The sequence below is a fragment of the Rhamphochromis sp. 'chilingali' genome, assembly GCF_963969265.1.
Source record: "Rhamphochromis sp. 'chilingali' genome assembly, chromosome: 17".
NCBI lineage: Eukaryota > Metazoa > Chordata > Actinopteri > Cichliformes > Cichlidae > Rhamphochromis > Rhamphochromis sp. 'chilingali'.
The window spans coordinates 23,474,545-23,545,524 of NC_137944.1; the positions used below are offsets into that span (position 1 = coordinate 23,474,545).

Here is a 70,980-nt window from a genome sequence, read left to right on the forward strand (position 1 = left end):
CTTATTTTTGCAACAAAGTGTGACCTGGGTGGCGTTTGCATGTTTGTGTACCAGGTGTGATAAGCTGCAGCTCAGTGGCCAGCTCTTTGAAAACTGGGGCGCTGGCTCACTTTGCCAAGTTTTATGCAATACTAGCCTTGCTGTAAACTGACCACAAAGCACAGGCAATGTTGTCACCCTGGCCATGGTTGTAATTAGATAAACGGCAGGACAAGACACACTCTGCCTGATCACAGATGGCTTCCCAGGGTTTTGTACCGTTGTTTTTCTGTTGCCAAGGGTTTGTGTGTCAGTGTTTGTATGCGCGTGTGCATTAAGGTGGATTAAGGGGCCAAGAGAGGATAAGTGTATTAGTAAGGATGTTAACGCCTGTTTTGTTTCTTTCTTCTTCTCTGCAGCCAAACCTTTGCACCACCATGGCCAAGAGTGCCTGAGGCTGAGGGTGGACGTCATAGCCGCAGATGGTAAGTTTTTGACCACCCTCTTGGATGAAAGGAAAGCAGTACAGTCACCTCTAACAGTCGTGTTTTAGGCTATTGCAAGACAGAATGATTGATGGCCTTTTTTTTTTTCCAGGCTCTCAAGAGGCCAGAGTGGCTAAAGGGGGCACAGGTGGGACTGCAGTTGGAGCCGGTGGCGGGGTTCACAACCCATCCAACAGGCTGCCTGCAGGTATGTAGCCCAACCCCGTGTCCTATCTAATTATCCCTGACCCTAAAACAATCCAGGTACATTTGGGGTTTATGTAAATTTATGGTACTAATGTGTTTTCTTTGTCTCCTGTCCTCAAGCAGATGACCCGGTGGTTATCCTGCCAGATGTTCAGAAGAGTGCACGGACAAACTCCGCAGCGGCAGCTACATCCCTCTCAATCCTCTCAGTGCTAGTCCCATTTTCGTTACTGTTTTTGTTGCACTGAGAATACATAAAAAGGATTTCTGTTGGCAGACTTTTTTTGGGGGGGGGGGATATTTTTGGGGGTTTTTTTTCAGAGACTACAATGAAGACAGTCCGTGGGGTTGAAAACCACTGACTTAAAAAAACAAAACATGCCCAGTGCTGGCCGCAGGGAGAGACTTTTGAAGCTTGCAGAGTACAGATGGACTCGCTTGCACAACATGTGCTGAGCAACTTTGAGCGTTTGAGACAAGTACTTGTGCTTTGTCTTATTATTTTTTTGTCCAAAAGATGACAGTATTTTTCTGGAAAGACTAAGCTCTCCTTGATTTGTGCTATTTGGGGCTCCCCCATCAAACCGACCGCTCTGGAGGAATTCCCTGCAAGAGAGAAGAAAGAAGTTGAAGAGGAACCTGAAGTGGCTGAAGGACAATCAGGAGCTACGACACCAAGTTAACCAACTTTGAATTTTATACTGACATGGGGGACAGGGAGTCAGCATTTAAAGAAACAAGAAAGGAAGAAAATAAAAAGTAATCTCAAGCCTTTTGAGCCAAAGATCAGTCATCTCTCCAACTTGTACACTATTCCACCCTGAGTACTGCGTACTATTTGTTGTATTGTTATTGTAGCGGTATTGCGTGACCTTGCTGTCCCAGGTGATTGCGTTCTCTTAATGTAGCATTAACAGACACAAAAGTTGTTCTCATGACCACCATTCCTTCGCAGACCATGTGCTTATATACTGTAGCACTAATACTGCACATCAACATACACTCCATTTAAAACAGTGCTTAATCCAAACACACACACACACACACACACACACAATCATCAGACGCTCTGTAACACATGGAAACACTACGTTGAATCATGTTACGTGTACATTCTGTGAAGATAATTTATAACATTTGCAGCTGAGACGTTTTACTGTATATACCATGTGCTCACAAAATGAAATGTTTACTGTTGCCGATGGGGAGGGCCCCCGGTGGAGGTAGTATTTGTGTGAAAGGCAATATGTGCGCGTTTAATTGAGAACAGGAGAATGTGTGTAAGCTGTGCAGCGTTTGATTGAAAGCGTGTTGAGACAAATGTTGTTGGTTTTTTTTCTGCCAAAAGAAACACTGAGATGTTGTGTGAACCGCAGAGAGGCTGGACTTCTCTGTTTGTCGCCTCGCAATGGTTAAAACTGTCTGACACAAGGAGCTGGTATTAAATCTTTCTTTTTTAGCGCAGGACTCACCCCTGTGTGTCATGGTGCTTTCCACCCCGACTGGAAAACAAGCAAACACAAAGTGGGGCAATCAGCTATTTAGTTTTAGAGCAATTTAAAAAAAAAAAAAAAAAAAAAAGTTATAGTCACCAGTTCACAACAGACGAGACACAGCATCAAACCCAGTTGCCAAGCACATCTTCACCTGACAGGCTGGCTTGATTCAACAAAGCACAACAGTGTATGACTACCATTGAAGTCAGTCTTTTTTTTATCTGAATTCTTGTTACCTAATTTTGTACATGTGTAAGTAAGAGAAATGTATAATATGTGTACATATAAATATATTATAGATTCTATAAAAAGCCTGTTTGATAAATATGATAAATGTGAAAACTTTTCATGTGAAAATAAAAAAAAAAATATGTTTTTGAGAAAACTAGAATGACTTTCTTGTGATTATTTTTTAACCGCGGCAGTATTTAAGCAGTGTTGGCCCCACCCCTTTGAGCTTTAATAACTAATGGATGCATTAGCATAGAATTTTGTTTTTCGTGGTTACCTGTGAGGCTTTTCCAGAGCATTGGTATAGTTTGGAGTAAAGTGGCTCTGCAGCTAATTGGCAGACATGCATTCTTTTTCAAATGCCAGCAGGGGGCGACTCTTCTGGTTTTCCAGTTGTACAGAAGTCTATGAAAATGTGACCCTTGGTTCTATTGGTCCGAATAGAACATGAAGTCCATGGTTTTAATAATGTCCATCAGACTCAGAAAGTAAGGTTATCAGGGCTCTGTTTTCTTGAAGTATCAGGTTCCTCCACAGGCTTTCTGGGGACTGGCGAGATCGCTCCATGAGCTTAATGTGCATCTTCGGTAGCCATTAGTATTAATTGCCTTGGTATATTTTGGGTAATTTTTTTGCTGGAAAACTAGTCCCAAAGCATAATGCTTCTACCTCTGTGCTTGATTGTAGGGGTGGTGTTCTTTGGGTCATACTCAACATTTTTCTTCCTCCAAACACAGCAGGTCAAATTGATGGTAGACCAGTTCAGTTTTGGTTTCATCTGACCACCACACTTTCTTCCAACTCTTCTCTGATTCATTTAGATATTCAATTCAATTTTATTTATATAGCGCCAAATCTCAACAACAGTGGCCTCACGGCGCTTTATATTGTACAGTAGATCGTACAATAATATATACAGTGAAAACAACCCAACAATCCTATGACCCCCTGTGAGCAAGCACTTTGGCGACAGTGGGAAGGAAAAACTCCCTTTTATGTTCACTTCCAAACTTAGGATAGGTCTGTACATGTGCTTTCTTCAGCAGGGGGATTTTAGTTCTCTACATGTAGTGTGTTACCAGTGGTGTTCTTGATGACTGTGATCCCAACTGCCTTCAGATCATTAGCCAGCTCCTCCCAAGTTGTTTTGGCCAATCAGACATTTTTCTCATGATCATCCTCACCCCATGAATGAAGATCTTGTGTGGAGCTCCAGACCGAGAGTGATTGATGGTCATTTTATATTTCTTCCATTTCCAAATGATCGCATCAACAGTTCTCTCATTCTCACCAAGCTTCTTCCTGATGGTCTTGTAGATCAAAAAATAATTTCTCACACTGTAGCAGTATTATTAAGCTGTTTCTCTCTGAGATGTTTTGGATTTTTTGGTTTGTTTTTTTTACATAGATTACAAATAAAAGTAATGAACATATCTCCTCAAAAGTTGCAGAACATTCCCCCAGTGATCTCCTCCCTGCACAGAACCTGAAATCAGCTGTATCTGTACAGGAAGAAAAAAGATATGTCGGATGTTTCTTTGTTTTTAGTCCATCGCACAAACAACATCTTTTGTAACAGAAGTAACAACACATTACTCTACTAATGTATCACATTATTGTATTACCAAAAAACACAATGTGACTGCATTACTTTACATGCATTGGATCTAACACTGCCAGTGAGTGATGTCACAGTGGCTGCATCCATCTTTTATAACCTGTTTGTTTATCTGCAAATATCAGTAAAACTAAAAATAATTCTAATAATTCCAGCTGTGGACACATTTGGGGTGTCTGTGGCCGAGCAGGTCATCGACCAATCAGAAGATTGGTGCTTTGATCCCTTGCTGCTCCAGTTTGAATGTAAACATTTCCCTTTGGCAAGATACGAACTCAGAGTTGCTTCTGATGCATTCATTGAAGAGTGAATGATAGATAGAAAGGACCAAGGCATAAAAAAGTGCTTGTATGACTGTGTGTGTGAATGGGTGAATAAGGATTATATTATAAAGTGCTTCGAGTGTTCAAGCTAAGTAGAAAGGCACTGTATCAGAATCAGTCCATTTACCATGTAAGCAAGTGGAAATCAGAGACAAGCACACCTGCTTAACACCATAAAGCTACCTGGAACATCAATAATAATAATAAAGTATTATAAGTTATCTTAAAGCTGCCCTCAGCCTTGCAGAGCAGACCTATTTTCAATCCTGGAACACAGTAAAACATCTGAGACAAAGTTACAGTGACACTTAGCTTTCTGCTTGGCTGCACTCTTTCACACAGTAACTGAAGCAAAACATTCTCAGATAACTTCTCAGGAAGGTGAGGAGCAGATGACATTTAGGTGTACAGCTGAGGCAGGTACAATTCCTCCACTATGTATGGCATCCAACAACAGATGATCACCACAGGATAGACACATTAAATATAAAGGGGTAGATATTCATACATACTCTAAAAAGAACCAGCAATCCAGTTTGCCACTATCAGTAAAAAGAAAAATGCATCTTTAAATTAAGGGGATTTTTGTGCTAAAAAGCTTTCAGGAAACCAAACTCCATTTTGCTTTTTCATTATACTGGAAAGATCTCCCGAGCAGCACATATCACAGATAATGGCTCAGATACACTAATGTGACAGGAGACAAATAGAATAAAGGCTAAGATGGTCACAGACAGGAAAAGCTGCGAATGAGATAAAAGAAAAATGAGGTGCAGTCTGTTTGTTATTACCATTAGCATTGTCTTTTGGCAGGAAGATTGAATACGCCTTAGTGACCCCTCTGCTATCTTTATTTCAACCGTATGGTGAGTTTCCACACTCAGCCCCAGCATCGACACACCTCCTCCTCTCCAACCATGATAGTTTGCGTGTCTGCAAGCTGTATGACAAGCCATTGTTCTCATCTCTTCTTCTCTTGTCTCACCCTTCCCAGGGGAGCTTTATGGCCGTGACAGTAAAAACAGCTGTAGTACCAAACACTGGTGCCACAACCTCCCAACTCCCCAATGTTTTCACCAGTGTGTGACTGTGTGTGTGAATGGGTGGATGACTGGATATGTAAAGCGCTTTGGGGTCCTTAGGGACTAGTAAAGCGCTATATAAATACAGGCCATTTACCATTTACCATTCAAAGACGTGGCCGTAAATTAAGGGCGTCGGACAGGCCCCTTAACCATCCGACCCCAAGAAGAGGCTCCAATGAGTAAAAGCTTGTCAAGAGGAAACAATTCTTTTTATTTACTCACTCGTTCGGCATACCAGCTTAAGTAAACGCGAACAGCAAGGGTGAAATCTTTAAACACCATAAGAAACGGTAAGGGGAGTCAGTAGATAACTAGAGCAAACGTGCTGCACAAACAGCAGGAACAATGACTTTACAGACCTTGGAGAAAAAAAACTACATGGATTTTAAAGCTCAAATTTACAGACCAGAAAGATTAAGTACAAGCAACTGAAGCTAAACTACAATAAGGTGTGACAACACCTATCAGTTTACAGAAATAAAAATGAAAAAGTTCAGTCAAATACGTCAATACATTTAGAGGCTTTATTCCATATTTTTAGTAAAATTTTGCCCCTTACATTTATTCCATGCAGGGTTGGCACCGTATATGCATAGTACATTGACAGAAAAATGTAGTTGCAGTTATGAAAGTGCAAAATAGTCTGTCCTAGATTTTCGAGTCAAAGCAGAAGACACACGGAGGAAATGGAGAGACATCATCGGTCGGTGCAGAAGTAGATCAATGAACTCATCTCACACACTGGGGCAGCTGACTGTGAGTGCACGATATCCTCAACACATCTTCATTTGTTTTGCGATTTTTGAGTTTAGGGTCACGCTTTAAAACCAGCTGCACAAACTGATGAATGACCTCCCTTAGGTTTCAAAGAGATGTAAGGGGCACTTCCTAAAATCTGACCTGCATGGGTTCATCCGCTCAGTGTCCACTTCAGTCATGCTGGTTACCACGTTTTCTGCAGAAGAGCTAAACTACTGTGAATTGAATACTTAGATTGAGTTCACATTGCAGTATCTTATCAGCGATATGAGTGTTTAAGTTTTCCATTACCAAATCGTATGAAAACCTCAATAGGATATACAACAGCCTCATTTTGGGACCTTTCTCATTAAATTCGAGTTACAGAGCCAGTCATCATTTAATCAATAGATTAACAGTAACACAAAACAATGTTTCTGGTGTATTTCTAATATCCTCAAAGACTTTTCTAACCACCTGCATTTAAAAAAAACTGTTTCCAATAAATTCCATTTCCTAAACTGTAATTATACTTTATACAAGCTGTCTTTGAAGCAGAGCAGTGGTAGGTGTAATTAAACAATCCAGTATTTTTGGTGAAACCAGCAGCAGGATGCTAATGCTCTGAATTAGGATGTAACAGCTCACATCTAAATGAATTCTCACCCACAGGATGAATCATAATGACTGAACTCATAACTTTTCCTCTAGTATAAGAAATAGGTCACAATTTTAATTTGTTGTACTTTTAATTTAGGGAAAAAAATACCTGCAAAACAAATGACTTTAATATACTTTGTGTTTAACGTTAATTACCAAATATTAGCACGACACACAGCAATCTTATATGAGTTTCTATTTAATTCAAAGCCTCGCTTTGAGCGAGCATAGCCTCACAGCGCATCTACAGACTGTTAGTTTTAAATTAAAAGAAATCACAGACAAATAATAATATTTCTGAAAGATAAACGCTTGGCAATGCAACTCAAATAGCAAAAGTTGCCAATATATAATGGCAATACACAAGAGCTGCAATCTGGTGCAACTGAATGAAATATTTCTTTTCAAGCAGAAAAATGGACTGGATTTATCAATTTATCTTCAACAAAGTGAGGACTTGCCAGCAGTGTGCAACCCTAAAACCTGGGTGGAGGCTGTAGAGGACACAATTCAGAGCAGGCTTGGCATGGCCAGCTGGTCTGTCTCTGCATATCTGTGCTTAGTCGAGCCTCCTATCAGCAGGACACACGATGATCCATCCCTGTCTGCCTGCTAGCGTATGTTACTTCTAACAAGAGCCAGGAGTATCTAGCTTACAGGACCTCTGGGAGGTTACCTAATGTTATTGTAGCTATTTGCAGCATTTATACGCATTCACACTGCCCTAGATTGGCAACCCAGTGTCCTGTAAGTATCAACGCAGCAGTGAAAGAACAGTAAGCTGACCCATGAGTGACTTTTTAAGCAGTGTTCGCCTTCCTTTTATGCAGTAATGATGCACTTTATATTAGGATTAAATGTATTTTTAATGCAGCAGCGCTGTTTAAAGTGCCCTTTATGCTCTTTTCTGCTTTAGTGCCTGCAAAAGCATTAGCAGGGAGAGACTGATAGGGCCGATAAGGAGAAAACACCTTGATTCTACAGAATAAGATGGCGTCTCAGGACCAGTTGAGACACGTTTTGGTCCCCTGCCATCAGCAGCGGTTGGGGTGTGGTCTTCTCTTCCCGAAAAGCCCTGTCATACACTCTCCGTCACCACTGCCAGGGTCATCTGTTTTGTTCCAGCTCATGCTTCGGTTTCCTGTTGGCGTCACTTAGTCATTTTCACCCATTTTTATTCATTCGTACTTTCACACATCTTTTGTTCTGCGTTTTTAATTCACTCGCTCTCTCTGTATCTATCTCCTGTTTCAATTTGTCCCCAAGTGACTCTCGTCCCATTATTACCGCTCCTCACAGTTTCTGTATCTGTATCAAATGTATCAAATCTCCATCTTTTTCAGCTCTGAGCCCTCAATAACTCCATTTCCATCTCTCTTTCTGTCCGTCTCTAGATGGGTTTGAGGTTTTGCTGTGAAATGTGTGGGTGGGGAAAAAGAAGTCTTTTCTGTGCAGGAAAAATGATAACCTATCATTTTTCAGTCTTGGTTCTCAGCCTGTCGAAATGGATTTGCTCCCAGCAGTGTCACAGAGTGTCTCTAGAAATGTTTTTTATAGTGTCTGAAGGTCTCAGTGGGGCCATGCTGTGGGCACAACCCCGTGGCCTGGCCCCTTCTCACCGTTTGCCTCAGTCCCCATTAGGTTTCCTCCAATTTTTTTGGCTCCTCACACAATTTGGTCGATGCTTTTCACCTTGCGGCTTTGGAGCAGAAGGTGAAGAACACTCTGTGCACTTTTGTCATCTTTCCCAGCCTCTCTTACTGTCAGACATACCAATTATGAAAAGCTGGAAAGCGGCTCTCTTACCCCAAAGATCACCTGCAAAAAAACCGCAACAAAAGGATTTAAAGTTTTCCACTTATTCACTTTACAACACAGAGATTTTAGTTGACTTTGACACATGAACAAGTCTACGGAATGATCCACTTTGTATTACGAGACTGAATAGCTACTTTAAATAATGCATGGCTTCGTATCTTCAGTGTGAAAGAGAGCAGAATCTCAAATCTGAATTTCTAATACTGCAGATCACATTGAGGTCTTAAAGAGATCTGCTAATGTAGGTGATACAATGATCATAGGGCTTTGCAAAGGTTTGATTTCCTTAAGGATAAAAGTAAAATATGTAAGCAGTCACGTTACGCCTACATTTTTATTTACCATAGCCATGTTTATATTGCTAGTAGCCCTGCATGGAAAAGGCATGTGGTGATGAGACAAAGCTGTATATTAATAAGAAGCATATCATGACTACCTACATGTAAAAGAATGGAGATGCGAGAGTGAACACCAGGAAAGCAGCAGGACCAGCAGGACCAGACGGCATCCCAGGTCGTATCCTAAGAGACTGCGCATACCAGCTAGCTCCTGTGTTCACTGAGATATTCAACATCTCTTTATCTCAGTCGGTGATCCCCACATGCTTCAAAGAGTCCATCATTGTTCCTGTCCCGAAGAAACCCCACCCTGCTTCTCTCAATGACTATCGCCCTGTAGCCCTCACCTCAGTAGTGATGAAGTGCTTTGAACGCCTGGTCAGAGACTTCATCATTTCTTCACTACCAGACACACTGGACCCACTACAGTTCGCTTACCGTCCAAATCGTTCCACAGACGATGCCATCTCTCATCTCCTCCACACATCACTCACTCACTTGGACACTAGAAGGGGGAATTATGTTAAAATGCTCTTCATAGACTACAGCTCTGCATTTAACACCATAATTCCCTCCACACTCACCACCAAGCTGGAGCATCTGGGACTCAGCTCATCTATGTGTCAATGGATCTCCAACTTCCTAACTGGCAGACCACAGGCAGTAAGGATGGGCAGACATGTCTCAGCCTCCACCACTCTCAGCACTGGAGCCCCCCAGGGGTGTGTTCTGAGCCCCCTGCTGTACTCTTTGTACACATATGACTGTGTGGCCACTACCAGCTCCACCACCATCATCAAGTTTGCTGACGACACCGTCGTGGTGGGCCTGATCTCTGATAACAACGAGACGGCCTACCTGAAGGAGATTAGGAATCTGGAGAACTGGTGCCAGAGGAACAACCTCCTTCTAAACGTCAGTAAGACAAAGGAGCTGATAGTGGACTTCAGCACTAAGCAGGAGAGGAACTACCAGACCCCTGTCATCAACGAGTGCCCAGTGGAGAGAGTGGACAGCTTCAAATACCTCGGAGTTCACATCACGCAGGACCTGTCATGGTCCTGTCACATCAACACCGTGGTGAAAAAGGCCCGTCAGCGTCTCTGCCACCTCGGACGCTTGAGAGACTTCCAACTGCCCTCCAAGGTGCTCAGGAACTTTTACTCGTGCACCATAGAGAGCATCCTGACGGGAAACATCTTAACCTGGTTCGGGAAATGGTAAATGGCCTGTATTTATATAGCGCTTTACTAGTCCCTAAGGACCCCAAAGCGCTTTACATATCCAGTCATCCACCCATTCACACACTGGTGATGGCAAGCTACATTGTAGCCACAGCCACCCTGGGGCGCACTGACAGAGGCGAGGCTGCCGGACACTGGCGCCACCGGGCCCTCTGACCACCACCAGTAGGCAACGGGTGAAGTGTCTTGCCCAAGGACACAACGACCGAGACTGTCCAAGCCGGGGCTCGAACCGGCAACCTTCCGATTACAAGGCGAACTCCCAACTCTTGAGCCACGATCGCCCATGCAGGACAGACGAGCTCTACAGAGGGTTGTGCGGTCAGCTGAGCGCACCATCCGCTCCGAGCTCCCTGACCTGCACTCAATCTACAGCAGGCGGTGCCGGACCAAGGCCAGGAAGATCGTGAAGGACCTCAGCCATCCCAACAACAGACTGTTCTCTCTGCTGAGGTCAGGAAAGCGATTCCGCTCCCTGAAGACCAACACAGAGAGACTGAGGAGGAGCTTCTTCCCGCAGGCGATACGGTCTCTCAATCACACCACCACACAGTACTGACCCACACATACAGTTCTTACACACACACACTGGACATTCTGGACATTGTTTTTGCACAACACTGGTCACTATATTCTTCATTTCCGGTTAATACTTTTACAGCTGCTGTTATTGTGTATATATTTATTTATACTTAGATTTCTTCATACATTCTTATATAGTTCTATATTGTGTATTGTGTATTGTGTATTTTGTTGTACAGTTATTTTATTTTCAACTTTAATTTATATATTTTATCTTATTCTCCCAGTTAAATTTACCCTTCATTCTAATTTGTGTTGTACAGTTATTTCATTTTTAACCTTAATTTATATTTTATTCCTTCCTAGTTAAATTTACCCTTTTTAATTTTTCATATTTATTTCCTATCTTATTCATAGCCTTTTCTTTTTTTGTTTTCTTTAGGTCACGAGCAGTTGTCCAAGCATTTCACTACATATCGTACTGTGTATGACTGTGTACATGACAAATAAAATTTGAATTTGATTTGAATTTGAGATGCTGTATGTCTGCTGTTTGCCTTGTAAAATTCAATCTTAGAGTCTTACTGCCAACTGCACAGTGCTGAGAAGTTTTCCAGTGATGTAAAATTCTTTGTACATTTTCTATTTGTATCACTGGTACCTAAAGTAGTACATCCCCATCACAGTTTGCCCTACTGTTGTCTCCCTGCTAATTCAAAGTTTTGGCAGATGTTAAGTGTTGTTTTTTTCATGACACATTAATTGTCACCCGTGTTTGTTTCCCCTGGTGCACATACAGTAAACCTGCACAGCACAGCCAGGAAATTGAGCAAAGAATAAAATGAAATGTAGTTCTACAGAAAAAAAGAACCTGCCTTTCCTATTTGTTTTTTTAAATCGTTCTTCGAGAAAAGCTAACGGTGGAGGAACAATAATGGAACTCGAGTCACAACTTCAGACTAGCGACAGAGGATAATCAGCTCTCGATTTCATTTTTTTCCCCCTCCAGTCATCTGGCAGCTGCAGAGCCCAGGTAACAATTTAAGGCCTGTTACTGCTGCTCCTCTAAAATGCACTCTCTAATAACAGCTCTCAAAGTTGACAAAGCTGAATCTTTAAGAAGTCAATTGAAATGCAAAGGAAGCTCTCCACATATTTCTCACGAGAGGAGCGAAGCTCTCACCTCTAAGCCAAAAAGAGTATGCAGACAGACAAAATGAATTACTGTGCAATCATTATTATAGATTTTGCACAGTGTGTCATGTTACTTTACTCTATCAGGTGCATCCTCTCCTGTGAATACTGCCACTTAAGCACCAAACAGCAGCGGTTTTGATGGCAATCACTTCACATTTAGGACAAATGAATTGCACAGAGATGTTTTAAAAGAGCATTAAAGTATTTTATGTAATTCGTCTCTATCTCTATCTCTGAATAAGATTACACCTACATAGATTTGCTGTTACATAAATGCAAAAGTCAGGAATGGAGCTTATCTTCTGCATGTTTTGAAGAAGGGATAAAACGGCACAAAACTCCCTGCACTGTTCACCTATCTAACATCTTTGGCCCATTCCGAGGTATACTTTCATCCCAACAACCCACGTCTTCAAAGTTGGATTTGGGGAGAGTGAAAACAAAGGAAAGTGATCAACTACTGTACATGTGGCTACGAGTAAGAACATAACGGCATACAGAGGGAAGCCTTTGGTGTATATGCCAAAGTAGAAGATTTTCTGGTAAATGAGAGGTTTGTCTTTCATCCAGTCTGCTCCAGCAACAGCTTGCAGACATTCATGGGGGTGACGTTGCAAGGCATGATGGAGCTGCAGCCAAACAGCACAACGGGCAGAGCCTGCACAGAGAGAACTGCCAACTCTTTTGCATTTGTTCAGAAGTTATGGGAGCTTTTGAAGCACTATAATGATGCCTTTGGCCAGGCTACGCTTTGTTTATGCGCAGCAGGCACTCACTGGAAATGAGCAGAGGCAGCCTTTTTAAGGCTTTCACAAAAGAACTGCAACTGCCAAAATCACATTTAGTTCAGAACTACAGACTTAAGCGTACTTTTTTTTTTTTTCCAATTTATGAACCAAACTTCTGTGTGGGAAGACGTGGAACTGCTGTGTAGCGTATAGTTCGTCATTAACTACGACAGACAGATACAGATCAGTCTTTCACACAGAGGGAGGCATTGAACAGTTGATATAAGCCCCCAGGCAGGAATTCATCATACACAAAAGCACTCATGCATATACTCAAACCAACAAAGACACATTTCTAGACCAAATAAAAATGAGGAAAATAGATTTAATGAATTCTCAGTGTTACCTTCAGGGTACAACTCTCAAACTGGACAATGGAATGTACATTCCTTTACAGATAAAATCTAATCCACCTACAGCGACAATCAACAATCTCCAGACGAACGCAACAAGGTCCAGCATGTGCTGCGCTACTCTGGAGCCGAAGCTGATTGAAAGCATCTGAGATCTCCCAGTGGAAGCGGTCTTTAATCAGATTGGTGCAATGTGAGCGTTTGTTGGCATTGCAGTGAACAGCAACTGTGTACAGATGATAATTTAGCATAAAGAGTAACATGAACGCAACCGTATAGAGTTAACAGCCAAAGACACCACCATGTGTGTATTCACTGTTTCGACTTTCTTTCTGGTGCAAGATGTGCTAATCAGTCAAACCACATTACACAAACAGATTAGAGCAAAAATGATGCTGGATACAAACTCTGCTACAAAACCCTTTCCCCCTCCGTTCTTGACATTTATGGGTTAACCAGAAAAACATTCATTAAACTACTCATTTCTCAGGCTTCAGCCACAGTAATGCGTTTTAATTTAAAGATCTTTGACTTTGCCTGAATAAGCAGTTTTAGAGATGATCTACGTCTGCATTAAGTGCCAATTACACACGCTGGGCAAGGGTACCAATCAGAAGGGTGGAATTACTGCAGAGGAATAACAGCAATGGCATAAGGAAAGCCCAAAGATTTCTTTAGTTGGACCCACAATCAGGTGTAAGTGTGACTGAATATAATGCAAAAGCATAAGAAAGCCAGGGTATTATCTATCAAAGGCAGAAGCTGTGGGTTTGGAGAACAGAGTCAAGCTTTGACATGTTTTGGCTTAACTTTTGTTGCCCAATCAGAAAGCGACTGCTGGCTTTTGCGTCATCACTTCCAAAATGTTTCTGCATGTCCTGCAGTTTTTAACTAAGAGTCCTACGATGCTGAGGTAATGCGGATTGGCTTAGTAAAAGTTATATATTTCGAAATTTACAAAAATGTATCAGTGTGGCTCTTTCCTCATTTTCTGAAACATACTGGATAAACAGTCAATTGACAAAACACAGTCGTGAATGAGAATCCTGATGTTCAGGAAGATGTTTCCTAAACAAGACCCTTTTTTTTTCAGGAATACACATTATGTGCATAAGACAATAGTCCGTGCTTTTCTCCTCTCAGTCCCAGAAGTTTACACATAGCGCCCTTTTAATCTCTATATTTTTAAACCTTTTCTCCTTAAGTCCTCCTTGGCTTCTTTAATTTGCTCCTGTAGCTCTTTCGCCGCCTGCTCACAGTCATTGAAGGTGGCCACCCTGTATCCCACAGTGGCCAGAGAGTAGCAGCCAAATGAAATCAGCAGGTAGAAAGGCATCGGCCAGGCGACCTCTCTGTAAGTCTGCGGGAGGCTCAGGTCCAACAGGTCAAAAGTGACCAAAGCCCAGAGTGCTCCCAGCAGCGACACACCGAACAGCCACTGCAGAAGTTTGGTCATGATGAAAGCTGCCGACGGGATTTCAGGGGAACAGCCAGAGAACAACCTGACAGGGAAAGCGTTGGATTAGCTTAGCTTTAGCATACTGTAAATGCAACGTGCTAGCCGTTTTAGCTACAACGCACGCGAGAGACAAACAGCAGCTGGATAATTAGAATAGAACAGCTGTAAAAACGCAACAGACTTAAATAACAATTCATCATTAATTTCGACCTTTAATGCATCAAATCTTTTCAAAAATAATCCGATTTGTTTACCTCTTCTCAAACGCCACCTCAGCTATGCGCACATTAATGACGTTAAAAGGCCGCGGTGCCTTATGGGAAATGGAGTTAATGACGGAAATAGCTCTGGGTTTCTAACAGAGGGTGAGGTATTATCTGGACTTTTGTTAATAAATATAACATTTTGATTAAACTTTTCTTAATTTATTATTAATACTATTATATTATATTATGATGATGATGATGATGATTATTATTATTATTATTATTATTATTATTATTATTATTATTATTATTATTAATAATAATAATAATAATAATAATAATAATAATAATACGTTTTATTATGCACAGCACTGTGCATAATAAACCCATCATTCACCCCTCATTTCTTTAGATTTTCTCTTCAAGGAGCCAGACATCCCTATAATTATTTTTAAAGTGGTCTTAAGTAATACTTCTTGACCTTTTCTAAAAGTCTTTCAGATTTTTCCCAATCATTCTACCTAACCAGTAATTATTTCAGCTCTGAGCCCGAATGACCTAACAAAGATTTGGCACCTAACTCAAGGAATGAGCCACGGGTGTGCCTACACAGACAACATAGTAACAAATTGTTGTTGTTTTTTTCACTTTTTATTAGTAGTCTATCACAAAAACAAATTTGTGTCTATTTCTTTAGTTCAGTCTATGAAAAAGATCTTGAGGAAGGGAAACAAGGAGAAAAGACTGAGGTGAAACAAATTACTCAATAACTGGGCTGAAAATCAGTGGCAATAGGACTGACTGAGTGATGAATACAGATTTGACATTTATGGTTTAAATCATCATCAGTATGTAATGACGAGGTTGGGGGATAGATACAATAGTGAGTATGTCTGTCGTGGTTTGGGGCTCCATTTCAGCCAGTGGGGTTGGAGATCTTCTCAAAATTGATGGAATTATGAATGCAGAAATGTATCAGATTTTGGTACTACATTTTTTGAGCATGGGAATGATCCCACACACATTGCCAATGCAGTAAAAGCATACCTGAAGAGAAAACACACACAATGGAACAGTATGAGTCATGGATTGGCCTCCCCAGAGTCGGGACCTCAACATTATTAAAGCAGTGTGGGATCATCTTGACAAAAAAACAGAAGGAAAGGCAGCCAACATCCAAAGAAAAGTATTGGATGTCCTTCAGGAAGCCTGGAGAACACTTCCTGGAAAGGAACACTACAAGAATGTTTGCCGAAGAGAGATCAGGCTGTGACAAAGAATAAAGGTGGTCATATATTGACGTTTAAGCTCATGTATAAACTGCATGTTTATTTGCATGTTCTAATAAATTGCTGCACTTATTTCCCATTTTCCTAGCAAAATATAAAGACACGAGGAGCAGCTGAATACTTTTTTTAGCAGTACTATATATTTTTATTAAATCTCATATCGAACTAATACCAAAAGACAATTTAAGTTTTAAATAATATTTTTTATACAAACATTGCTCCTTTTTTGTTGTATCTGTTTGCATCCCACCATCTAGGAGTCTATACACTGTTATTTAAATGATTTATAAAATCCTTATTATATTCTATATAATTGCTTTCTTGTTGTAGTTATCGGACGGTACAGAACAAGTAAGAAGACAGTGTTTGGGAAGATTAAATACAACAGCTCCCCGTGTTTTTTGCACGTCTCAATAAATCTTAATGTTGTCGCTGTCTTTTCGCTTTTCATTAAAACACTTCACTAAACTGCTGTCTGATTTATTAACAACACCAGTACCCTGTCAGCTGAGAGAAAGCAAACACTTTGTCAAGCAAGTCTTTAATGAGGCCCCCAGTCAGGCTTTTAACACATATTAGACCTCTAACTTACATCAGACCTCTAACTCTGCCTCTGTGTCATCCTCTTAATTTAGAAAAGCCATTTTGAAAATTAGATTACCATTAGCACCACCTAAAAGCTATCCATAAATACTAATGCTTTTTTTTTTTTTCCAAAGCGAGGAATCCAACAACAATTTAATTAGGGGCCACCGGGAACTCACGGTCATTTGATCTCAGTTTCTCCTCGGGTGCTCTGGGACATATCTGTTCAGCTGGGGTGATGAACTGTCCAGGTGCATGGGACAACAGATCTCTCCAGGGTAAAGTCACCGGTGGGAGATGTAAACATTATTCACGCGGCTGTAAAAAAAAGGAACACACTGAAGAGCAGCTGAGAAATAAACATCATTCTTTGGGAAAAAATGGAAGTTATTCTTAGGATGGTGGTGTTTATGTTTATCCGCATCAGTGTTAATAGTGTGAGTGACAATCTGCACGTGTGCCAGAGGGCTAGATCCTGTTTCTTCTGCTAATGGAGACTACAATATGGAAGACTTGAGGCTAGTCGGGTTTTATGTCGGGTGTTGCAAAACATTTGAAATGTAACAAGTTTGTATTTTCAAGGATACTTTATCTTGAGAATGACTTTGTAAAACCACCCTCGCTTCTGTTATTACATGGTCTACATGTTTATTGCTTGTGACTGTCATAAAAAGGAGCTGCAGCACAAGTAGGGGTGAATGATGCAACTCCATTATGTTTTATTAGCTTTTTAATGGTCCAATAATCACGATCATGAGCCCACAAAGAAAGCTTCACAAAAGTCTCAGAGTTACTTTTTCTGAACAATTCAGTGACATATGGGAAAAGCCACATCTGGAAGATTTAAAATATATGTTTAGAAATTAGCCGATTATAAAACTTAATGCATGACTTCCTGTGCCCACTAAGTGCCACTGGAGAACACCCAGTAATCATAAGTCATGTTGCTGTAGAGCTTAAAGTGAAAATATCGCTAATATCTAACAATGTTTATGATGATAATGCTACTTTCCTGTCACCGCTAGGTGGTGCTATGTCTGTGAGTCAATGTCAATGACTAAATAAAAGAACTGACCAATGATTATGACAATGACTGTTTTCTACAGTCACTGGTCAATACCGACATGTAGATGTCTCTAGACCTGGACTCTATCAAGCTTGTGAAGCTTGGGACAGATGAGTTAGAAGAACAGACGAGTGAGGCAACACGAAAAACTCAAAAGCATTACAACTTAGCATCACCAAAGTCTGATGAGTAAACTGATCAACTATCATATCAATCTTAATAAATCTGTTGGAGGAGTTTGTTAAAGTTCATCGCCTGAGAGCATGGCATCTTAAATTTAAAATGGTAAAATTGGGTTGAGGGTAAGTCTTGAAAAACCTACAAAGTTTCATCCATGTAAAAAAAAAGTGCATGGACTATTTCATTTATATATTTTAGCCAGTGTGACACAGCCATTTGTTCCTCACCTAAATGTCACACACATAAAGTATGGAAGTCTATCCATGACTGAGAAGTGTGAAAGCAAATAGATCTCATTTTTGAGATCTATTTGGGTAAATAATAAAAAAGAAGCAGACAGGGTCTGCGCACCGTCAGTCTTTGGGGTTTAATCCTGTTTTTGCATTTGGCCCTGCACTTGTTACTGTTAAGCAGACATGACATGATACACACCAGACTACCAAGGTCAGGTTTCTCCATCGCCATGATAAAGTGAATCCTGGTGGAATTACCCATGACATGCCACATCATTACATACATCATAGCGTGTGCCGTGTCCTGCCTGGAATACACTGGTGTGGGCAGCGCTGTGAGCGCGTGTGACTCTCAGTGGGAACGGTTGAGCTGGCTTTTCTCAGTGTATCTCCCTGCCAGCTCCTGTTCCGTTCCAGTACTCAGGAAACCTGTCCTCCAATCGAGCAGGCCTGGCAGACACAACACAACAGCCTGTGAGAAGGAGGGGCATGAAAACTGAGAGAATGAGATATTGAAACTTGAAAAAAAGAAACAGAGTGGGATATGCAGAATAAAGCAAAAAATAAAAATAAAGGAAGACAGGGGGTGTGTAGTGAAAGAGTTATTTTTGTAAAAGAACCAGAAAGAAGGGGTGGGTGGGGGCTTTCGAAGCTGATAGGACAGGAGTAGGACCAGACACGGAAAGCTGAGAGGACCACAAATAAAAAAGAAAGGCCTGACAAAGTATGTGAACGAAAGAGGAGAGGGCAAGAGAAAAAATGAGGGGAGGGAGGGAGCAGACAAGGGAAAGAGCTTTAAACAGGGGGTGAAATCAGGAGATTTGCAGGTGCAGCTTGAACAACCAATGACCTTAATGGTGCATTAAATCCAGCTGTTGCTTATCCAGACTTTCCTCAATCCCTCTAACACCTTCAGCTGCACAAAAGCCTGCATGCAGCATCTCAGTTCTCACAATGGTGAGTGAATATATATATATATAGCAGTGCAAGTAAAAGGAATGAGAAACAAAAGCATAAAGACGGTGTGTGACAGGGATTGGCAGAGACGGTGATTGTTGAGGAGATACTTGGTATTTAAGAGCAGAAACTGCAGTGATTGTGTGACTCCAGCCAGAAAGCAAGGATAAGGCCCATAGATAAAACAGGAACAGTGGTAATGGAGCGTTGTGTTGACTCTATCTCCTTGACTTTGTCAATATTAGCCGAGTGAAAGGTCCAGATAAGAATGTGTGCTACTACAAAGCTATATAAGGATCTAGATTGGCTAGATACTAATTGTGTAATATCTCAAGTGTGTGAAGCAAGCTGGGGAGATTAAAAAAAAAACGCTAAAAAAAAGCCAGAAGGAGAGAGGAGGGGGCGAGTGTGTGTGGACTGTCAAAATGCTGTTTAAGATAACAATAGAGCCTGGATTCAAAAACAGGAACCCTCTGTTTCCTGAGCTGGAGACTGTAGCTGTGTGTAATGTTGTCATTAGATGTGAGTGTTGATGTGCTTGAGAAAAAGCAAAGAGTGACCTACAGTCCAGTCCATGCACAGATTTCTTTTTTTTTTTTTTGGTTGGTGACCAAGAACAAGAAGAAGTGATACGTGTCTGGGAATCCAAACAAGGGGCAAAACAAGATGAAATCTCTCAAACTCAGGGTTTTTTCCATGAAAACGTGGGTTGGAAAACAACTTAAAAATTAGTACAGCCTGGCTGGAAAATGCTAAACCAATTAGCAAAGGCTTAGAGCTCATCAACCTCAGATTTACTGATGAAAGATGAAGAATCATCGGAAAAAGCATGGCCCATTTCTCCTTAAACCTCTTCAGGAACTAATTTAATTGCAATATTCATTAAAAAACTTTACAGTGTATTGACTAGAAATGGAAAATTGTGAAGTGTATTTACATTTTTAGTAATAAAACTGAGTTGGCTTTTTTTTTAACCCTCTCAGGCTCAAATTAAACTTTTTGTTGCTAATGCACAACCAAGTCCTGCAGTGGTACTTCTGAGTAAAAAAAAAAAAAAACTCAAAATATGTATGTGGGGTAATCAGGTTGTTAGTTTTTAACTGTTGCAAATCGGCAACGCCTGCCTTGAGAAGGTTAATCTACTCTTTTACTTAAGTGTTTAAATGTAATTTATGTCAATGCCACAGCCTTGACGTGATGTCTAGGGGAACACTGGGAGTTACTGGAAATATGGGACCAAGCGCAACAAGGGGAAAAAGCAGCGGAAACACTCTTAAGTGTATTAAAGTATGACTTTTATTTACAGTGAGATAATTAACAAAGACAAACCAAGTGCAAAAAACAAAAGGAAGCAGATAAGTTTCAGAGCCTTCCAAGGCCAAAGAAATAAAAGGAAAAGAAAGCCCACAACGCCTAGGGAAACAAAACTCAGTTGGTCTATGGAATCAAATCGTTTCCGATGTTACCACAAAAACATGAGAAGAAGAAAGCAAGAAACAGATTGCCTCCTATGAGTTATCAAGTACTCCGGGGTCATAACAGGATACTTGTCAACAAGCTCAACAATAGATGGCACTCTGAGGATGAGTGGGACATGATGTCCAGCCCCAGTGATGGTCTGATGACCTTTTAGGCGTGGGTGATCCAGGCACTGGGGTGTGGCTGACAACCCTGAAACACAATGAGAGCAACATCGCTCGTCCAAAGAGAGGTCAGAAAAAGTGTTGTCCTCGAGGGTAACACTTCGAGTATTAAACTTTAGATGTCAGAAGTCTCATAAACAAAAAGTAACAAAAAGAAATGCTAAATGGCTAAATGCTAAAATGCTTACAGCAGAGCCTCCAACTCTATATTAGATGTTCAGTGAGGAGCACCACCATAATCCTCTCTTTTGTTAGATTTTGAGAGGCACGGAGCGAGAGAAGAGACTTGTTATATTTTAAGCTGACAATAAATTAAATGAAATGACCTGAAAGAAGAATCAGATGAAGAACAATTTTTAGCTAGGTCTTCCTGCCACTAACAGTCACTGTTACCTGTCACCACAACCTGAAGCTTTAATGTCTTTGTTTTTGAACAGTTTTCAGTCACATCTTTAGGCAGATACGTGATAGATCGAGTTTCAAGTGTTAATCTTTACATCGTGTATAATGGTTTCAAGTCTCAGTGCAACAAGGTGTGTGTTATCCCAATAAGACCATTAGTTTAGGCCTGTATTGATGTGTCCTTAAACAAAGCTACTTCTCGGTTGTCTCCTTTGTTTTCGGCTTCAAACGGCACCTTTGTGCCCAGATGGATCATAACGAGTGAAGCTGAGTTTGTCTGCTAACTTTAAAGTTTAAGAAGAGGCTCTTCAGACAGTTGAGGTGGCTATGAATCAAAGTAGGGGCATCAGGGTGGAGGACCCGGCTACCCTTCTCATCGGGTGTCCTGGACTTAAAGTGGGACTCCTGAAGGTTTTGACATTGATAAGCACGCAGCTCATAAATACCCTTGAGCCGCGATCATTATGGACAGCCAGGGCCTGTATTAAATTGCAGACATAATAGTTGTGGGATCCCTGCGCTACTTAGGGCCCACTTAATGAAGTCTCGGGCTACTCCGTTGGGTGTAAGGTCAGAGTGTGGTCAAGTGTGACCATCCTTAACCATGTGAGACCAGCACTTGCCCTCGGTGGCCCGAGTAAAGAGACACACCTGTTTCAGCTGCTGCTGTGATGGCAGCAGTGAAACAGTGGAGGAATGTGGCCCCCACCCTTCACCCTTCACCCTCCACCTCCCACGCCCCCCCATTCCCTCTTCTCCTCTCTCTCCACACTATCAACGCTGTCCTAATGAATCTCATCACACAGTCTGCGTTTGTCCCACTAGTGCTTTGTTTGTTGACCTTTATAAGACGTCATTACTTGTTATCTTCATGTGTAATTCTGCCCCATAACACAACCCCTTCAGCCACATTCATAGGCCACAATATGTGTGTGTGTGTCAATGTGTGTGTGTCTGTGTGAGTGTCTGATCAAATGCTTCTTGTCAGTGTAACAGCCATTAACAACGGGCATAAGCTTGATGATGTCCCCTTCCTCCCTCCATCCATTCTCTCCTCTCACCCTGAAACACAGTGTCCTTTAGGATTACCGTTATTGACAGTGGAACTAATTGGCACATGGCTATGAAAGTTCCCCCACCCACCCCCCGGCCATTTTAAATTGGACTGCACAATTTCCTTCAACATCTGATAGGCAAGTATGCCCACAGGACCTGAGGAGGTATTGATTATAAATGTATTAATGTGGGTCAGTGCTGTGCACGCAGCAAGGGGCGGATGATGGAGAGCTGCATGTCTAGACTGGAATAAACTGACCTCGTCTTGTGTTTACATAATTGATGGTAATGGCAGGAAGGGGGAATTCTGTCTAGTAGTCCGATCTGCTCACTACATTGTTTTCCCTTGAAAGAGGCGATGCAAACAGCTCTTTGGGAGATGCTTCTGTATTGCTAAATTAAATGCAGCTATAGACCATCAGGAAGACAAAGCGCATTGATTTTAGTGTAAACATGGCAAACTTTATTTCACTATACTGTATTAAGGAGGTCTGGGATAAACTGAAACAAGCATTAAATAGGCAGATCTGCCAAACTGAACATCAAGTTAAAGACAAAAAACTAATTACGCCCAGTCGATGGATGCAAGCATCACTGACTGCATTCAAGATATCGCTTTTGGTGTCTCATTATGCAGAGAATGACCTTTCTTGTTTCTTTTCTTGCTTTGCATGAATGGGGAAATCGCATAGATTTGGTCATCCAAGCATAAATCCATACGTTATTGATTTACTCTACAAACTAATTATGCATTTATAGCAGCTACAGAGTTAAGCTATTGCGCGGTACGCCAAATGTAATCAGCGCCTGGCGCTTGAAAGGTGAAGTAAATAATTTATTTCACATTTACAGGTCAGTTTTGCAATTGAAACCACACAAAGATACGCCATTGTTGATGCCGCTGGTGACTGCCATTGACCTTATGTTGAAATGCTACAGGTCAAGGATTGGAGGACTATGGATTTGGGGTGGGAAGTGGCAGCTCAATGAGGCCACCACATCAGACAGGCTGTCTGTCTGTCATTACCCATAAATGAAGTTGATTGGGTCAGACTGCTGCTCTGCAGTCATGCCCATCTTGACACAAGCCATATTGCCCCGCCACCCCTCTCAACCCAAAGATCACGACTGCTCAACCTCACAGAAATCTGACCCCGAGGCTCCTCCCTGCTCCTTAAGGCACCTGCCAACCTTTCACCCCTTCACTGGGTGAGCATCTGGAAGGTGATGAGGCACAGAAACGAAGGCCAGGGTGGGCTGTTGCAGGGTGGTAACAGATAGCCCTAAGGAGTCATTAGACTTCAGAAAGCTGGTCCTATTTGTTTTCACAGATTAAATACCTACGCCCCCTTCTCTATTACATGTTTTGAGTGTGTCTGTTGGTATTACTTCCCACGTCTCCTTCTTTTTGTGTTTTTTTCCCCCTTCATGTCCATCTTTCTTTAACAGTGCACACACAGATCAGACAGGCTATGATGTGTGCACAGCTGGTCTTGACAGAGCCGTCCAGGAAACGTGTGGTTTACAGATCCCCTGTTGACACGCTGATTTGAATTGCCTTTTTCCTTTTCAGAAACCTGGAATTTTTACTGTGCAGGGGACATTGAGGTCCGACTCAGCATGTTTGACCATGGTGGAAAACCAATCTCAGTGTGCTGCGTCCTGACTGACTGACTGATTTACTGAGTGGATATGTCACAGTGCATACTGTAAAGCTCAATCCAAAATCTTGATTTCTTACCACACATGCACTGGCCCCACACCTGCTCACACCATTTGTTACAAAGATTCTGTACCATTAGTTTCTTTAAAATGCTATTCCCACGCCTCGGTTTTATGGAAACAGTAATATCCAAGTTGTTAAGTTACAGGCAGAGACTACAGACATACTAAATCTGAAGCTACGCCATCCTAAAAGTTACACCTTAGGGCCAAAAGCTATGCAATAAAGTTTGGTTCACTTCACTCACTTGATTGAAAAGACAGGATTTTAATGGTTCTAACCAGTGAACCATTCTTTTCAGGTTAGCGTAAAATCAATCTGCAACGTGAGGCATTCACATTGTTGGTTTAAGAGGTTAGAGTGATAGTTCAGCATTATGCAAAATACAGTTGCTTACTTTCTTGTCAAAAATTAAACTAAAAGATCAAATTTTGTGTCTAACAGGAGGAAACAGCCACTGTGTATACCAGAGGTTTCCAGGGGTGTCATATGTGTCAAACCCATTTTAGTTCATGGGCCACATGCAGTCCCAGTTCACTGGCCTGTAAAACCCATGCATAATAATATGTATAAAATAATAATGATGATAATAAGACGAAAAACCTTGAAAATTTCCCCAGTGGAATGAAACATTAAAAAGCTCACATTTAATGAACCAGCTTTTTACAAAACAGACGACGAACAGCCTGAAGTGTCTCATTGAAAACAAAATACTCTAAGCTTAATTCAACAGTACATCTCAGTTTTTTCACATTTGCTCATCTTCACATGAAGTAGGCCACTTAGATCCTAACAACAACCAAATTTTACATCTTTATGAGTCAAATAACTTTTGTCAACATCTTTCAAAACTTGTAAAATTACCCAGACATTCCCAATCTCTGCAGTAATGCTGCAATCACCTAATTTTCAGCAATAGCATTCTCTTCCTTTGAAGTGCTGTAATTATTAATGACTTTGCTGCACTTTTACACATTGCAAACCCATGCGCTGGGTCCAATTGGATCCTTTGGCAGGCTGGCTCTGGCTCCATATGTTTGAGGCTCCTTCTCTAAGGAGTCACTACTTCTAGCCAAGAAAAAGCTTCAGCTTTATATTTAACAGACGTACATGGGAGTGGTAACTCTTAACATCTAGGCCTGTAATGTACAGTATCATGCCAAAAACATGCTAGTTGTAGGGCTGCGCGGCGTATGTGTCACGCCTTCCACTACACACTCATTGCATAATGCTAATTGTATCATTCAATTGAGAATACAAAGCTTAGTAAACAAATCCAATAGAGTGGGATATGCCACCGGAGTGTAAACATTAAATTGACTTAGCCCTGTGTCTTCCCTCACAATTGCAGTGCAGTGGGTTACAGTGGCCATATGGGCTCCGTCAAGCATTACTGTCACCCCTCATTTAGAATAGTGAGGAGAGATGGCCCTGCTATGCCCCTCAAATCCTCTTAGCCAACATTTAGCTGATTGATTTTTTCTCCCCCTCCTACCTCGATTTAGATCATCAATGCGATAAAAGCAGGAAGTTGTATATTATGAATTCCATTTCGTCTCATGTGGAGATGGATGGACGGGTAAAAGGAACATAAATGTTTCAGCAATCACTGCGTCTGGAAGAAAAATATCCAGGCAGCGTTATTAAATTTAAAGGCGGCGCAAACTCAGTAAAAGAAGCGAATGATCTGAGTGTGATTCAATCCTTTCGGCAAATAACCTGTGTCACATGGAGGAGGACTCGTCGCCTGTTGTGATTGCATATATATAAAAAGTTTGTCCGGTTATTTAAGAATAAATGTACTTCTTCAATTACATAAAAGTTTTGCTGCTGTGTTTTAGTGGGAGCTGGCAAAATCAACTTTGAATCACATGCGCATTATAATGATGTCTTTTTAAAAATTATTCACCCCCCTGTCTGTTTAATTCTTAGTGCCGGCCTCCATCACAAAGAACCATGGTAATAGTTTTGACTCAGCAGAATAGCATTAAGTTGGTTCCTCTTAAACAATGTATTCCCCTTCAGGCTATAGAAACCACTCTGTGCATTAAACAAACATCTCAGGCCTCTTGAACATGACGTTCAGCTCCATGTTGGCTGGGTTTGGGGATTCCAGCAGACCGAGTCCTATGTGTTCTCCAGATGGCACCACATACTGTCTCTCACAGATTGTATATACCCCCGAGATCCCTCATAAATTCAAATGATTGCCTCCTCCCCACCCCCATCCTCTCCCCTTGAACTATACTAAATGATGATCATGGAGATTATGTATTAGTAATTCCTGCCAGGTCTTTAAAAGAATGCCCATGCTGTGTGCTTAATACTCAAAGGAGGGATTATGCAGACCCCTACATGTGGTGTTGTGGCTGCATACCTCCAGTCAGACTAAACCCAATCTGTTACAGATTTGGACTAAAAGAAGAGAGGTGCAGCAAGCAAGCAGGGGGGTAGGTGGAAGGTTGCGCAGGCCATATTCATACTTTACAGTACATTCCACTTCTTCTATATCATGGGGGATCAGAGCTAAATCTCCCTTTGGAGGTTGTATTTTTATCTGTGTGCATAAGGACGTTAAAAAAAAAGAAAGAACCTTGGCTTGTGTCAAGGCTATACGCTTTATTATTTTTCTCTCAATCTCTCTTTTTCTCCTTCATTTTTTATTTTCCCTTTGTGGTCGAGGCAATCCCAAATCCCCATACAGCTTCCCCTTGAATGTGGGTCCAATTAAACACATATGTGGATTTTCATATTGAAGCTCATAAAAGGTAAACGGCAGTGATTTACATTACATTTACATAAGGAATGCTAAGTGCCTGCACATGTGAGGTGTTAATACATCTATCAAAAGCAGATGGTCATCTCTATTCATTGCTCTCACCCCGATTGTTTCATTGACCAAAAGAATCTCATGAGCAGGGATGTTATTTTCGAAACATGGAAAAAAACCATAAGCATATTATTTGTTATGAGGAAAGGGCAAACATCTAAACATTTGGAAATATCTACCAAGTCACCAGTCTGTTTCAACCAACAGGTGACGTCTTTTTTTGCTTTATCAGAGTAAACTCCTGTCTTAGTCACTATGTTAGCAGCAGCCTGGGTCTAAAGGGCACGTACAGAATGTCTGTTATAAGTTAACTTTTTATTGCATTTGTGTAAACAGTAAAATTTGATTTACTGGTACATCCTACACATCCTTTACAGCACATAATTCCAAGAGATCGTTTGGCAATGAATGCTTTTTCTGTGGAGTTCGGGAACTTGGCATGAGTGATCCGGTTAGACTTTATGAGTTAGATCAGCCAACGTGTAAAGGTTTGTGTGCTGTTAAGTGAATGATTTAATGCCACAGCTATCAGTGGCCAAAGTGTAGCAAATCATTAGAGGTGTAATGGTTTAAAGTCCAAAGGCTGCTCTCTGGTTGTGTCCTCCCATGTGCATTTGTGTTTCAAGATTTTCAGGCCACTTGTGTACATTGAATGTGAGTTGGCATCAGTTTGGCCCCTTAACAAATAGATGAATAATTTGTATTATGCTAAACAACCACATGTAGACATATGCCACAAGTATGCTAATGTGGTAAGCTGCGAATTTTAAACATGTTCATTTTAAAATTCATATTTAAATCCTTGCCTTTACTAAAGTAGCTTCGCATGACTTACACTTCTAAACGATCCGTCTTAAACCGAGACTCGGTCTGAAACAAACTGCTACTCTGTCTTTATGCCAACTTTCCTTTGATTGGCTGCCCTTCAAAAATGGAGAGCTTGAACACCATGTGGGTGGGGTGCCGTGTTCAGACAGAGAAATGCGTCCAAGATGACCATTTTATAGAGATTATCCCCATTTTTTGACATCATACAGATCCATCCATCTTCTTCCACTTATTCAATTCAGGTTCGTGGGAGGCTGTTGCCTAGCTCAGGTGTAGTAGGGTGAGAGTGAGAGGTTGTACACCTTGGAGAAGTCGCCAGTTTGTTGCAGGGCAACTTGAGACAGACAACCTTCAAACTCACCATCACACAAGCGGTCATTTTAGAAACACTTCATGTAGATCCAAGAGTAGAAAAAACTCTGAAAGAGTTCTGTGCCCCTCACCCCAACTGGTCATACAGATGGCCATCCCTCCCAAAGCCTGGTTCTTCCCTAGGTTTCTACAATATAAAGCACCTTGAGGCAACTGTTGTTGTGATTTGGCGCTATATAAATAAAACTGCATTGAATTGCACTTGGTTGATAGCAATTACTTGTATACATAAGCTGGCCTCATAATTTGATTTGTTTAATAGAAGCATCCACAACTGTAACAGGACATGTATGATGGAAAAAAAGGAAAAGTATAATAGGTCAACTTTAGAGATCGCTCACAAAGAAAGCAGAGCAAACTTGGTTTGTTAATTTGTTATTTATTTAATTCAAGTGATCAAACCTGTGGCTCTCTATTTTTTTTTAAAACTAAGTTTGACAATTCCTTAATTCTTCTTCATCACCTTCATCATCATAATATTTTCTTTATATGGCAAAAAAAAGAAAGACAAAGCAAATATTTATCTTTGTATTTAAGAATAAGGTTAGCAGCACATTTCAGTCATTTGTTTACCAGTATCACATACCAAATAATATATGGGGAACATCCTCAGTGATTCTCCTTTCCAAATAAATGTATTCAGACCATTACAGTAACTGCGTGTGTCTCTAGTGCTTTGCTCAGAGACGGAGTACTGCTGCCCCCTAGCGCTGAAACGGCGCCAACGTTTCACTGCCGGAGCACAGTAAAGACGCCGATTAAGAACAGTCTGAAACGCTGATTGAATTCTAACAACCACGGCAACACAATGAAACAGAAGGTGAGTCTGTAATAATTTAAACAATTTGAATTTATTCAGTGTTTCCTTCCTTAATCCATTTTTCTTTTGCAAACATTCTGTCAGCAGACGAAGTTTACACGTTAATCTTCGGTTTCTTTTCATGAGAAGCGCTGCTCATTAACTTACAATCAAGCAAGGTTGGGGGAAAAAAATCCAAAGTATTGTGTGCGAGAAAACAAGTTTTCACTATCTGCCAGTCGGTGCCGTTATCAGTCAAGCCACACGCCCCTGTGAAAACAGGGAATTAAACACCCAAATGCACACACATACACTCACGCACACACACAGACAAACATCAGACTATTTGAAATCCAAAACAGCGATGCACAAACAGAAGTGTGGAAACTAGTGATTAGCTGTGCAGCAGAGGTATAATTGGAGCCTCTAATTACAGTATTGCCTCATTGTTCCTCTCTACCTCTAATTTACCACATTTACATCCCAGAAAAACAATCACTTTGGTTGGGATCATAATGGCTGAATGACTAGCATTAGCTGTGGTTAAACACAGATTTAGTTATAGATGCAATAAAAGCTCTTTTGTATTCACATAATGTTCATATCTCTGAAACAAAAGAGAACCATTAAGGACACGAAATGACAGAATAAAAGCTTCTACATGAAAGACGACACTGTGTGAAGCTATGTATACATTAGCATTATAAATGTATGCAGTATAGCCTGGCTACAAGTGCAAGCATCAAAGATATAATTACATATCAGGTGCTGGATAGTCCAGACACTACTTAAGCAGTAACTCTTGCAAAACTGCATGTAACAAAAATGTAAGAAACATAATTACATTGCATATTTGTTGCTATAGAAACATTTTCTTGTAGAAGAAAATTAAATACAAACCAAAGTCGCTGAGATGTCTAACTTTTCGCTCTAGCTTTGTAAATACTTCACAAATTAACCAAATACATTCCCGATTACCAACTTCAGATCAGCCATTATTTAAATTGGAAACTCGCGGCTGGATGGTCACCCGTCTGACCGGAGTCTGATCTGCGTTGCGATTGGCTACCAGCTCTTGAAGCTGTAGGGCCCCTCCACCAATGAAACAGAAAGCGGGGCACACGGGGCCGGTGCAATCCACGTGGCCTTCCCAAAGAGGCCGCAAGGAATGGGCATCGTAGAACGTGACGCGCCCTTTCTCAAAGTCAAGGCACACACCGAGCCGGGGCGGCAGCGGGTAAGTGAGGCCAGCGGGCGATGAATGGCCGTTGCTGTTGGTGTCCCGCTGTTGATGGTGGTAGCTGTGCTGCGGCAGGTAGATTTTACCCATCCCCATAGTCAGAAAGCAGAAGGGCGGCGCAGAATCCAGGGCATCCTCTGCGCCGCTGTCATGGCCGCTGTCTGGGTCGTAGCTGCAGAGAGACAGAGCGAGCTCTTAAGTTCTTTTCTGACCACCGGCTTTCTTTCTTTAAACTAGTTTTTGTGGTGTTGCAGTCACAGCATGTGTGACAAATGTTGGCAGGTGGAGTCAAGTATTTAGAGCCTCCTACTTTTTGCACACCTAAGATTTTGTTTATACTAAATTAAACCTAATCTGTAATCCTATTTGAAGAGTGGATCCTAAATACACATAAATAAGCATTAATATTGTAGTAAATCGTAATTTGCATGATCATCACTGCTGGAGTTAAAATTTATTAGGCTGGATCTGGAGCTGTCATATTTTCTTTGCTCACCGGGGACTGGCCATGTCTTGTGGAAGGTGAAACCACTCCTGCAGTTTGGACTCCAGGCCCACTCCCACCTGTTCCAAAAAGAAAAGAGAAACAACCATTGTGTAATTGATAAAGAACTTATTTTTATAGCAAACCTCATTTAAGTTATCCAATTTTGTCCTTATTTTAATTAAGTGGATGCATTTTAAAGAATGGATTAGCCTTTTTCTTAAAACAATAGGAGTAACCATTGAAGCTCTTTTCTGAACTGAGCAGCTACCCTTGATTAAAAACCTGGAAACTATTCTAATGCTCATCAGACAATATCTTTATTAATATATACGAGGTATCAAAACCCATCATTAAGAATACATGGGAAGCTGTTGTATGTCGCCCTTATTGGGGTAAATAAGGGTGACATATTTGATATGTCAGCCTTTTTGGTATTGGCTGGGGCCTTTCTGGTACTCAGACGTCGTCCCAAGTAAGTTAAGTTAATTGGCAATTCTAATTTGTCCATAGGTGTGAAGGGTTGTCTGCCTCTCAATCTATGGCAGCTGGAATCTGCATTGAGAAAATAAATGATGTAGTTAAAACTCTGGAGTTTATATTACCTTTAAATAGAGCCATGGAGAAAAAGAGAATTACAGTTATTAGGTATATTAGTTTCAGTATAGTTTGGGTTATTTCACAAGCTGGAACCATTTCCTCATTTAGATTCGACAGCATTTCTAATAGATAACAGCAGATGGCGTAAGCATGAATTGAGGCTGCACTTTGGGGAAAGCCTCAGAGGGGATTGGCTGCGACTCCTAGACAAGGCAGATCCCCATCTACTAATGAGAGGTAAATAAATTGGAAAAGGGAGCAAGGGTGAGGCACGGAAATGAGAACAAACTGCTTGTAGTCCGCGTGGTGGGTTTATGTGTTCTCTGGGTTCGTGTCACTATTATAAGTGGATTAGGGCTCATTTTAAAAAGGAAGGCGGCAGACAGTGTGTTTAAATTCACACACATTCACACACACTTTGTCATTTCATTCAAACATTTCATTTTGGTTGAATGAAATGACAGAAGGCTGATCTTACATTGTACCAAATATGATGAAATCACACTTTAACTTCATTAACATATCATTCCCATTGAACCTTCCTCACACCAACTCTGAGGACATTTTAAATTTAGATTTTATGATTTTTTTTTAATACCCTTAAAGCCGTACATCTCGGACCTCTGGGTATCACACAGGCCAGTTTGTACTTTGAGATTGTTTGGACAAAGAGGCCATTTGTCTGTTCTAGTGCTCTTCTTCAAACTAAAATAGAAACTGTTAAAAGGTAGTTTGCAGTCACGACACAAAAACATAAACATAAAAACACAAAAGTTTTATTTTCCTTGAGTTTCACCGACCACATTTGTTTTTATTAGTCTTTCTTAATCTGATGACCTGTGGCCTTAAGCAGTGCTCAAATTTGGTACTTTTTTTAAGAAGATTAAAGCATTTTTAATCTGGAATATTTAGGTTTTTTTTTAAAAAAGTCTATACTATACTCTACACACAGTAATGGGAATATTGACCTGGCAGTACGTTTTCATGAAATGCTCAGTTCAATTCAGTTTTATTTAAATGGTGCCAAATCACAAGGACTTAAGGCACTTTATATTATAAGTATAAATCCTGCAATAATATGGAGAAAACAGAAAACCCCAACAATCAGATTAAACCCTATGAGCAAGCACTTTGTCAACAGTGGGGGGGCGGTGGGGGGCTGAGGGGAGGAAGACAGAACAGAGACACTTTGCGGAAAAAAAGGCAAAGATTAATAATAACCAATGATTGTTGAAATGTGTGCACATGAATTCACTTGCCTTCACAAGGTAAGACCCAGGCTCCACTGAGCATGCCCAGTAGTGCCGTCCTTGTGTAATGGCTACATCCCCTACAAGTAGGTCAGAAGTCAGGTGACAGGAAGTTAGGGCGTGGTCGGCAGCCTGCAGCAGAGAGAGACCAGGAACGCTGCGGGCACAACGCTGCTCTTTGCTGACCACCAGGCGGTCGGCGTGGAGACCCCAGCGAGAGTCCAGGTAGAAGTTAAGCACTGAGAGGAGAGAGTGTGACAGAGGACACAGCAGAGGGAGGGGAGAGAAGAAGAGAATGGAGGCAAGAAAGAGGGAAAATTGAGAAAACAAAGGGACAGGTGCATACAGAGATGACACATGGGGGTTTTAGAAGTGACAGGAGGTGACAGACAGATTTACAATCAGAAAACGGCAAAGAGAAAAACAGTGAGGAGAATAAGAAGCAGCTGAGAGGAGAGCCAAGAGGGAGAGGACCACAGAGTAGGCATGCACCTCCTTCCACCAGCACTGGAAGAGAAAAGGACACTGGTCCACACAATGCACTGATGACTCAGGAAGTAAAATACAGAAGCTTTGGCAGCGTTAAGTGCAGTATTTCCACAGGAAGTACAGTGGGAAGATATGCAATAGCAGGAAGGAAACAACAGCCAACAAGGACACGAGGAATTCAACAATCACTCAAATCGATGGTTAAAAAGCCCTAGATCTGAATCAGATCCATGTTGTTAAGCCTCAGGTCTTAACAAACCGCAAACCTCATCAGCACTCAGAGAGATCTCGTTACAGGAGCTAAAGTGGGAGGCGGAGGGATGAGTGGGTGTCTAAGCAGGGGTGGAAGAACAGAGGATGTGTGGGATGACCGTAAAGAGAAACAGGGAAAAGACCAAATAATTTAGTGGTATGGGGTACAGAGGTTTGGTGAGAGGATACATATGAGTGCACTTCTTACGTTCTGTAGGAGGCACGTAGTTTGGCAGCGTGGAAGTAGCACAGTTGAGGATGACAAGTAGAAAGCTGTGAAATGGAAATAATACATGAGAGAAAGATGAGGAAATAAAGAGTAAGAAAGTGAAGATGATTCAAAAGTGAAGAGAGAGAGAGAAGTGGAAATAAGTGAGAAAGGAAAAATTGGAATGACAGAAAAGAAAAGAGAATGGATTTTTAAGCATTTCACCACAGCAAGCATTCCAATGCTTTCATTTTAAATGAAAAAACAAAAAATGGGTGCGATGTGGTGAACGTGTCAAGTGTGTGTGATGCATTTTACACTCAACAGAGGGATAAACCATCCAAATTCATATCTCCTTTCATAGTAATTATAACATATTTGATACTGTCTAAAGACCTTGGGGTCTTGAGGTACAGCAAATGTATTTGGAAGAGTAACAGAGATGCCTGCTGTATTTAGCTACGCTAGTTAAAAAAAAAACAAAAAAAAACACCTTAGGCACAAAATGCCTGCAACAAAAGACGTTGTGAGCCAAGAACTGTTTACTGGGTGTTTACTCTGGGTATGTTTTCTTACAGTTTTACCTCCAGCATGCACAGTTACTGTGAGCTAAGTTAATGTTGGTGCCAGTTTCTGTGTTTCTGTTACAAGCAACGTGCCTGCATGGCGAGAGAAACAGACAAAATAAATCAGAAAATAAAGTCCAAGTAATAAAGCTTTCACCAAGAAAAGTGGGCTGCGTGTTTACACCGTTTTTCTTGTTTATTTATTTTCTGCAGTTGCTTTTGTTTCAGGTATTAATATTTTCATACTTTTGAGGATTATGGTTTGTACAGTGCACATTGTTAACCCTGCAAGATGTGAATGACACTAAAACACATGCAGTTCATTAAGGTGTGCTAAGAGTCTCCTGACGATTCTTCCATGTTGGGAGCTGGGACTAAAATCAGGTTGGACTGCTCCTTTAAACCAGCTCTGCATAAGAGTCTAACCTAAAGGTGTTCAAGGGAATCTGATCGCAGGTCAGTTAAATTAAACTACTCGTGGAATGTACATAACAAGCAAATTTTTATCACATTATGGCTTTTCAAGTGACTTAAAATGTGACTCTTGTCTAACAAATTTACAGTTTCTGTACAGTGCTGTGATTGTACTGTTGAAGTATTTTCCACCTTCCTGATTTCTTAGTTTCATGCATATTTATCCCAAATGTAATGTTTCAGATCATCAATTGAATTCTAATATTAGAAAAATATTACCAGAGTAAATACAAAATGCTGTTTTTAAATAGTGATTTCATTAATTAAAGTGGAAAAAGTTACCTGGACCTGTATGGAAAAAGTAATTATCTCCCTTGTTAAATCCTTAATTAACTGTGATTAACAACATTTTTTTGGACAGATGAATTTAATTTAACATGTCACACCCAGGCCCGATTGAATCAAGAATCACTTAAAAAGAAGCTGTCTGATAGTGAAGTAAGCTAAAAGATCTGAAAAAGCAACACATTATGCCACAATCTAAAGGAAAAGATGAGAAACAAAATGAGTGACATCTCTCAGTCTTGAAAGGGTTACCAAGGCCATTTCTAAGACTTTGGGCCATCAACAAACCACAGAGTCCTCCTCCACTCTTTAACCAGGGGTGGCCAGCCAAAAAAAAAGCCAAAAAACATACTGATAATCCCAAAGACTTTTGAGAAAATATTCAGTGGACTGATGACTGAGACTAAAGTTGAACCTTTTGGAAGGTTTTGAAGGTTTGCTGCTCATAAAATCCAAGATAAAACTAACATAAAAGCACTCGTGCAACAGTCAAATATGGTTGTGGTAGTGTGACACGCAAAACCCTCCAGTTTGGCAGAATTGAAACAAAAGTCCTCCAGAGCCGGACTGACTGGGAGAATCACTCACTGGCAGGTGTTGCAAAAGCTGGATTGCAGTTCTTGCTGCCATCACAACCAATGACTAGGTTTAGGGGGCAATTATTTGTTCACACATGGCCGTGTAGGCTTGGATAGCTTCCCCCCCCTTGCTGAGAATTAAAATCATCATACAAAAACGTGCTTTATGTATTTGCATCATCTTCGTCTAATACTAAAATTAGTTTGATGATCTCAAACATGTAAGTGTGATATATGAAGAAAACTAAGACAGATGGGGCGAATACTTTTACACAACAGTGTTTATACACAGCATGTTTATTATCAGTTAGCTTGGTGAAAGAGAGATACAATCATAAGGTGATAATTCTGACAAAGTCACAGTGCTTACAGAGGCTGCTTGTGCAGAAAATTTAAAAAACTTTATGCAGGAAACCATCTGAACCTTTTTGAAGCAATGCCTGAAAGTCACTGCACTTTAAACTGGGATGCAATTGCTTGGTGTCATAGTCATGATTATTAATTGGGGTAAATGTTGAGTCGGCAGATAAGAGCTCATAAATAAAACATTGACTCCCAAAAATATATATGGTATAAAACTGGTTGTAGTCCAGTTTCAAGGTGTGGTTGCTTTCCCAGGACAATCTGTGACATGCATGTAAACAACCTCACGTCAAACTAGTTTGACATGTTTCTGGTTTGTTTTGTTTTTTCCTCAAACAGCCATGTTGTTTGGGTGTGTTTACACTGTGACAAAGTCGTCCTGTTCAGTTGTTAATAAGGACAACTAAGAAGCTCGGTGTGTGCCCTCACCTGGTGCAGGCGGGGTGTGCAGGTACACCTCCTCACTGTACTCTCCGTAGCCCGCCTTGTTGCAGCCTCTCACCCGCAGCACGTACACGCTGTCCATTTCCAACCTGTCAATCACAGCGCTGCTTCCACTCACTTCGTCCATTCGCTGCCAGCCCCAGCGTGCAGCAGCCAGTCCTCCTCTGATCCCACCTCTGGACGCTCCTCCTGGTACTACACCACGACGGCGATACTCTACAGAAAAGTGCCAGGATGGTGCAGACTCCGGGGGCAGTCGCCAGCACAAGAACAGCTGGTCGTAGGCCAGACTACGCTGGGTATCGATCACTGGAGCCAAGGGCACTATGGCAATAACATAATGATTAGATCAAATTTTTAAGTTATGTTATATATGTAATAATAATAATTCTATAACCCACTCGCATGTAGTTGGTATGAAATTATTTAGACAGTGAATGTTTAATTAGAAAGTTAATAGAAAACTTGCTCTTACGCTATTTCATTCGTATCTTTTTTTTAACCTTCAACTAGAACCCTCCTCACCCTGGATGAAGTTCAACTCTGTCAGGAGTTTAAGTTCTTTGGAGACGTCCAGCTGGAAGTGTCTGAATGATGGATCGGCCGCTAGTGTGAAATGTTGCAGATTCTCAATTGCTTTACTCAGCCTAGTGCAGTGAAAACAGGGAGAGCGGCGTCAGAGGAATCAAAGGCTTTCAGGAGGGACAGTGAGGAAGACTCACAGTTTAAAAGGATGTATGAAAAAGAAAATACATTAATAAATAAAAGATAAGACTGCTTTTAATCTATATTTCTATTATAATAAAAAACATAAGCAGCACATTAGTGACATCCCTTCAGTTTTTATTTCCAGATACTGTGCTGTATGTGGGGCTTTCCATATTTCCTTTCACATATTTACATTTGAACCTAGCCAGGGTGTTCCCTGCCTCCTCTCTGATGGATATTTACTTTTATAATAACAGATGCAACAATAAACTGAACTTTCAAATAATGAGTTAAGGGTATGCACAAATAGTCCCAGTAAATGTAATAAAATAGGCAGCCAGTCATAAGAATGTAGGCTCAAAGGTGCACGGGAGGTAAAACAGCTTGTTACAGAAAGAAAATAACAAAGGGGCTTATTATTATATAAATAAGACTCATGCAAAGCAACTCCAAGAATAAAAATATGGTACTGGAAACTTTGACAATACACACATTTTGTGCTATTCTTTGGATTTACTGACAACACTGCTTATGCTGTTTCTTTATTTGGCAAGATGATCAACATGAATCCTATATTGGAACCAATGAAGTTATGATTCCTATACATTCTAAGGCTGCTTCTTCTACCCTGAAGCCAAACAACACAGAGAAGAATGCAGGAAGAGAAGTCTCTGAAGATTTCCCCTCAAAAAAAGAAAGAAAGCGCTAATCTAAGATCTATTCAAATCAGAGAGTGATTACTTAACGTAAACAAAAAGGAAACCTGTTATGAGTCTGCCGAGAAGCCTGCACAAAACAGGGCTGATCTGTTTCTTTCAGCAGTTCCTGCGTGAACGCCATGAGCCCAGCGTGCTCCAACAAGCCACGTCTCTCCGCCACTTGAGCAGCCAGTGCCTCGCCTCGTTTCTGCCGTGCCCCCTCCAGAGCCTGGGTGAGCGAAGCGTGACGCTCGGCGAGAGCGGCCGTCAAATCCCTGATGCTCTGAGCCAGCTGCTCTCTGGCCGATACACTGTTTACCTGGTGAGGAAAAAGCACAAAGACAAGTTTGGAGAACTAACACCAGGCTTCTGCTGGTACATTCTTAAAAAGGGTCCAAATAACATTATAAAACACTTTGAGAAAAGACACATGTTTGGAGTTATATAGGTTTGTAATGATATGATTAGGGATGCCAGCTATAGTAGGTAACAGGTTTACTGTAAAAGAGTCAAACAGGTTGGATCATGCATGAAACATGCAGCAGTTGTACATAGTATCCAATCCTAAACAGCCAAGCTGAACAAATACTTGCAGTAGCTGCTGACTGATTTTAATCCCATGTTCTGGGAGATTTTGTGGGCCAGAAGTATTAATCACCTCAGTCTGTGTGATGGAACTCTCCAGCTGGGTAATCTGAGCCAAAACTGTGTCCTGGTTGGACAGAATGTAGTTCATCTCCTTTGTAATCTTCTCCTGTCAAATTAACACCGAATACGTGACACAGAAACAACAAATGCACACAGATTATCAGTTTCACACAGCCACACATCTGCATTATCTTGCACACTATGCTTGTCTAACAGTTAAAGCTGCATTACTGTAGCTTTTTAAACAGCACTGCATCATTTTTATCTTTACCTTCATTGCATTTGCTGGTTGCATTTCAAATGTTAGTGAAGTGCAAAACTATTTTAGAGATCTGGACTTAGTCTAAGTGGTGCAACAATTCCTCCATGATAGCTCAGAATCTCATCTCTGCAGTCTTGCGTGAAAGACTTGGAGCAGAGTCGCTACTTCTCCAAATAAAAAGGAGCTAGTTGAGGTTGTTTATCTGACCTTGTCAGATGGCACCTGGGTGAGGTGTTCCAGACAAGTGAAAGAAGATGGAAGGATAGATAGGGACGGGAATCAAGAACCGGTTCTCTAGTCCAATTCCTTGGAATTGTTAGTCTGCCTGCCGATCGATCCTGTTTATCGGTTGCATTTGCACTTGTGCAACAATCAGCTGATTTCGGTTTGTTTGTCAGAGGAAGCAGTGAAGCAGTCTTTGACTACTATAATATATTATTTTAACCTGTGAAATGTGTGAAATGGAGGGTTTCACACTATTCACATATATGCTGGCTTCACTACTACATTCTTTGTGTGTATTCCTGCCTCTAGTAAACCTTTCACTGTGCGGGACAGAGATAGATGTCAGATTGTGAGTCAAACCTTCAGCGCTTGGTACGCCTGGGCCACTGGGAGGATTTTATGTCCGGTGTGAATGCGGCGCAGTTTGCAGAGGGGGCAGAGCAGCCGCTGACATGACCGACAATAGAACTGCAGCTTCTCCTGGTCGTGTTCTGGACAAGTCAGCACCTGAGCGAGACAGGCAAAATAGATGAGAACAATTTAATCTGAAGCACATTTTACTGATTGGAAGAAAACAGGAATGTAGCACACAAGTGTGAGTATACTTGGGTAATTTATTGATTTGCCTTTTACTAAGCAGCAAAGAGCCAGTGGAGGGCTCTGAAAAACAAAAGTAAAGTAAATGTAAAGGGGTCTCTGTATTTTCTTCTTGTGTTGTTACAATTTAAGTGGGTCAGAAATCCATATTTTGCACATGGAAAGAAACCATAACTGTTCCATCCATGCAGTCTTACAGTAATGTAGAATTACTGTCCTTTATGCAACTTGAACTGTGCCTCACATGGCAATCACACTTTCTATATAATGCAGTGCAATATAACTACACTCGATTTACCACTTATTTAACAACATATACAATTAATACTTATAAACCCTCAGCAAAGCATGTCTTGTTGAAAAGTGTAACAAAAGACTTCATGTCTGCTGTCACTTATGCTTTATTTTAGCACAAGCAGATGTGGATGAACAGTACGCGTGTGTCAGTGTTTCAGTACCTTTGGTCTGAAGTTGAGTGTAGGCTGGATGTGCTCATGCTGCGCCCGTGGCGTTCCCCATGGGTGATAGAGTTTGAAACACTCATTGCAGAAATTAGACCTGCAGTCAGCACAGCCCTTGGTGGCTTCCAGAGTTTGAGGCGGCTTACAGAATTGGCACATCACAGCCACACTGCCCAGACTCACCGTGTGTCTGTACCTGAGAAAGGTAAGCGAGAAAGAGAAGACAGACTGATTTAGCCTCACGTTATTGAGCTCGTTCCACCTTTTTTTTTTTTTTTTTAATGAAGTGGGACCTGGCAACCAAGCAAATAAAGGATTAATGAGTTGAATATTTGGACATGAAATAAATTCTCATTAAAGGAACACAAATGTTTATAACAAAGAGTGAGTTGAGCCCATGGGTGTGCTTGAGACAAATGGTAATGAGCAGGTGATGAATGGAAAGCTGTGGAAACATGCGGTCAGCCAGGGTAGCTACAGCATGTTGCAGTGCACGCTCAGTGCTGGTTCAGCTGCTGAATACTGACAATAAGTTTTGGACCTGTTCCCATACCTTCTGCTTTTCAGGTCTAAGTCCTCTCCTTATTTACATTTGTCCATAAACATCATGAGCACTGAAGGACATCAGCAATCTGTAGGGTTATCTAACTGTTTTTGTCATGAATCTGTACTCAAATAGCATCTTTCTGCTCAAGTTAAACACAGAAAGCACTTTTTACTGCAAGTCTCATTCGCTCAGTCACATACACGATCATTTTTCTAATATTCATTCATCTGAAGGAGCTGGGGTTCGATCCATTGACCTTGAGATGGCCTGCTCAACCACCTGAGCCACAGCTCCCAATCTTCTGTTTGCAGATTGAGTCTATACTTACCTCTCCACTATACGCTCCAAGGTGAGGTTGCGCAGACAGTCAGTAAGGCCTTTCTCTCCCAGCTCAACATCTCTGCCGCAGGGGATACAGGGGAACATCATCACCAAGGGTGGACCTTCCTTACGGCGTCTACCTGGGTACGTCCCATAACCGGGAGACCGTGGCATGGATGGTGAAGGGGGGTGTGGACCTTAAACAAAAAAGTAAAACCAGTTATAAACAAAGAAAATTAAGGAAAATCATGGTTGCCATTTCTTTTAGTTTAGGTTATAAATGGAGAGAGGTACTACAAACCTGAACGCAGCACGCGGTCGATGGGCCGTTGTTCATTTTTAGGTGTGGGCCTGCGTGCCTGACGAGGTGAACGGGTGTTGGGTGTGGAGGCTGGTGAGTTGGGTTCTGGTGGAAGCTCTGGAGGCGGGTATCCATTTGCTACCAAGACCTCGGAGGCACACAAGAGACAGACGCTGTGCAGGCATGGCAGGACCACAGGCTGTTTAACTATTTCCTTACACACGGGGCAATGCAACTCATGCTCCAGGCTCTTCATGTTAGACTGTTGGAAGCAAACAAGCAAAGGATGACTATCTGCACATGGTGCTGTAGAGAAAAACAGGCTGAGTATCCAGACATCCTGAAGATGATTGTGTTTAGGAACGCAGCACACAGACACCTGACTGTGCACAAAAAAAACTTTAACTTGAATAAATGGAACTAAAATTTGCCGGCAGCATAAAAAGCTCTCAAACATGAATGCCAATGGAATTGATTAAAATCTAAAACTATCCAATTATAGCATAAAGATGCAAAATTAAGACTATGACTCAGCCAAATGTCGTTTTATACTTAAGAGCTTTGATTCTTACTTCTATACATACATTTTTACTCAGTACCAGAACAGCATTCAAGTTTTAGACCAGTCCGACTTGCAGATGTACAACTGAGGGGAAACGGCTTCACAGCAGATACCCTGAGAAATACTTAGCAATGTGAAAAAGATGTGCCACACAGGCGACACAGGGTGCCAATCTTGTTAAATATGGATTAAGATGAGGCATTAATTATTCAACCACCCATCTCTTAAATCACAGCCATGCATGTGACCATGAGCCAGTAGCCACATTTCTTTATGACTCAGAAATTCTATAACACACTTGTTTCTAAGAAATTTCGTAAAAATGTGTAGTAATGTGTAATATTAGCACGCAAAATCAGGTTTGATAATGCATTTGTCTTTTTTTATACATTACTGCCAATGCAGCACCTTCGCTTTGTGAAACTACAGCAAACAGACCTGGATGGCGAATCAAAACTCGCACCTCTGGAGCACCTAACGCGTGCTCTGCTCAAGGACATGGATCTGACAGAAAAGAACACTGACTATTGCATAAACCTGTGACTTTACCACTGCAGTCACTCTGATCTGATAAAAGATTAATTCCACTCTCATTACATCCTGGTCTGTGTGAAAAATACACAGATTTTATGTCCAGTGATGTTAAGAATAATAATATATTTTATTTGTTGTCCTTTTCCCAGTCATGAGAACCCCCCCCCCCCCCCCCCCCCCCCTTTGCTTTGTGGATGCCCTTGACACAGAACCTACTACCAAACTGGTTGCAGGGCATCACAGACATTATGAGTTAACTTCAAAACCAGGACAAAGCAAACAGACTGACAGTGCTGCATAGGGGATTTGGGGATTGTGTCACTGTGATGTGATATGATGCCACCATCAGGGCTATTTAAACACAAAGATCATGCATAGGGTTGCAGAACAATTGGAATATTATGAAGGGAATATAAAAAGGAAAGGTCTACATTCATACAATATAGCCGGATGAAAAAATCTGTGCAGATACTGGCTGATAGCGCACCATCTACCCAATTTGCAGATAGCACCACCTTAGTCAAATTAGAATTACACGGAGAGAACTGGCGGATAGCGACGACCTGCACTGAAGTATGAAACTGGATTAATGCTAATAACCTCCTTCCTCCCTCAGTCCACCTCAGTCATTTTCTCCAATGTCAACTCTGGCCTATCTTTTTCTCATCCTCTAGCAGCTTAGCCTATCGCATTTTCAAGCACCTCCGATTCCTGCAGGCTGAGCGCACAGCTACAAACTGTGGCTCTCTACCTCCATCTCACACGCACAGTCCGCACTGCTGCTGAGGCCGGCGGGGAAAAACAAGCAGCGCATCCTTACCTTCACCTGGAATCTAGGCGCCATGACAGCATTTCCAGTATCAGAGCAGTGTCTGTGTAGTGCAAAGAGGGGAGGGGTTTGAGCGATTACAACGACCTCTCCTAGCGCAGGTACGATGGGCTCTGGAGGAAGCGGGCTATGGCGACGGAAAAGATAACGCACGTGACTGCCTTTGACTGCTGAACGTGCTCTGTGTGCACCTCTAAGACCACTCCACCACGCTCTGTTGGAGCCGTGTCTAAAAATTACCTCTAGGTTTTAACCCTGCAATGCTTGATGCTCCCAGATGCATCGATACACGTTTTTTTTTATTTGTCTCAGCAGCAGCCCCGAGTCCTGCATCTCGTCTCCATGGAAACGAGCATCCAGAGTGCCGAAAAAAGAAACGTGTCATTTGGGTCTGCACCCATGCTATTATTTTTTTAATGACATTATAATTGCCACATTTGAATGGAGGTTAAGCTCAAGTCCGATATGTAGGCTACCGACTATAGCTCATTAATGTCGGTAAAGCAAAAATCGAAGAAGATCAATATTTAATTGGCTAAAGATGATAAGAAAAATATGTTTTAGTTTTATTTTATTTCAGTGGACTTTAATTGAGGTTCAGAAACAGATAGCACACGGATTGGGCCCATGTGATAGAGACACTCCGCCGATAATTCGCTTGTCCAGAAATAAATAAATACAAATTCATACTCCACGTTATATTCAGCGTATATCAACTAACAGCACAATGTCACAGATATACACTTACGGTGGCGCGAACCAAGGCTTCCATCGCTGATGTGGCTGTTTTTAAATCCATCTCTGCCATTTTAAGAGCATAGCTTCCCCCTGTTTTCATCATCTGGAAATAGATTGTGGTGTGTCCAGGCCGATGGCCATGTAACACATATTAAGAACGCGAAATATGCCGAAAATATGTCTCGAATATAGAAGCGTTTTGGATATTAATATTATTTTTTTCTATTAGATGTTTAATTTGGACATTTTTACGCGCGTTAATTACCGACTGATAATAAGCACCTTGTGCTGCTTTTAGGCATAAAAACAAAACGCTTTCTGGAAAAAAAAAATCTGAATTTGTTCTTAATTTACGAGTACATCCACGCCGAATAGCTACTACTAAAAGATGCCTGTGGCTTTATTCCTCACGCAGGCATCCCTCCCCCTACGTTTCCCATCCTGCACCGGATGCCCTCAGCTGATGCGGAACACAGGGAAAATCGCTGTAAATCCAGGAACCCATTCCTTAATAACTCAAGAACGTAGTGGGGGAAAAAACAGTATTTGTCGGTTTAAAACTGATTTCCGGGATTTAAAATGTTGTAAAGGAGTCGTTGGCCTAGACTCTGTCGAACACATCTCTCGCGGATGATGTCAGTTTGAGCCAGAAAAAAACAATCATATGATAAGATAGAAGCTGCAACCAGCTTTTGGCAAAGGGAGTTTTATATATCTTTTATTGATCAGGGCAAAAACTCTCACTGACTTATAAAAATGTATTTTTCAGGAGCGATCACGCCAAGAGGATAGCAGAAATTGCAACAAATTTAACAGTTCTACAATGATAATATAAATAAAGATATATGCTGACGGCAATGCAGACACAGAGTAGGTAAAACAACACAAAGTCATAAATATACTCGGGAAAGCAGCTACTTTTTGTGTTTTGTATACAAACTCTTTCATAACTCCTGTTGACCAGAGGCTATTTACTAACGTAAGCAAAGATATAGTACATAAAAATAAATTAAAAAGGACAAACATCAGAAATCACTTTTTTTTCAAGTTTTAGGATCCTCAGATCAAGTTTAGTTGTTGAATTTTCTGAGGATACATAAATTTATTTTTATGTACTATATCTTTGCCTCTGGTCAACAGGAGTTATGAAAGAGTTTGTATATAAAACACAAAAAGTAGCTGCTTTCCCAAGTATGACTTTGTGTTGTTTTACCTACTGTCTGCAAAATACAGTATATAATGACCAAAGTCTGGAATCTGTAGGCTAAAATACGCTACTTCAGAAAGTAGCCAGAATGAATCGTCCTACAGCTATGTTACAAACGCCGTTCCTTCGCTTGACCCCAGTTGCCCTCGTCTGCTCCCTTGCAACAATGTTCTTTTATTGAGGTTACATGAAGATACATAAGTTCATTAACATATGACGTATACATACAAACAAAGAGTACCTTGCCTGTGCGTTGTGTAAATGTGTGGGTGTGTGTGTGTGTGGGGGGGGTAGTGATGGGTCGTTCGCGAACGAAATGGCTCTTAGAGCCGGTTCTTTGACGTGAACGACGCGAGCCGGCTCCTTATCGCGAGCCGTCACGTGTTTTGTTTTGTTTTTTTTTTCTTTCTCTCAGCCTCTCTCTCGCACTTTTTTTCCGCTGCACTCTGCAAGCGAGCCTTGTGCTTTACGCTGGGCAGAGGGGGGGAGGGGCGGTAGTTACACTCAGTAGCACAGGAACAGAGCCAGAGAGAGAGAAAGAGAGGCAGGGACAACAACATTAGAAAGGTATAGTAATCATCCACAACTATTTTCGGTTGCAGATGATAAAGGATTCAGAAAGTTTATTCATGCAGGCCCATATGACAGAGAATATGCATGTTCTTTTTGTTTTCATATTATAATTTATATTTAATTGTGTTGTGGTTTGCAGTGTTTTGTGTTGTTTTCACTTTAAATTTGTAAAAGAAAAAAGCTGAAAATTTAAATAGTTAAAACTTGAAATGTGAATAGTTGATTTTTGTATTATGTGATTTATTTATTACATTTTATGTGGAGTGAATAAATAAAAGTATATTTACGGTGGCCCCTAGAGACAAAGCACATACAAACTTCAAATCACGTACGAACTCTGAAGCATGTACAAACTCCAAAACACGTAAAAACTCCAAAACACGTAAAAACTCCAAAACACGTAAAAACACGTACAAACTCCGAAGCACGTAAAAACTCAGAAGCATATAAAAACTCAGAAGCACATAAAAACTCAAAACACGTACAAAAGACAACAGAAGTGCTCCAGGATGCTGGGCGCAGTGTTGAGCCTTTGTTATCTTGTGGCTACACAAGCCAGCAAGTACCAACGACCAGATTTGGTGTGTGGTAGTAACAGGTAAATGAACTTTTTTTTAAATTATTTGAATATATATGAGTGCCTGTGTATAAATACACAAACAATACACACATTCTTTCAATTGTGTAATTTAAGTGATCTAGTAGCTCTGCTTTGGAAGTTCAGTTCATGCTAGAAATGTGTTTTGGAGTTTGTACGTGTTTTGTCTCTAGGGGCCACCGCATATATTTATATATAAACATATATAAATAAAACCACTTTTTTTACGTTAGTAATTCCTTTTGTGCATAATTTTATATTATTGTTAATAATAAATTAATTAAAGCAACAAAACAACCTGAAGAGCCGGTTCGGAGCCGAAAGAGCCGGCTCTTTTTAGTGAGCCGAACCGAAAGAGCCGGATCTGTAAAAAGAGCCGGAAGTCCCATCACTAGTGGGGGGGGGGGGGGGGGGGGGGGGGGGGGGGGTCAGAATGTGACCCCATAAACGACCTCCCTAAACCTGCTGGTCTGGAAGTCCAGCAGTTCATCTAAACAAAAGGCACTCAGACTAAAACAGATATAGATATGTTTATCCAACCATGAAACAATAAGATCAAGGACCTGATTCTGGACTATTGCGCCAATTTCAGGCTTAGGGTCACTTCTGGGGCAGTTACTTCATGCTGGCACCGCCTCGGGAAAGGTATAATAACAGGCTGTACCATCTCAGTTACGCTCTTTGCCCTTGCAATGAACATGGTGGTAAAGGCTGCTGAGGTGGAGTGCAGAGGGCCGCTAACAAGGTCAGGTGTTCGTCAGCCCCCTATCAGAGCCTATATGGATGACCTCACCATTACAACATCATCAGTCCCAGGATGTAGGCGGAGCTTGCAAGGACTTGAGAAACTCATCTCATGGGCAAGGATGAGTTTTAAACCTTCCAAGTCAAGATCTATGGTACTGAAGAAGGGCAAGCTCTCAGGAACCATTATTCCATCCATAACGGAACAACCAGTCAAGAGCTTGGGGAAACTCTTCGACTCCAGCCTGAAAGACTCTAATGCCATTCAGAAGGCAAATGAGGAGCTGGGAGTGTGGCTCATTAAGGTGGATAAGTCCGGCCTGCCTGGAAGATTTAAAGCCTGGATCTACCAGCATTCCATCCTGCCCCGAATCCTGTGGCCCCTGCTTGTCTATACAGTTCCAATAACTATTGTGGAATAAATGACAATCCAACAATACAAATCTAACAAATGCAATAAGCAAAAACTGGATTGTTCTTCAAAAAGACTGCCATAGCTATTCACATGTCTCAGTGTTTCCTCCACAGGTGGAAAGTTTCCTGACAGGTGTGTTCAATAATGACCTAACCAGCTCTCTGTTGGGTGTGTAGACTACTTCCTTATATTAAAATTCCTGTTTGAACAATGAACATGAGATATGCATGCCTCAGCTGTGTTTGACTCGGCCAATGTGTTTCATTACAAAACTGCCGCTTTACTTCAAGCTGTCGCTAGCAATCAGAAAGTGTTTCTTTTTGTCTTTCGTCAGATCTTTTATTGAACTGTGCAAGTATGCTCATCAACACTAGGCCAGGGGAAGAATTATAACTGCAACAAAGAAAGACCATTATTACCCACACCTGGTCAAAATGGCAAAAAGGAAAATCAACCATACTAAAATAAGTAGGCACACTATAAGTAAACCAGTTCTGAAACTGAAGCTACCAGTCCTGCAACAGAAATAAAGTATAAGAAAGCTATACCTATTTTAGTGATTGCAGTATAAGGTGGCCTCTTGAATTTGCCTGTATGCGAGGGCCTCCAGGATGGAAGCGGTTACATATTTTTTAAAAAATGCAAACAAAGTTGCTAATCAGGAAACAGACAATGGGAGTGTCACGAACACCCTTTTGAACCTCGTGGAGGTGGTTTTCTCTTCGCTCTATTGACTCTGCTGAATCCAGGTAGGAGCAGATTCTTCTGTGACTTTTTTATTGTTTAGATAGAAACTAGACAAATTTTGTTTCTTGTGGTTGAAGATTGATCTGTAATTATGTTAAACTGGCTGGTTTTTGGTTCTACTCTGACTGCATGTATTTTGTTTTAAGGTATTTGCTTCAGTGAAGCTGCTCTTCCGTTTGACATATGTAAAACTTTTAGTTAAGAATCACATTTTTAAAAAGTAAAGAATTATTGTAAGTACAGTCTATCTACATTTCTGTCCCTCTGCCGATGCATGCCAAGTAATATTTTATGATCCATTTTATTTCTTGTCCAGATTCTTGTACAGCACTGCAAACATGTCAGACCCAACAAGACTGGAAATGGCATTGGCTGCAATGTTCAGTGCCTACATGTCCTACCAAGGAGATGACAATAAACTGACCAAAGAACAATTTCTAAAATTAGTGAAGAATGAACTACCCTTACTTTCTCAGGTAAGGGAAAACATTGTACTAATTAACTGCAAATGATCACAATAACTTTGGTGACATCCAGACACTTTTAAAGTGCAATGTAAATGTTTAAGGCATAGTTTAGCATTAAAATCTAGCCCTACAAATCTATTGAGTTTGCAAATGTATCATAACAGCCTGACTAAAAGCATGGACCAAGAGATAATTTTTTTTAAATAACTAATTTAAAAAAAAACAAAGTATTATTAAACTTGGCACTTTTTTTGTTGTGCAAAAAAAGTGCAAAGTTTTTTTTTGCACAACAAAAAAACTTTGCACTTGTTTCACTTTCCAAGTTATTAAATGTTTGTTTCACCTTTGCAGGGAAAAAGTGAAGATGAGCTCTTCCAGTGTGTCGACCACAATGATGATAAACGTGTGGACTTTGAAGAGTTCGCCTCACTGGTTGCTGGTTGCGCCTGTGCAAGCCATGACGCCCTCCAAGAGGTCATGAAAGAACTGGACACAAAAGGCTGCCCAAAGTAAAGCACTGCTGATGTGGAAAGAAACCCAATATAGGCCTTCCCTGGATTCACATTAAAACAATAAAGTTTGTCAAAGTCAAAGATTGTGCTTGTTTTTTCTTTAACTTAAGGATGCATAGAAATGTTTGCTAGTTGTCTATTCACACCTCTGAACTAGTTGTTTCATGTTAGGATATACCCTTATTGTCTGCTTTTCTCACTTTACCCTTATCATAGGGTTTGAAATAAACCCTATTATAAGGTTAATGTAAAGGATTACTTTGCAAAAAGGTAATTAGATTACGGTTACTTCCCTGTTCTCTTCCACTCTATACAGCAATAACTGATATAGATGTGCTTCTGCCATAATATGTTTACAAACCCTGCCTGCAAATGTTCACGTTTTCAGAAAAATTGGAGATTAAAAGAAATTAACTGTCTCTTTATCTGAACAAACATTTTAAATGGTCTTCAGTTAATAGGTACGCTTCATCAGACACTAGAAGGCAATAAATTAGTTGCCTTCTAAATTGTTTATTACCATTAGTTGCACAGTAACCAGGTAGTCTCAGTGTGCAGCAAATGGCCTTGAGGTGCTATTATCTTTAAGAAAATAAATCAATAAATGAACAAGGATAAGTCTTCAAAACACAAAGCTTTCTTTATTTGGAAAAGCTTATACAACATTGAAAGTTACAGTAGTAGAATGAGGAAACTTTGATAATGATGACAGACATGGGAATAGATGCTCAAGAGTTCCCTCTGCTGGTGAGGAATATTTCATTGTGGTCTGACATGTTTTCAGTTTGATGGAAACTCAGTTTACAGCCCACATCAATGCTTCCCTGAGTAGCAGAACAGACATATGACTACATTGGTAAAACTGATACAAGAAATCACTACTAAGGGAGTCTGATAATAAGAAGAGAACTGCTTTAACCAAGAAACAAAACTCTGGAAATCTGGACTGACGAGTACTGTACTTGTAGCTCTTTCAGTTAAAATTATGTATTTATGGATAACAGCAAGAAAAATACCGATCATTGATACATAGCGTGATCAAATAGGTTAAAATAACAAAAGTTGAGTGCAGGAAAAATTGCAATGAGGTATTTTGGTGATTTTTATGTTCAATTGTGTCCTTTTTCTCCTTTGTTAGTAAAATGAGACACAAACCTCTAAAAAAAAAGAAAAAAAAAGACAGAACGGATCGAGTTGTTATTCAAATACAGCTTTAACACTTGGCTGCAAAGCGTGCCATTTGTAATACCCTGTTTTCACCACAATGTGGCACACTGTATCCACCTAGCTATCTGTCGTCCATCTTTGATATAAAACGCTTTTCAGGATAATAGGAGTAAAGGTTCAGGTTATGATAGGAATATAAATGCAGATAATATGAGACAAAACAGTCCTTGAAGCCACACTGGCTGGATTGCCTCTGTTGTGGATGATAGCTCTAGTTTGCAGAATTGAGCTTGTACTCAGCAGAATGCTGCTGATTGGCTCTTCTTTAGGTATCAGTTAGTCTTACAGGTAAATTACAGATTTTCGAAATTACAGTAAATACTTTTTAAAATCCCTTAAACCTAAGGTGTGTTTATTATGAGAGATTAACATAAAAAGGTAGAGCGTGTGTGTGGGAGGTGGGCGGTGGAGAGGGGCGGAGGGTCAGTTAAACCGGTAGCCTAAACTTTAATGAAACTTTATCTTAAATTCCACAAAAACGGCTTTTAGCTCTTCTATCAGCAGCAATAGTAACTTTTTCCTTGTTTTTAAATCAGATGACTGAACTTAAGCTAAAGTCGTACTAATATATTTACTGTCCTATTACAAACCTTTCCAGTGTATTAACTGTTCAGAGAGTCCAGCGTCTGCAGAGCCACAGTGTGAGTCAGTGCGCACAGCCAGGGCGGCGCCTGACTATAAAATCTCTGTTGCTTGTTGCAGACGTCTGAACATTTGCACCTCTTCTGTTGCCACGTCCCAGCAACTGTACGGTAAGAAACTTTCTGCTCTTGTCCTACAGGTGTGGCTTTGCCACGATGTTTTTTTTTAATATAAACTTTAGTTGCTAAAACATACAGATATACAGCTAGGAGGTGTGAGAATAGTGTTTCATACTGTTTAACCTACTTTAATCCGCTCCCAGTCACTGCTTTGTATTTACTGAAGCTCCCTCTGTGAATTTCTAACGGTATCTAACGGATCCGTGTATTTCCTCTGCTGTTAACTAAGTTAGGCTCCAACTTTTAGTTAGTTTATCTTGTTTCTTTCTCTTGTTTTCAATCTTTCACTATAATTACACTTTAATTGTTTTTCCAGTGTTATGATTATTTTTATTAATAAAATATATAATTAACATTTTTACATTAAGCTCTGATTCACATTTAAGACAGTTAACTAGGTCTCCATATAGTAAATATAAGCCTTTGTAAGGGTTTGGTTGGACTGTGGGCATGTACACACATGTGCTTGTTCCTGCAGTGTCCTATCTCATTACTCACATTGAATCCCACCATTTTGGGTCTAACTTTTTTCAGTTCAAGTTGTTCACATTTTCCATTCTCTTGCGCACAAATAACACACCCTCCCTCCTACTTCTCCTTTCTTTTAACTCTTACAGCTACAAAGACAGTAACTCAAATGTTGAGATTTTCTGTATTTTGCACAGTGGTTTACTAAAATTTCAATGACATACCTTTACTGTCTTCCCACGAGCATCACTCATCAGTGAGAAGTAAAACAAAGACCCAAATGTGTCAGTTCCATCAATAATGGATGAGTTTAACAGCATCTCAACCAAAGCAGCTTTCATAAATGCTTTCTATGGACTTGTTTGGAAAATGTCAGCTGAAGTTAAACTGACTTGCTATCAGTTGTCATAGTCAACATTTTCTGAACATTGTTTTTCAGTCTAAACACATTCCAGCAACCATGCCTTCAGAACTGGAAAACTGCATGGAAGGACTCATCAAGGTGTTCCACCGTTACGCCAAGGACGGTTCGCTCACCCGGCAAAACCTCAGACAGCTAATGGAGGCTGAGCTTTCCAGCTTCCTTAAGGTGAGATGAGACCAAAACGTAAATTGTGGAATCACACTGCGCATCATTTACACACTGTAATCCAATACTATGCCACTTCTTGTGCAATCTCACTGTTGCTGATGTATCCTCACACACCCTTTTTTTAAACACAGTCTCAAAAAGATCCTGCTGCTGTAGACAAGATCATGAAAGACTTGGACGCCAACGGTGATGGTCTTGTGAACTTTGAGGAGTTTGTTTCTCTGGTTGTTGGACTGTCTGTTGCATGTGAGCAGTGCTATCAGCTGCAAATGAAAAAGGCTGGAAAGAAGTAGGAAGTACAACAGTGGAAGAGAAGCGACCAAAAAGCATTGCTTTTTGTTTTGTTTTTTGTAAAGTTTTGTTCATTAAAAGTGCTGAATCATTTTAAATCTCTTGTGTCTTGTGTTTCCTAACTATCTAATCTTTAAGTTAGACAGATTTGTCCATAAATCCCCTTCAACTTTTTATACATGTGTTTTTTTTAAGCAAGCACCAGAACCATTTCCATTTGAGAAGCTGGTAAAGCTTAATCCAGACAGCTTTCTCTGTTGGCTTTGTAACTGAGTGAGTACTTTATGTTTCCCCGAGTGTTAAAGGGCAGATGAGCCACTCCCTCCCAGACAAAGTCCCTGCTTTATCACTGCTCTGAGGAATCTGCTGAATGTTGTAGGCATGAACACACCTCTCTCAGTGAGGCATAAACTCTCAGAGGATGTTGCAACTCTATGAATAAAACGGGTGATAACATTGCCTAGTCAGTTTGATTTGTATTTTGCAAGCCCTCAACTGACTCACAAGAACAGCACATCACTGTTCTTGTGCAGATCACAAAAATCCCACCATGTTTCATGTCTGGTGAAAGTTGAATAACACCAGAGAAAGAGGAACAAGATAACCCCTTCACCACCCGTCTCTCATTATTCTTACTGAACAGAACAAATATCTTTTCTCTAAAACGAAGTCTTCCAGGCAGCCCTACCTCTCAGGAATGCTCCAACAATCAAATCTGTTATTGGTAGACTGTGAGCCACTGTTTACTATGATGGCCTGCCGATCCCAGTGAAGTCATCAAAGCTTTTACTGCCTGAGAAAAGCCTGCCTGAAAGGCTAAGCCCAGGAGGAAGAGGTCTTCTTGAGCTCTTGGCAAACACCGCTTTGGGCAGGGCTTAACTACTGGTTTGTCAGTGTTCATGGATACTGGGAAAACACTGAAGTTGCTATGTGACTATGTGATGAGTCTTAAGTGTGTGCGTGTGTGTGTAGCTAAAGTTTGCACCACTTGGTTTACAGAAGCACCACACCCATGTGACCCACAGCTGAGATTCCGAGACTGCTGCTTTTTCAGTGCATTTCCTTGTGTTTAGTGCCTCCTGCAGGCTATATGTTTATCATGTTGCCTAAAAGAAAAGAAAATCATCATTTGTCTAGATGAATTACTCTTTGATCTTACCAGACGCTGATCGGTGACACCACTGTATGTGTCATGTCTAGTTTTCTAACACAGACTTTCTAATATAGTAATAATGAAATTTGTCGCAACATTTTTCTCACTGAAATAATCCTGCATGCTTTTGGTTTTAAAGTTGCTCAAGTCATTCCTGGCGGGGGCGTTCTGTGGTGTGAGTTCGGGGTGTACCAAATATTCACTGTGGCATGCCACGCCCATCTTGGACACACCAAAAAAAAAAAAATCCCCTCTCTGTGGAAACTTGTTAAACAATAACATTAATGTCCAAAACATACCAACCATCCCCAACGTCCAGTCTGCATGCAGATGTTGCCATGGGAAATAACTATTGTGAACCTGATACTGATTCAATTCACAGTTACATTTAGTTGTATGTTTTTTTTATTCCCAGTGTTCAAATGTGAGCATTTGAAACCAATAGACATTTAAATCCCACAGTTTAAAACCTATACTTGGCACTTTATCCAAAACATTAATATCACCTGCTTATTGTTTTGTAGGTCCTACTCAAGCTGCCAACACAGCTCTGTCCCATTGGACCTGCGTGTTTGGGAGAGGAAACTTTGTGTCCTGCTTGATTCATCGAAGCCCAGCCCTGCAGCCCACAGGACACAAAGTATCCACAGCAGGGCTGGGCTTCGATGAATCAAGCTTGTTCAAATTGCAATCTGGGTTTTGGAGTTGTACCCCCTCTTCTGCCTTCAGGGAGTGAAGGCAGAAGAGGGGGTAGAAGGTTATATTGAAAAAGGCAGGGTCAATACATTTCACCTGTCAGTGGTTTTAATGTTGTTGCTGCTGCTATGTAAAAATGGTAAATGGCCTGTATTTGTATAGCGCTTTACTAGTCCCTAAGGACCCCAAAGCGCTTTACACATCCAGTCATCCACACGCACATTCACACACTGGTGATGACAAGCTACATTGTAGCCACAGCCACCCTGGGGCGCACTGACAGAGGCGAGGATGCCGGACACTGGCACCACCGGGCCCTCTGACCACCACCAGTAGGCAACGGGTGAAGTGTCTTGCCCAAGGACACAACGACCAAAACTGTCCAAGTCGGGGCCCGAACCGGCAACTTTCCAATTACAAGGCGAACTTCCAACTCTTGAACCACGATCGCCCCAAAATGTGTATTTTATAACCTGATTCTTCTGTTTCACTTCTCTTCTGTTCTTTTATTGATAGACACACAGAGAGGGAGCTTTGAACCAGTTGAACTGACAGAAGTTGACACCAAAACAGGTTACCAAAATAAAGTGTCACGGACCCGGCTCTGGAGGACTCGGGGGTCCGTGAGCAGTTTGGACTGTTGTTGTTATTATTATTATGATTATTATTATTGTTGTTGTTATTTGGTGATGTGTGTGTCTTTCTGCACAATGCTGTGTTAGTCTGTGTTCCACTCATTATATGTATAGGCAGGGTGTGGGTGTGTACATGTGTGGCTGGAGGATGGAGAACAGCCACATGCAGGCCTGATGGGTGTGCCCCTGCAGGAGCACTGGCCACACCGGAAGTTCCTGCCACACACCTGTTGGTGATCAGGGCTCGTTGGGGGAGCTACTTAGGAGAGTGTTGGAGCTCCCACCGGCGTGGGATCATTGAGTTGTCTACCCAAGTTAGTGTGTCTCTGTCAGCGTACAACGGTGCTGTTCGTGTATGCCTGCCGGGGTTGGTGTTGATGGCTGTTTTTGTGGTTTTCCCCCCAGGTGGAAGAGTGGACCAGAACGGCAGCACACACAGGGTGTGCGAGAACACAACAGCGGGTAGCACGAGCACAGACGTTGGAGGGGAGCACACACACACAGGATTCAAGGGAGCAACGGGGAGTTATTGTGTTTACAGCCTTCGCTGTAAATAAAGTGCACTGTTTGTATTGCAGAACCATGCGTTTTGGGTCCTCATTCCCCCATATCCCCATGGTCTGCCAGCCAGACCGTGACATAAAGAGCCTATGACCTAAAGGTTTAGGTGCATACATGCAAACTGCAAACATGAGACAGTGGTAAAATCTAACCATGTACTTCTAGTTAAGTATGTTTTGAAGAATTTGCAAGTTTTCACCCACCTTAAAAAAACCTTGTTTACAAGGCAAGGTTTTCTAGCGCAGTGTTGTATGCAGTTTTTTATGTTATAATAAATTTAGTGCATGAAGTTGAGTGTTTTACAAATGAGGCACTAAACTTATTAATTGAATAAACAACAACCAGACTGGCTGTAAAGGCCTTGAACATCAATACATGGAAACATTAATTTACTCCCTCCAGCTAAAGTCATGACATATGAATGATAATATTATGCATGTCTTGTAGCCTTTCACTTCAGTTTTTACTTTTGATACTTCAGCTGATACAATGAAGATGATAGATGCACATATGCGTACATAATTTTAGAGCATCTTTTAGTGCAGTTCTGTTGAGGTCTTTTTTTTCTATTATTAGTGTTACCTTAATAAAACTCTTGAATACTTCCTCCAGTCATTTCCTGTGATTTGTATCTTAAACTGTCTCTGCTGCATACCTCCAAATAGTTTCCCTCAACGGGTACTTGTAGATGCATGACTTCATTATTTCTATAATCCTAGCTACAAGGTTCTAGGGTGACATTCACTATGCAGCATTTGCATGACGTATGTCTTTCTGAAGAAACAACTTACATTAGAGCACACATGGCTGGAGCTGGACACTAAAAATGTCTGTTTGTAACCACTAGATGGCACATATCTGTAATTATAGTGTTAAAAATTGGTCTGAGTGAGTGTGATTAAATCCACTCCAGTTGTACTGAACAAACAGTTTTGTGTGTATCACAGCTGGATATGACACAGGATGTGGTGACCATGGATACTCCCTCCATTATTTGGTAAATGTGAGTGAGTGAATAAGATCGAGAAAAAGGCGACAGGAAGATGTGTGACTCATGATTTCCACACAGTGAAGAAGGATGGCACAATGTTTAAAAATGCTGTGAATGATGGTGACAGTGAATTCTAACCTATCATCTGCTTTCAGCTGCGCTTTGAAGTTGTTAATTACAGGACTAAACAATGCCCAGACCAATGTCAGAAATATCTAATTCAAGTTATGCAACAGGCCACACGGACAGGGAGAAACAAACATGCAAACAGAGTTGCCACAGTGCAGCTTTTTTTCTTTTCTTCCTTCCTTCCTTTGCTTTTTTTTTGGACTCTGTGACTTTGGTTTTGGGGACATGACTATGAGTCACAGCCTCTCTGCAAAATTGTAAAGAAGAGTGGATCCACTCACAACCATAACAATCAGTGCTAGTGAGTCACTGTCCCCGTGTTTTTACTTTAACATAATGTGCATCTCAAACAAGTCAATAAAAAAGAAAATTTTTAATTACATACAAAAGAAACACACCAGAAATTAGTTGGTACAATTAAGGGTTCCTGCGATGCACGTTTTGCTTAAAACATACGTAACTGTTCATTTCTTTGGTCCTATTGTGCCAAGCGGTAAGTTTTTAAAAAGAGGAAGTGGGTTTGGTCATCCTGTTAGAAAAGTCAAAAAGAATTTTAATGCATTTGTAGAAAAACGGCATTTACATAATAGCACAAATGCTTCAAAATCATGTATGAAATCTTGTAAAGATCAAAGTTTCTTATTCGGGGCAAAATTACTTCTAAAATCTCTAAAAGCAGATCAAACATTTGTCCCATGACTCCACCACCAAAAGTCACAAGAAACTCGTTTATGACGGAATGAAATGTACGAACCAAACTGTGGACTTTCTTTTACAGAATTAACAAAAGTGACCTTCAAATGGAGCACAAAACGTGATTCAGTTCACATGTAAATGCTGCTTCCCTCCTTTCATCAGCAAAAGCCTCGAAGAGAGATGCCACAAAATGCTGCTCATGGGGTTTCCCCAAAATATAGTCACATAAAGTCAATCAAATGGGTGAAATAAAAAACTGTAAATCAACAATAAACATAACATTTTTATAGTCTTGAATCCATCACTGCAAAAAGGGTATTTTGTAAGACTGTTACATGACCATTATTTATTTAATTTACTTTAATTGTCCTCTTAAAGACACAGCACCCCAAACTTTACATTTCATATTTTATTGTCTTTTGTTCTGCAGCAATTCCAGATTCAAAAGCAGTCCTGAGATCATAACGTCAGAAACATTTTGTAAGACATGCTGCAAGTTTTTAGAATTCTCCAAATCCTCAAATTCAAACATTCACTGTAACAGCACACGAGTGTCGTGTTTGTTAAAGAATATGTTTTAAAAAAATGAAGGAAGGAGGAGTGGTTGGAGATGAAAGGAGCATTCTAGAGGGAGGGGGGGAGGGACACTGGGTGTGGTGATGTATAAAGCATCTTTGCCACCCATTGGTTCATCACAACAGCTCTACCAAGATCAACAGTAGCCTCCAATTGTCTTAAACCTCAGCACTGGTGAGTAGAAAATCCTACAAGTGCTTTTTTTGTTTGTTATCTGCTTTTATTTGCTCGCTCTGGAAACCTTTCCTGGGTTTTCTTGATTGTTTGTTTGTTCATTTTGATCAAGCAATGCTCATTACAGTTAGTTTTGTATGAATGCACATTAAGAATTAGCAGAAAAGTATTGATGAACTGCAAAGTTTGTCACATCCATGTGGACTTTAATGTTTAAACTTCTCTTCTTGCTTATGAAACTTGATGCTGCAAAAGACTGAGCTCATTTTGTCTAAATCCCACTAACTTGTTTGGAAACTCATTTTTACGGATGCATTAAAGGGTTTTTTTGGTTAGCAGCACCCCTCGATTCTCACCTTTAACTGCAACCTAATTGAGGAATGAGGTTTTGTGCTCTCTTTCCTTGTAACTCCCTTCGGTTTCCAAACTCTCTGATGCCAAAGTTTCCTCAGCTTAGTGTTCCCTAAAGAGGGGAAAGCACTGTATGACTCACAACATAACCACTAGCAAATCTCTTGGGTTTATACAGTCAAGTGGAAAGAACGCATAATTTAGATATACTATGTTAGAAGAACAGACATCTGATGTTGCTTTGGGGACTTTAATTAAGCTGCAACCTGCTTCCTTATCTCCTTCTGCTGTTGCCATAACAATGTCCTGTGTCACTTGGCAGAGACGCTACATTAGAGACCGCTGAAAAGGGAAATAAGAGTGGTGGGGCCCAGGTGGAAATCTTGAGTTTATTTTTATCAAGCTCCACTGAGAACCCAGAGAAATCTTGGCAAAGACAAACAGTAATATCAGCCACTGTTTTCTGCTATGACCTCCAGTATGCATTTGCACATACATATGTTTTACTGCATGTATACATGTATAATTCCAGAATTTAAATATATTAGCAATGTAATTTGTAGAAGTGGTTCAAAAGTAACTGAGTAGCTTCACTGCATCATTATTTTAGGCAAACCTAAAATGGACCTCACAGGGTTAAACGACTCAATCTCTTTCACTCTGGTTTTACCAAGCAGGCCCTGCCTATTCCCCTTTTCCCCCCTCGTTTAGTTCTAAATAATTCCTCGTGTTCCAAATATCAATGATGTCCTTTGTTAAGATCCTACATTTGACCACAATACCACGTGATTCAGCCTAATCTGCACCAGGTAATGAGTCATAGCAGAATTATGTGTAAACGTTATTCAGAGGAGGCATCTTTCTTTAATCAGTGTGGATTTCCTGTATAAACAAATACCACTGCAGTTTCAGACGTAACATTTTGTTTTCCTTCTGTCTCCCTAAACTAGCCCTAATCATGTCTGACATCCAGAAGGCTATGGCACTGCTCATTGGCGCCTTTCATAAATACTCTGGCAAGGAGGGAGACAAACTCACCCTAAGCAAGGGAGAGCTGAAGGAACTTCTTCAAAATGAGCTTGGAGACATATTTGGCGTGAGTGGTCTCTATCCTCCCTCTATCTCACACCCAGTAGGTTGCCTGAAAACACTGCCATACTGATGCAGAGCTTTTACTTTGAGAGAGTGGAAAATACACAGATTTTCCCCTGTGGTTTGCGCAACTATTTGGGCAGAAGTAGGCTGAGCAGTTCTTTGTTTTATGATCACTTAGTGTCTAAATTCAAGCTAACACTTTTCTCCATTGCAGAAATCCACTGACAAGGCAAAACTGGACAAGATCTTCAAGGATCTGGATGCAAACGCGGACGGCACTGTGGATTTTCAAGAGTATGTCACGCTGGTCGCCTGCCTCACTATGCTCTGCAACGATTTCTTCACCGAAAAATAAGGATCCAAGCGCCACCTTGCGGCCAACTGAGAGAGCTGCCGTTCGGTGACAGGAAGTGTCCCTTGACAGCTTTTTTGAAAAAGATATAAACACAAATATATGACACTGAATTCAAACTTGTACTGAAATCCAAAATGAAATAAATCTTTTTTTTTTCTCTCTCTGAAAGACTAGAGTTGCATTTTGTGCATTCTTTAACTGGGAGAACTATTTGTTCCAGTATTGAGCAATTGCAGAATCTTTGGAAGGCTTATGATAACAAGAATGTTTGCCTCGGAAATCAAAATCTTTCTATCAGCAGAGTTCATGCTTTGCAGCTGAAGTATCGTCTAAGTTTCCTAAAGCGTCTTCAGGAAAGGAGCAATACCACTGCAAGTTCTGACAGGAAGGATGTCACCAACGCTGACAGAGATGCAGAACTGAAAATATCTACCAGAGCAGGCTTTTTGAAGTTGCACTGAAGAAACTTTTGAAAGAAGCAAGAACACAAGCCTGATCTCACTAATAAAAAGTGAACTTCTTAAGCAAAACATCCTTATATCATACATCCTTAAATTTAACACACTCTGGGTTTCAGTTTGGCAAAACACATGTTGCATGAAGTTACTTTAATACTAGCAACTCATTTGAGCCCCAAGCCTTGAATCATTTGGGGTCTCAGAAAACTTTAGGTTTGTTTTTTTAGGGTTTTTTTTTCCTTCTGAAGCTTTAATAGTCTGAGGGCCTAAAGTGATGTTACGATACCCATGGCCATTGTTGAATCAGTTTATTGACTTTATGACACGTTTCTGCTTGTGCTGCTATTATGTTACATTTTAGCCAACTCCATTACCCTGTAATTGTAGTTTGAAGTCACATATTCTTGCTTTAACTCAGGTTTCAAAGTAGTCTGCAATAACTTTACAGAGACACAGCAGGTAAAATAAGTACAGAGCACATCCCCGGTTTTCTAAGTAAATATATTTCTAAAGGCGTTTTTCTGCCCACCAGATGTTGGTAACAACCCATTCAGTTCACATGCGCAACAACAACAAAAAAAAAAAAATCACACAATGAATTAAGATATGTGTAATCTTCAGAAATGACACAGGGGGGAAGTATTGAATGCATGAAGAAACATTTCATGTGTGGATGTGATCGGTTGTTACTGACATCTGGTGAGAATTTCACATCAATAACACCTTTAGAAATATGTTTACTTAGAAAAGTGGTGACATGTTCAACACTTATTTTAACCACTGTACTTTTTTGATTGTTTGAATTAGCTACTCTGCCTTGGTCACTAGTTATTCTGCAAAAATAGGGTGCTGTGCAAAAGTCTTAAGTCAACCTCCATTTCTTCATATTTTGCTTCCAAACAGCCAGACTTTTTTCAGTCTTGAACAATAGTGCTTCAGACTTTCTGAAAGTGTCCCTGGCCTTTGAGTGGCTCCAAAGCCTCATTAGAAATATTCTCAGTGGAAGGAAGCTATAAAGAAGTCATTCTTAAGATAGGAAAACAAGGAGAAAAGACTGCTATATACTAAATTACACAAATATTAGAGGGGGACGGTATCTTGCAACAAAACTGTGATGGACAATAGAGAGAAAAACAACACACAAAATATTTTTAATGTTATTAAAGAGACCTGGAGAGCTAATCCTGAAGACTACTTAAAGAATTGACTAGAAAGCTTCCCTAATATGCCAAAGAATAAAGGTGGTCATACCAAAGGGTTTTTTTTATCATTCAAACTCTGTTTTTGTTGTATGTGATGTATTGTCTTAGAAAAAACATAAAGGACATGGACATACAGCACATGACTCCACATGACACATTGCATGTGTAACATTTAAGTAACTCCTGTAAGACTGAGAATGAATTAATACTTGGGGCATAATATAGCATTCCTGTTTATTTCATAGCTTTTGTTTCATAGTTGCATAGTGTGTGTTGCACTGCTGCATATACAAACCCATGATTCAGTATTTGTAAAACCACATTTAGCAGCAATAACTTGAAGTAATCACTTTATCTATTTAGTATGACTTCATCGGTTTCTTGCACTGCTGTGGAGGAATTTTGGCCTACTCATCTTTACAATGTTGCTTCAGTGCATTGAGGTTTGTGGGCATTTGTTTTTGCACAGCCTTCTTAAAGTGCCACTACAATATTTTTATCTGGCTGAGATCTGGACTTTGACTGTGTCATTGTAACACTTTGAGTCTTTTCTTTTTCATTTATTCTGTTGGAGATTTGCTGCTGTTCTTACATTTATTGTCCTGTTGCATGATCCAGTTTCAGCCAAGCTTCAGCTGTCAGACAATTGGCTTCTCAATTGACTCGAGAATACTTTGGTATACAGACGAGTTCTTAGTCAACTTAATGACTGCAAGGTGGCCAAGTCTTGTGGCTGTAAAACAAGCCCAATCACAATCATCACAATCAGTGGTTATGCACCTGCGTCTGTCTCTCTAACACAAAAAAAAAAGAGTCACACCACTAATTAGAAGCTGGAGATTTCAAACATCATTACTTGAAAAACAAGACTTCATTAATTATTTTAAAAAGCAATGGGCAATGTATTTCGATAACAGGAAAGATAGTAATGCAAGGAAAATAATATCTTACTGTTCACATAAGATAAATGTAGCGAGTAAAAGCCACCGAGTAACCACTAAGGGCCTCTGTACTACCCGTGCAAACTTTCAGCCCCAAAGCTCTTACAGGAACGAGCCCAGAATAAACGGGACAAGAGGGTAAGTATAAGCGAGATACGTTACAGTTTATTATTTTAAAAAAAATAGCAGCTCAACAGTACAGCAGTAGGCATACTTAACGAATGTGGGAGGGGTGGACAGACGTGTGGTTCTGAATAACAAGAAACAAGGAGAAACAATTTTCACATATAAATATAACACTCGTCACTTCCCAACATCATGCCAATATAATGAACTGTAACACAAATAATCAGCTGAATGCTCTGACATAAGAAAGTCCCACAATCCCATTTGAACAGGCAGGAAACAAGAATACCTACATATCTCAGACAACAGAAAGGACCTAATGCCCCCAAATTAGGAAAGGTCGCAATTACATGGTCTTCAGTGCCCTCTAGTGGCTAAATAACACAACCACGGTACACAGATCCAACCCGCAACAAATGCTACGGTGGTAAGTCACATGCCTCTACCAATCTCGATAAATCTCCTAGCATAAACCCCCTGTTATCAATGTCAAAGTACAACCCGTGCTATAAGTGGAAATAGACTCGTAGAACTGGAGGGATTTTGACTCACATTTGCACAGGAACGCACACGGCTGGAGATCGCTATTCCCCCACACTCATGGAGAAAAACATGGCTAGTGCTCCTCGGACTCGTGATACGGCAGGAGCGTCGTAAAAGCATGTGACATCATCACCGCAGCAAACAGTAAGAACAAAGTGGAACTTGCAATTGAAATATAAGGAGACTTTCGGACACAGCCGCCCCCAAATTTAAGTAATAAATTTGCTCCTCAACCGAAAGTCTAAGCACCATTGGGTTGACAGTCCTCATCATCCTCCCAGGCTGAGAGTCTGACTAATCTGGCAAGTGGTCGAAGATATGTCTGTCCCTTGATTGTCACCTCAGCCGCTCTCACCCGACCGTCTGGCCCTGGACAGGCCTTGACCACCTTTCCGATGGGCCACTGCGCTCGCGGTAGTTGTGAGTCAACCACCATAACCACTTGTCCCATGGTCAAGTTGTCAGTTTCCCCCTGCCATCTTTGTCTCCTCTGAAGATCCGGCAGATGGTGACGCAGGAAGTTGGACCAAAAATGGTCCGCCAGAATCTGACTATGGCGCCATCGCCGTCTTCCCAGCATCTCACTCGAAGCATAAATCACCTGGGGGAGTGATGCATCTCGTCGCCCCATTAGCAATAAGTTGGGTGTGACTGGATCCGGATCCGCTACATCCGAAGAGACATACCCAAGAGGCTTTGCATTAATGATCCCTTCCACTTCGATCAGCACAGTTTGCAAAACTGCCTCTGTCACCGTATGGCCTCCCAACACCACTTGAAGAGCTGTCTTCACAGATCTTATCTCCCGTTCCCAAGTACCTCCAAAATGGGGGGAACCTGGTGGATTAAACCGGAACTCAATCCTCTGCTCCGCCAGCTGCTCTTTAATGGGGGCTTCAAGAGCTGAGAAACTAGACCGCAGTTCGGTCTCTCCTCCCTGAAGTTGGTACCACAGTCAGATAGGATCTCATATGGCTTGCCCCGGCGTGCAATAAACCGACGCAGAGCCATGAGAAAGGCATCGGTATCTATGCTGTCCAACAGGTCAAGATGCACACAGCTCGTAGTCATGCATTTGAATATGATACCCCAGCGCTTTTCAGTGCGCCGTCCCACTTTGATGTTGTAAGGGCCAAAGCAGTCGACCCCAGTGGACCAAAAGGGTGGTTTGTATAGGCGCAGCCTCGCGGGGGGTAGATCTGCCATCCGAGGAATATCAGGACTGGCTCGCCACCTTCGACACTCACCACAGCTGTGCTGGTGCCGCTTGATTGCCTCCCTTCCTCGGAGAATCCAATATTTCCTCCTCATCTCCCCGAACACTCGTTCTGGCCCAGGGTGCAACAGCTGCTCATCATATTGCCTGATCAGTAGTTTAGTCACCGGATGCTGCGGATCAAGGACTATGGGGTGCATGGCATCCAAGTCCAGACCTTCTGCTCTTCTGAGTCTTCCCCCAACGCTTATCAGTCCAATAGCCGGATCATACTCTGGAGCAAGTGTTAGCAGGCGACTCTGCTTAAGAATTGCCTTACCAGCAACCAGGGTCTGTAATTCCTCGGGGAAGCTATCATTTTGAGCTTGTTTCAGGAGATGCAGCTCAGCAGCTGATACATCTGTAGCAGTCATGACATGGTTTTCGTGATCAGCAGCCGCCCCATGAAGGATCCGATGGGTAGCCTTAACCGCTTCACTCCATTTGCCAAAATTGGAAATTGGCACCGTTTGCTGTGGACTGCATGTGGTGGTGGTTCCACAGAATGCTGTTCCTCTCAGCTCCCCATCGTTTTCTTGACCTTCACCTTCATGGAGAGTTGGCCAGGTATCAGGGTTCGTTAAAAGGAAAGGTGGGCCCTGAGTCCAACGGTTTGGTTGACTCAGCTCGAGAAGGTTTTTCCCTCGCGTGAGGTCATCAGCCGGATTGTCCTTGGTGTTGACATATCTCCAACTTGACACCTCAGTAAGATCTTGTATTTCGGCAATCCTGGTACCAACAAAGACCTTATAGCGGCATGAATCAGATTGGATCCAGGTCAAAACGGTTGTTGAGTCGCTCCATAGGGTAATGTCACTGGGTTGAAATGCCAGCTCGGTCTCCAGTACTCTAGCCAGTTGGGCTCCGGCAAGAGCTGCACATAACTCCAAACGTGGCATAGAAATCTGTTTCCGGGGGCTTACTCTTGACCTCGCCATCATGAATGCCACGTGGACGTCGCCTTGGGAGTCCTGTGTTCGCAGATAGGCTACTGCTCCATAGGCTCTTTCGGAGGCATCACAAAATATGTGAGCCCCTCTATCCGGTCTCCCGACGTCAGCTCTTGGTGGGACATAGCATCTTGGCAGTTCCACCTGTGGCAAGTTCACTAGTTCCTTCTCCCACTGTGTCCATCTGTCTAGTAAGGCCGTAGGATGGATTTGTTCATCCCATCCAACTCCTGCCTTCCAAAGATCCTGAATTAGAACCTTTGCTCGAGTTGAGAAGGGTATGAGGAAGCCCAGAGGATCATATTGTGATGCCATCACCCGGTAAACATTTCTCAGTGTGGGCAGAGAGTACTCCACAGGTCGATGCCTGTATCCAAGGCGGTCAGTGAGACAGTTCCAACGAAGGCCCAGAGCTGGTTCTTCTGGGTCTTGGCTGTGCTGGGAGAGCCAAAGCTCTGTGCTGGCTGCTTTGGCTTCCATTGGTAGGTGCTCCACCACCGATGGAACATTACTGGCTCATTGCCTAATCTCGAATCCCCCTTTGGCGAGTAACTCTCGCATCCGATCTATGAGTGTCTTAGCCTCCTCTGCAGATTGGAGACTATGCAAACAGTTATCGACGTAGAAGGCCCTCTCCACCGTGTCCAAGATATCTTCATTACCCTGGCTGTTGTCCCTGACATGTCTTTGGAGGGCATAGGTGGCACAACAAGGACTGCACGTTGTACCAAAAGGCAGAACCTGCCACTCGTACACACTTGGCTCCTCATCCTTCCTCATAGACCTCTATAGGAAGCGGAGCAGAGGTTTGTCCTCAGGCAGCAACCGAATTTGGTGGAACATTGCCTTGATGTCACCACTTATGGCCACAGTATGCTCCCTGAAGCGGAGGAGGACCCCAAGCAGTGAAGGTCCCAGAATTGGACCTGGAAGCAACTGGCTGTTGAGGCTGAGCCCGTTGTATTCAACTGCTCATACCAATACAAGTCTAGCCTTGTTGTTGTGGTGAACTACATGGTGGGGTAGATACCATGACTCGCCCGAACAATCCACCTTCTCAGGTGATAGTTTCTCAACATAGCCTACCACCTCCAGTTTATGCACTTCCTGACAATAGGTTTCAGCCTGCCCTGGGTCTCTCGCTATCCGACGTTCAGTACTCCGTAGCTGTGGTAGCAAGGCCAGTCTGGGTGCCCAGAGGCGAGGACTGTCTTTGCGACGGAGGAGGGGCGTTGCATATCTTGTCACTCCCTCCACCTGCACTCTGGTTGTGCGCTGCTCAAGAGCTTCAAGTGCTTTCTGATCTTCCTTAGAACGTGTCGCGGTCTTCACATTTGTGTATGGGAGTACATCTGTCTTCCACAATCGTTCTACATGTTGAAGGAGATCATTGTTTGGGGACCCAGTAAAGAGACACTGTTGCTCTTCCACAGCGAACTGGGTTAAGTTAGCTGGACCCTGCAGAGCCCATCCAAGGCGGGTACAGACTGCCAATGGACCCCCAGGAGGGCCAGACCGTACAGGCTTCATTGGGACAAGCAGATGAGGGAAGTCTGAGCCAATAAGGACTAAAGGCTGCACCCTGTCGACAGGGGAAAGTGGGAGTCTCTGCAGGTGTGCATATTTTTGCATGAGTGCCTTAACCGGATAACTGTGCTCGGAGAGGCCCAGTTTGTCAGCAGTGAAGGCATGATGGATGTGGTATCTCACCTTAGGATCATGGGCAGGGGAAATCTCAAAGGAGACCGAGGCCCCTTGCAGGTGAATCACATCCTGACGAACAGTTCTTAATGGAAGTGTCTCGGCTTCCTTCCCTAGATTGAGGTGCTGCACGGCTGGTGGTAGGATGATGGATTGTTCAGAACCGTCATCTAGTACAGCAAAGGTCTCCAATGAATACCCAGCATTGTACAGATACACCTTCACAACCTTTAGCAGGACCTTATGAGGACGGTTTGGGTGATCAATGTAGATGGTGGACGTATCTGGGGCAGTGCCAACCATCAGGACTTTCCTAGGCTCCTGTTGGCAAACCTCATGCAGCACTGTAAGATGTTGCTGTTTGCACACTTTACAGGGTGCCTTCAGGGTGCACACATCAGGTGCATGATTCCGTCCACAACGCCAACAACCTTTATCTTTGATCCACTCTGCAATTTGGGTGGTGGACAGTGTCTTAAATTTGGGGCAAAGATTAAGGTAGTGCTCACGGGTGTCACAGTATGGACAGTAAGGTTTTGGCTTAATCTTCCCTTTAATGAGAGGTGTCCGATGACCTGGTTCCAGATGAGCTCCATCCCCCTTCCTGTTGTCTGTGTTGTAATACACAGTGGAAGGATATCTTTGGCTTTTCCTGCCTTTCTGACCTTGTTTGGTCTGGTCCTGAAACATGTCGGCTGCCCTACTAGATATGCGCTTGACCTGCGACTTCACTTGGAGCCAGGCCGAAAAATCTGGCAGGGTATATGTCTTGTCAGTTCCAGTTCTCAGTATCCCACGACTGAGGCTGTACTCAACAAACCCATCTCTGTAGCTTGCTGGGAGCTTACTCAGTAACTTATCGACATGAGAGCCACATCGCAGTTCGTAGCCGTTTGTAAGCGCCAAACGTCTGCTTTATATTTTTTATTTATGATTGAGTTCATGTTTGTTTTATAATTCATAGATTCATTACATAAGTCATCTTTTCAGGATTAATAAATGTGAAAATATATGTGTTTACATAAAGTAATTTTAAGTCACTGTTTTGGGATTGGAACCTAAAAGGGGGTACCTCTCACTTTAAGTATGTAAGTGCAATAGTAGCATGAAACCCTGTGTGAGAGGGAAGGGGAGGAGCATGGACAGAGAGGTTAGGAGTCTCACGGTTTTCTGACCGTGTGCACAGCTAGTTCTGGATAACTGCTATTTTTTGGAACTTTCATGCTTTTTAGGAAGGAGTTCATTGTTACATCTTCCGTTTGTAATAAATAAACAGTCTTCAAATCATAATGCAACTGGAAGCATTTCTTTTGGAAACCAGGAACACGCGTCAGCCATAGACTCTTCTTTTTTGAACTTGGTTTATTGGAAATTACCCTACACCGTTTTCACCTTCCAGTGATCGAAGCATACCTACTAAAGCTTGCACATCCAGAGCAAAATTGTCAAAGGCTTCTGGGTCCCCCACCCGGATTTGGGGAGAGTTCAGGATAGATCCAAGCTCACTCTGTACGAGCTGACGAGGTTGACCATATTTGTCTTGGAGAGCCTGGAGTGCTGTAGTATATGGCAGGGGATCATGCATATATGCTTGTGCTAGTTTGTGAGCACTTGGTAGTTTTAACTGCTCCAGAAGGATTTGATATTTGAACTGCTCTGTGAGATGAGTATGGCTGCCAAGCAGACTGTCCAGAGCCATCTTAAGAAGCGCGAAATCACTTTCCTTACCACTGGCGAAAGAAGGTAGTGCTGGCTTGGGGATCCCATACAAGCTGGCAATTAGCAGTTCCATCAAGTTGTTGCCATTGCTGGCAGTAGGTGGCAACGGTATCTCGGACTGTAAAGACGGCGCCGTGGGCCCACAGCCAGCTGGTCCGACTTTATCCCGCAGGCGGGACGGTAAATCAGGAAGCGGTAGAAACTGACTGGGTGTTGAGTATGGCACTGGAGGAAGCCATCCCTGATGTTTCACCTTTCCAGGAGGCTGTGATTGTCGGTTAGGAATATTAGAGCTGTCCTCTGCTGCAGGTCGGAGAGTCTGAGTCGAGTAGGTAATAGGGGGGTGATTTCCGCCTGGCTGCTGACCATACTGATGACCAGCTGAGGGAGTGTCCACAGCAGGACTGATATGTTGCGTTGGACACTCATGGAGAGGTTCAGATACTGGCTCCAGGTCAGCCGAGGAGCTGGTGGGATGTAAGGGCTGCGAATCTGGTACTGATGCATCCACTGGCAAGATGGAAGGTGGGAAAGCATTCGCATAGCTGGTCATATTACATTGCTGTCCGTTATGTGCTGGCTGCTCTGACAGATTCACTTGGGAGTTTACACCACTGCTGCAAGCCTGCAGGCCCGAGTCACAGTTATTTAAAGGTCTAGGTGCTGGCAGCCCATCTTCTTGATCACGAAGAAAAGCAGCAATGAGGGAAGCTTTCTTTAGCTCCATCTCCTTCTCTTTGAGTCGACGCTGCATTGATAGACGTCTGGTAATAGATTCTCTGGTGTTGTGAGCAGTACGTGCCTCTTCGTCTAATTGACGTCTTTGCCTTTCTTGCTGCATGTATAGTTCTTCCTTCTTACTGAGGGCTTCCCGGGCCTGAGCATCCAATATTAAACACTGTTCCTCAGCTAGACTCTCTTCCATCATCTGCCGCTGCAATTCTGCTAGCTCCATGCCCTTCATCTTCTCTTCCAACATCGCTGTCTGCAAATCAGTTAGCCCTGCGATGATAGAGCCTCCCGAAGGTGAGTGACCACTAGCCTGGGATCTAGGTTTACTGCATTGAGAACCTGAGGCATGTGATCGTGAAGAGGTCGAGCGCTGCCTGGCAGAGCGCTGATCTATAGCCATCCCTGCCTCTGCACCTGCTGTTGGTTTATCAGTGGATGTACCTGATTTGGGTTGATATTCAACTTCATAATCATCAAAGTAAGCCGGGAGATGTCTCTCTCGCTGAGTTTTCCGTCGCACGGATAGGTCAGGGATATCCTGGTGCTTAAACTCCATGTCGTCCTCAGAGTAGCTATCTATCCGGCTCGAAGGACCACTTCTTAGAGAGTTATCTCTGGGATGCTGGGATGATAGCTCCCTCAGGACTTAAACTCCGGTCAGAGAGTGGGGCACAGAGAGTGATGTCCGGATATACTTTAATGGAAGTTAATAGCAGCTCAACAGTACAGCAGTAGGCATACTTAACGAATGTGGGAGGGGTGGACAGACGTGTGGTTCTGAATAACTAGAAACAAGGAGAAACAATTTTCACATATAAATATAACACTCGTCACTTCCCAACATCATGCCAATATAATGAACTGTAACACAAATAATCAGCTGAATGCTCTGACATAAGAAAGTCCCACAATCCCATTTGAACAGGCAGGAAACAAGAATACCTACATATCTCAGACAACAGAAAGGACCTAATGCCCCCAAATTAGGAAAGGTCGCAATTACATGGTCTTCAGTGCCCTCTAGTGGCTAAATAACACAACCACGGTACACAGATCCAACCCGCAACAAATGCTACGGTGGTAAGTCACATGCCTCTACCAATCTCGATAAATCTCCTAGCATAAACCCCCTGTAATCAATGTCAAAGTACAACCCGTGCTATAAGTGGAAATAGACTCGTAGAACTGGAGGGATTTTGACTCACATTTGCACAGGAACGCACACGGCTGGAGATCGCTATTCCCCCACACTCATGGAGAAAAACATGGCTAGTGCTCCTCGGACTCGTGATACGGCAGGAGCGTCGTAAAAGCATGTGACGTCATCACCGCAGCAAACAGTAAGAACAAAGTGGAACTTATCGACAGAAATTAACACTGCACTTATAGCGATGCAATTGAAATATAAGGAGACTTTCGGACACTGCACATTGATGGAATTCATGCGTAGAACCACGAGCTAAAATTTCATCTCATTCAATGCTGATTATAGTCCTCCCACTAGGTGGCGCTCTAACCATTACTGACAAATCGCTTTTTTAGCAGCAAAAAGAATTTTCTGGCACAACTTCACCTGCTTCCAAGGTGCATGGAGAGGATAAAAGAATTCACAAAGCAGGAACTCCAGCAACACTTGAGGGAAGATGAACAACTTTAATAATAGACCTATTATAGACCTATTATTAAAGTTGTTCATCTTCCCTCAAGTGTTGCTGGAGTTCCTGCTTTGTGAAATTGCTTTTTTTAAACATTTCTGAGCTTGACTCTTGACTCATGTCTGCGACGTTTGGGAGAGATTGGACATTGTGTTTTTGAGTGACAGCAGATTACTGCTCTTTGGTGAGTGATTGAAACTCCACGTGCTGCCATGACCACCCCGTTTCCCTAAACATAAAAAGCTTTGCAATTTAGCACCACAAAGGTCTTTAGGTTCCATGCACCAGAGATCACGTCATTTTGATGAAA

At 41.7% G+C, this 70,980-nt stretch overlaps 5 protein-coding genes and 1 long non-coding RNA gene across 12 annotated transcripts in view; 4 read left to right on the forward strand and 2 right to left on the reverse strand.

Annotated features, from left to right (window-relative positions):
- Positions 1-2,558, forward strand: part of efna1a (ephrin-A1a) — a 14,488-nt gene extending 11,930 nt beyond the window's left edge. Inside the window, exons 3-5 of one of the 2 annotated variants that reach the window (XM_080863245.1) lie at positions 399-464; positions 577-672; positions 792-2,558. In XM_080863245.1, coding sequence (XP_080719371.1) covers positions 399-464; positions 577-672; positions 792-919 — 290 coding nt within the window. In that variant the 3' untranslated portion in view covers positions 920-2,558. The remainder of the gene's footprint in view (positions 1-398; positions 465-576; positions 673-791) is intronic. The other variant, XM_080863246.1, reaches the window with a different exon arrangement.
- A 10,476-nt stretch (positions 2,559-13,034) lies between these two features.
- On the reverse strand, positions 13,035-14,849 carry dpm3 (dolichyl-phosphate mannosyltransferase subunit 3, regulatory). Its single transcript, XM_080863330.1, has 2 exons — positions 14,796-14,849; positions 13,035-14,584 (listed from the first exon to the last, which is right to left on the reverse strand). The coding sequence occupies exon 2, from the start codon at positions 14,536-14,538 to the stop codon at positions 14,260-14,262; it is 279 nt and encodes a 92-aa protein (XP_080719456.1). The 5' UTR covers positions 14,539-14,584; positions 14,796-14,849; the 3' UTR covers positions 13,035-14,259.
- Positions 14,850-28,515: 13,666 nt separating this feature from the next.
- Positions 28,516-43,781, reverse strand: trim46b (tripartite motif containing 46b). 3 transcript variants are annotated; one of them, XM_080862511.1, is made up of 12 exons: positions 43,385-43,781; positions 40,712-40,973; positions 40,418-40,607; positions 39,540-39,738; positions 38,845-38,991; positions 38,008-38,103; positions 37,415-37,668; positions 36,469-36,590; positions 35,929-36,267; positions 32,294-32,523; positions 30,447-30,514; positions 28,516-30,122 (listed from the first exon to the last, which is right to left on the reverse strand). In XM_080862511.1, exons 1-12 carry the CDS (start codon positions 43,475-43,477, stop codon positions 29,699-29,701), a joined length of 2,424 nt encoding a protein of 807 aa, XP_080718637.1. In that variant the 5' UTR covers positions 43,478-43,781; the 3' UTR covers positions 28,516-29,698. The 3 variants fall into 3 exon arrangements, 2 of the variants coding, with proteins under 2 accessions (XP_080718637.1, XP_080718638.1); XM_080862512.1 differs by lacking the exon at positions 43,385-43,781 and adding an exon at positions 42,628-42,722; XR_013969269.1 differs by lacking the exon at positions 28,516-30,122 and adding an exon at positions 33,234-33,298.
- A 3,788-nt stretch (positions 43,782-47,569) lies between these two features.
- LOC308385145 lies at positions 47,570-48,718 on the forward strand. Of its 4 annotated transcripts, none has more exons than XR_013969464.1 (4): positions 47,596-47,660; positions 47,805-47,891; positions 47,975-48,134; positions 48,477-48,718. It is a non-coding gene; the product is annotated as an uncharacterized lncRNA (long non-coding RNA). The 4 variants fall into 4 exon arrangements; XR_013969465.1 differs by having other exon boundaries at positions 47,646-47,660; positions 47,805-47,878; XR_013969463.1 differs by lacking the exon at positions 47,805-47,891 and having other exon boundaries at positions 47,570-47,660.
- A 1,740-nt stretch (positions 48,719-50,458) lies between these two features.
- LOC308384563 (protein S100-A10-like) lies at positions 50,459-52,074 on the forward strand. The gene is made up of 3 exons (XM_080863091.1): positions 50,459-50,616; positions 51,533-51,682; positions 51,817-52,074. Exons 2-3 carry the CDS (start codon positions 51,554-51,556, stop codon positions 51,976-51,978), a joined length of 291 nt encoding a protein of 96 aa, XP_080719217.1. The 5' UTR covers positions 50,459-50,616; positions 51,533-51,553; the 3' UTR covers positions 51,979-52,074.
- A 5,448-nt stretch (positions 52,075-57,522) lies between these two features.
- On the forward strand, positions 57,523-59,575 carry LOC308384565 (ictacalcin-like). The gene is made up of 3 exons (XM_080863093.1): positions 57,523-57,587; positions 58,889-59,034; positions 59,248-59,575. The coding sequence occupies exons 2-3, from the start codon at positions 58,897-58,899 to the stop codon at positions 59,386-59,388; spliced, it is 279 nt and encodes a 92-aa protein (XP_080719219.1). The 5' UTR covers positions 57,523-57,587; positions 58,889-58,896; the 3' UTR covers positions 59,389-59,575.
- Positions 59,576-70,980: the final 11,405 nt, after the last annotated feature.

Excerpts from the sequence above, each read along its gene's own strand:
- dpm3 (XM_080863330.1), bottom strand. The coding sequence starts at position 14,538 with ATGACCAAACTTCTGCAGTGGCTGTTCGGTGTGTCGCTGCTGGGAGCA.
- LOC308384565 (XM_080863093.1), top strand. The coding sequence starts at position 58,897 with ATGTCTGACATCCAGAAGGCTATGGCACTGCTCATTGGCGCCTTTCAT. Across the intron at positions 59,035-59,247 it reads AGCTTGGAGACATATTTGGC|AAATCCACTGACAAGGCAAA; the intron begins GTGAGTGGTCTC and ends TCTCCATTGCAG.
- LOC308384563 (XM_080863091.1), top strand. The coding sequence starts at position 51,554 with ATGCCTTCAGAACTGGAAAACTGCATGGAAGGACTCATCAAGGTGTTC. Across the intron at positions 51,683-51,816 it reads AGCTTTCCAGCTTCCTTAAG|TCTCAAAAAGATCCTGCTGC; the intron begins GTGAGATGAGAC and ends TTTTAAACACAG.
- trim46b (XM_080862511.1), bottom strand. The coding sequence starts at position 43,477 with ATGATGAAAACAGGGGGAAGCTATGCTCTTAAAATGGCAGAGATGGAT. Across the intron at positions 36,591-37,414 it reads TCTCGGCAGACTCATAACAG|GCTGAGTAAAGCAATTGAGA; the intron begins GTTTCCTTTTTG and ends TCACTGCACTAG. Across the intron at positions 36,268-36,468 it reads AGAGTTGAACTTCATCCAGG|TGCCCTTGGCTCCAGTGATC; the intron begins GTGAGGAGGGTT and ends TTATTGCCATAG.